Genomic DNA, 70,998 nt, shown 5'->3' with positions numbered 1-70,998 from the left:
AATTCAATCTGCCCTTGTGGTCCAAGTTTTCTTGAAATAGTACAATATTAACATTTTAATGCATACAAGTTAAGCACGTTATCTCCATGTTTAGTAAAGAAAATGTTTTCACTTATTTTAAAAATGAGTGTTTTCAAGATTGTGTTGGATTCCTGATAGTTAAATCAAAGTACATACTTATGTTTCATGTTGCCTGTGCTGCAATTATAAGAGCCAGCTAAACATGCTGTTTCATGATTGTGTAACATATTACAATATTTCCAGTGCCTCTTGTGACATTGAAATTCAATAGTTCTATTAAAAAGTTGTGCACATTAGTGGATGACTTTAATTACATCCTACAGCCCATTAAGATCCACCTTTGTTCCCTTTGTAGAGACCTTTATACATACATACATATTTACAGCATGCTAATAACCATATTTGGATTCAGCAAAAGCTAATTATCTTAAAAAGACTTGTTACCAACTTTAAACAAATACTGGCAATCCTAAGATTTACAGCACATTTGGTTCCTGAAAATTGCATCATAAGTTGAAACGTCATAGCTAGGAACTGCAATCCACTCCATTGTGGGACCAAGCATCGTAAAAGTCAAAAACAAAGTCATAAGTTGAATTGGGGTATCAATTCAGATATGTTGTGTCATTCACTAGAAAATCGAGGACTGCCTGTAATGCTTTATAATGGGATTAGTCAGGAGAAGATGAGGAATTTCAAGAGGTAGTGACATTCCTCTTATAGTTAACTTTTCTGAAAATCTGAGTAGCCTGTGTCATTCAGTGTCAACTTGTCTATCACTGAATCTGTATGACCTCCTACCATACCCTAGGCCCCAAATGCCTCTTGAGCTAGCTAGCCAGATTGCTTGGGTCATCAAAAGTCCTCAAACCCATGAACTTCTTCCCAATTGCATGTATTACCGTCTTTTAGCGAATATATCCCACATCCAAATATACCCTGCACCCGAATATACCCCGCGGTTTTTGCTTTTTGAGTTAAAAAAATCTTGTATACCCTGCGCATGAGTATAACCCACGGGGTATACAAGGCTGTGCGGAGGAACCGGGCGGTGAGCTGGTGTGTAAAAAAAAAAATTGTGTATATCCCGCACCCGAGTATACCCGGGGTTTGTAACCCACAGGTTATATTCGCTAAATTATGGTAGTACAGTGTTCAGGTTCCCAATTGATTTTGTTCCTTGTTCACTACCAGCCTGTGTCATGCACAAGCACCTAAGAGCCTCTTGTGGTGGTTCCTGTTGCATGGCCTCCCTTAGCTATGCTTTGTACTTAATACAGCAAGATACAGTGCAATGATTTGCAGGCTTTCCAGACATCTGGAGGAAGGATGTGCACGGGTAACTGATTCAGTCTTCTTTTTTAGAAGATGAGAGAATATGAATTATGAACAGGATTGCAAACGTGACCTATGCAACTGCTAGTGAATATACAGTTGCCAGCCATCCTGATATTTCCAGGATCATCTCAGTTTTGTTACATCAGTGGCTCTCAGCCTTTCTAGACTACTGAACCTCTTTCAGGAGTCTGATTTGTCTCTCATAAAGTTTCACCTCGCTTAACAACTGTTTGTTTACAAATCAGACATAAAAATACAAATGCGTTGGCACTTTCTCTATTTTTTACCATATAATTACAAAATAAATCCACTGAAATATAAGTATTGTACTTACACTTCAGGGTATATTATACAGACTAGTATAAACAACTCACTGTATGAAATTTTAGTTTCACTGACTTTGCAAGTGCTTTTTATGTAGCCTGTTTTAAAACTCGGAGTAAATATCTAGATGAACTGATATACCACCTGGAAGAACTCTATTATACCCTGGTTGAGAACCACTGACTTATATGATCCTATGTCCTTCAAGCAGTAGGACTTGCAAGGTGTTAACTAGTCTCCCAATAACTTTCATGCCTTGCGAAGTGTTACCATGTTCAGATGCATAATGAGATGTATTTGAGGAAGTGAGTTGTAGCTCTCAAACGTTTTCTTCATTTAGCTCTAACTTGTGATAAAGGCATTGCCAGTGCACTTTTAATCTGCCAAATGCATATTCTACAGTTAGTCTGCACCTGCTCAGGCTGTTGTTGATGACCGAGCATGGCATGCTGATTTGTGGTCCTAAACTGTAAGGCTACGTCTACATTGGCAAGATTTTGTGCAAAAGCAATTGCTTTTGCGCAAAATCTTGCCATCTGTCTACACTGGCTGTGAGTACTTGCACAAGAACACTGACGTTCTAATGTATAAAATCAGTGCTTCTTGCTCAAATACTCTGATGCTCCTGCTCAGGGATAAGCCCTCTTGCTTATGCAACTGTTCTTGCACAAGAGGCCAGTGTAGACAGGCAGCATCAACTTCTTGCACAAGAAAGCCCAATGTTTGAAATAGCCATTGGAGCTTTCTTGAGCAAGACAGCGTCTACACTGGCACGGATGCTCTTGCACAAAAACACATCTTTTGTGCAAAGGCACATGCCAGTGTAGACGCTCTCTTACTCAAATACTCTAACGCAAAAACTCTTGCGTTAAAGAGTATTTGCGCAAAATCTTGCCAATGTAGACATAGCCTAAGCTTCTTGTGGAATAAAGCTTCCTATCAGATAGGTCTAGCTTTTTTAATTCTTTTCTTGTCAGGGTAGAGGTCTGTTGTCTCTGCCTCTCTTTTTCATTGGCAGCAGAGACTACTAGAGAGCCTGGAAGAGGGTGGCCATAGACATGCTCAAATCCTTGCGAAGGAAAATAATGTCTTCTCTACTCCCTTTTACCAATGGGAAGAAGGGAAGATTTGTCATAAACCCTTGACAAGTTCTAAGATAGCCTCATTAACAGGGAGAGCTACATAAAGAATCCTGCAGATGTCAAGATGTATACAACCCTGTGTGATCTTACCTGGATCTCTTCTGGTTAGATAGCCAGAGCTGCAGCCACATTCCTCAACAAGTCTTAAAGCTCTTTGAAATCATCAGAAGGGGGAGAAGTAGGTACCACCTCATCAGATGACAAAGAAGAAGAGGCAAAGGATTGTTGAGGTGGTGGTTCCTCCAATTCCTCTATAGGTGAGTCTTCAGAATGCAGTTCTGCCTGTATAGTACCAGTCCCTGTACTGAGGGAAGGAAGATAGTGACATTGCTGCAGATGTTCCTGGCACCTAGCCAATGTAGAAGTGTGGGAAGTGAGAGGAGAGGTTTTAGGTAGAATGTTGAGGGAAGCCTCAAAGATCTAAAAGGGCTGCTGATATGGAGCTGGTATCCAGCTATGTGCAGGTCTTTGGTCCTCAGAATGCTGAGGGTGTAGCCGGTATCACAGTGGTCAGGTACCCCAGGGGGGCTGTTGACATCCTTGGATTGAGACCTATGTAATATAACCTTGGGATGTGATATGGAGTCTGCTTCTCAGATCACAGTGGAGCTGATCTTCTTGGTACTAGGAAGATTGGCTCTGAGTTTAGAGATGCTGGTTCCAGTGAAACCTCATTGGTTTCCTTCTAGGTGGAATCTTATGGAGAGGAGCATAAATGCTGGAACCAGGAGTGCTGGGCGTGCTGCCACACCCCCTGACTTCAAGTGGTTTCTGTCATATACAGGGTTTACAGTTTGGTGCAGTAGCACTCAGCACCTCCCCCACCCCAAACACACACTATACAAATTGTAACAGCACCTCTGGAGAGGAGCCATAACTGTAGAAGCCACCAAATGGTGCTCTGGGGCTGGAGCTTGGACCATGGGGCATGCACTTTCACTTCCTGTACAGGTTGAGTTTCATAAGCAGCAGAGGAATCCCGCATTGACAGGCTGAACAGCTCTCTGGCTGCCTCAACATCTTCAGATTTAGACAGCACCAGAAAGGGCTCCCGAGTCTGCAATACCAAAACATGCACCTGTCCTTCAGGGCTGGGTATCCTTTCTGGACTTCCAAATCAGCAGTCCTCCCTGGTTTACAGACTGTGTCTAGGAATGCCTCTTCTTTGAGTGCACCTCTGAGACATTGCCTCTGCTTGGTGCCTTCACTGTAGACTTCAAAACCCTGGGTACTGAGTCTATGGGAGACTTAACATTGTCTTGCCTTAGGCACCATCAGTGAGGCTCTCTCTCTGGCTTCACTCAAACCAAGAGGGGTACTTCTAGCTGACTTGAAGATGCTCAGTACCTGTTCTGAACAGGTTCCTATGGCAGGTGAGGCACAGGCACCATAAGTGGGTATTTGAATCATCCAGGCTTGTCCTTTGTTGATCAGGGTTTGAACCCTCTGTAAATGATATTTGTCACTCATATGTGCTCTCCAAGACACTTAAGGCAGCTGGAGTGTTGGCTGCTCACGGGCAGCAGCGATGTCACGTGAGTTACAGGCCTTGAAACCTGGAAAATTATATATTGGTCCAGTACCGAGCCCAGTACTCCATGGCTAACTGATAACTCCACTCTAGAAAATTACTATCCTACATTTACTCTTATATCTAAATAGTACAAATACATTAACTACTAGACTGAAAAGTAACTCTGCAGGCACTATATACACTGAAAGAGGGAAAACTTGCAGATACTAAGACTGGAGCTCCAACAAAGCAAGGAACTGAGGGGATCTTGGGCAGCACAGCTCTTTATATCTCAGGCAGTGGTATCAGGCACTGAAGAGCACTCATGCTGCCCCAGCCGGTACCAATGAGTAAAAAATCTGCAGCAACTGTGCATAGGGTATGCATGTACCTACAATGGAATAGACACATACTATCACCCGACGAAGAACTCACAATTCTGGGAACCCCAGCAGATTGTTACAAAGGATCATTGACTGGATTTTAACCATGTGAATGAAAAGTATGAAGCAACCAGAAAGTCAGGACCATAAAGCAAGAGAAGCTATAAGAGGTAGCCAGGATAAAAAAGGCTTATTTTGGACAGAAAGCTCGTTGGAAAAGCAGGATGGGAATTTGTGAGCAAGGAAACTGACTACTGTTGTTTGATCTTGCTGTGCTGAGAAAAACAAGATGTGAACATTCTTACATAACTGTGTCCATACTAGGAGAGAGGAGAGAGCTGTACCACTTTAATTGTACAGTTATAGATGGAGCTGTACAACCTTTCCTTTGTGTGTATAGATAATGCCTGAATAGCCTTCCTTGCTGACTGCTGGTGGTAGTTTTGGAGTTAACCAGTGGGAAAACAGATGGTTTGATCAGATTGAAGCTGTGAACATTGGGACATGTCACCATTAGGCACACCTTCCTGTTACAGGTAAGGGTTGTTGGAGAACAAGTTAGGACCCGCACTGATGGCACTTGGGTATTTCCATGTTGAAACATCTTCCCCACCCATCCTTGTGGACTCCGGACTGGAGACCCCAGTTATCACCCAGCTGGAGGAGGAGCAGGAGGGCCAGGGCCAGCTGGCCATGGCAAAGGAGGAGGAGAAGACGGTCACTCTCTCTCAAGCTGGTGCAAGAGAGCCAGTACATCTCCCAGGCCTCCTCAGACGCCTGGGAGGGCTCTTCATGTGAGTGCTCTCACTTTCACACACACAGGCTGGCGCACAGGGTGCAGGAGGCGAGTGTCTCTTGGGCTGGACATTGTGCTGCGATCCGTGCACGTGCAACCACGTAGTGCATTACTGTATGGCACGTGGACGCAGGATCCCACCTGAGCATGGGTGGGATCCTGCTGCCAGGCCCACGAGAGGCCACATATGTCCTGTCATGGGGGGGCAGAGGCGCCCCGGCTGGAAGAAGGCTAGTCACAAGGGTGTAGGCACGACCCCACAGTGACCGAGGAGTGCCGCACACAGCACACAGACATGCCTGCATGTGTGAGACAGCAGCTGCTCCCAGACAGCCAGTGAGCTGTACCTGTGTGAGCAGACTCTTGGGAGGCCCAGGCTGCTCTTGGCTCCTTTGCCGCGGATGAGGGGTTCCCACTCTGGCTGGACACTTCCCTTGGCTGCTTGTCCATGGGCTGGGGATGGGAGTGGGAAGTGAGCAGCACAGTCCTGTGGGCACATGGGGCCCCTGTGAGACAAGGCTTGCTGTGTACGCCCAAAAACCTTGCACCTGGGACATCCCCCTCCTCTGGGGTGCGGACTGTTGGTCGCTGCTCACGGAGGAGGGCATGGCCTCAGGGACAGTGTCTGCAGGGATGACTGACCGCCTCTCCCTCTTGTGTGTTTTCCACAGCTGGACCAGCCAGGACTGAGGACCGAGCCACACCACCGCAGTCACCCGCCAGAGTCCGGGGGGCCCAAAGGCGTGCCAGGGTGCATGAGGACCTGATGTGCCAGCATATCAGTGCTCTTTGTGACATCCACCAGACCCTGGTGCACAAGGTCCGTGCCGACTTGGAGTGGTGGGAGCGTGCCTGGGACCAAGCTGATGTGGCGGTGTGACAACATGTATACTGTCATGTCCTGCATGACGGCACACCCGCCTGATGTCACTGCTCCTGGATTCCACCCTTCTGCCCCCCCCGTTATGCCCATTCCCCATCCGCCTGCCCCCCCGCTATGCCTCTGCTCCCTCCACTAGCAATGCCCATGCCCCCACCCCAAGTGATGCCTATGGCCCCTCCCCTGGCCCCCCGTCAATCCTGACCCCACTCCAGCCCCCCCTCCTGTGCTTCCTGGACCCTCACAACTCCAACGAGGTCCCTGCACCCAAGGTGACACATTGAGCCACCCCCTTCCCCTCCCAGTTCTGAACCCCTCCCTGCTGCCCACCTTTTCTGAATCTTTAATTAATACAGACTGCATTTTTTTAAATCAAATTGGTGTGTTTATTGGGAGGTCAAGGAAAGGGCGAAGGGTGGTGAGGAAGGGATAGGGCTGTAAGGCAGAGCCCCCTAGGGAGAAGGCCCTGGGGAGAGTTACTGGGGTCCTTGAGAGAACCTCTCCCTTAGGGCCTTCCGGATGCGCACCCTGGCCTGATGGGCCTGGCAGATGGCAACTGTCCACGACTGCTGGAAGGCTCTCCCTTCATGGCTGGTGTCTGCCCCCCACCCTGGGAGGAAGGCCTCCCCCTTCTGCTCCACAGTGTTGTGGAGGGCACAACATGCCACCACCAACTCGGGGATGTTGCGCTCCCCCACTTTGAGGCAGCTCAGGAGACACCAGAAATGTGCCTTGAGGTGACCAAAGGCGCACTCCACCTGGTGCCTTGAGGTGACCAAAGGCGCACTCCACTGGATCCTGGCCCGGTTCAGGTGGGCATTGAATTGGTCCCTGCTGGGATTCAAGTGGCTGGTATAAGGCTTCATCAGCCACGGCATGAGGGGGTAGGCTGCATCGCCCACGATGCACAATGGCATCTCCTCCAGCTTCCTGTACAGGCTCAAGTTCCTGAACACTCGGGCATCGTGAGCCCTGCCCAACCACCCGACAAAAATGTCTGTGAAGTTGAGGCTCCGGTGCATGGATCGGGATGTGGGTCCCATCGATTGCTCCCCCGCAGTTCAGGAACCCCAGGGCAGCAAATCCAGCCATGGTCACGTCCAGGTCTCCCAGATGGACGACCCTCCGCAGCAGGATCGAGTTGATGGCCCTCACAACCTGCAGAAGGAAACAAAGAAACACACAAAACAGAGGATGAGAGAGGGAGTGCCTGAGCCCTTGGGAGGTGTCTGCCCCCTTTCCTCCCCTCCTCCCCAAACACCCCAAGAGCCACCTCCTAAGAGGCCACCCCCCCCCAACAGCAAGGCTTCCCTCCCTCACCCCCACTTCATACCCCACAGCCACCAGCCCCCCTTTCTCAAGGGTCTCCCTTATGCAACACTTCCCCCCTCCCTCCAGTGCAGGGACTGCAGCCTGAGAGTGCCTTATCTCCATGAGGAGGGCTCCGACGGTGGACTTCCCCATGCCAAACTGGTTGCCCACCGACCGGTAGCTGTTGGGGGTGGCAAGCTTCCAGAGGGCGATGGCGACCCACTTCTTTAAGGGGATGGCAGGTGGGTGTCGCATCTCCAGAGGATGGGGGCAAGTCACGCACATAGCTCCAAAAAGGTGGCCTTCTGCATGCAGAAATTTTAAAGCCACTGCTGGTCGTCTCACCACTCCAGGACCAGCTGGTCCCACCAGTCAGAATTGGTATCAAGCCTCCAAAAACACTTCTCCTCAGTGGGGTGGGGTTGCCAGAATGGAGCTGCCACGGAGAGGGTTCCCAGAATGAGCTCGGGGTCCTGGTCGTACAGACCAGGAAGGCAGCTGGCAAAAAGTGCTACAAAAACTGCAGCATAGCCGTGTGGGTCCATCTCATGCCCAAGGACAGCTCCGGCTCCATGGCTCAAAGGAAAAGGCTGTGGCATCCAAAAAAGAACAGGGCAACCACAGCAGGCACTGCAAGAGTTTTGCTGTCCCTCAAAGAGGTAGCAAGCACACAGCAGAAGCAGAGAAACGGCTGTCCAGGGGGGTCCCTTTAAGCGCGTGTCTCTACAAGTCTCCAGCACCAGCACTCGGAAGCAACTGGTGACCTAAAGCCCTGGCTGAAGTGATTCCGGGTGGCCTTTTATGCGAGAGAGAGTCCTATGAGTCTGGACACTCTCTTTCACAAAAGTGCATCGCTTTTTCAATGCGCTACTGTGTGTGGACGCGCTCTTTCACAAGAAATTGTTTTGGAAGATTTCTTCCGAAAAAAGCTTCTTGCGAAAGTAGCCTGCAGTCTAGATGTAGCCTAAATTAGATGTTAGTGTGTGGCTAAGACAACCACTAATAATATAGGCATCTCTGTTCACCTCTGAAGCAACAAGATGTGTTGCCAAACTTCTGCTCCAAAGTGCTGCATAATATTCATCTGGAAAAAATACCAGGACCAGGAAGGACTGAGGTTTGTAAAATATTTGCTTCTGCTCTCTAGAAGATTCCTGCTAGTATCAGGGTCAAGACAGTGTACATTTTTAAGTGCTCTAGATGAAACAGGTCTCATTAGAGCATGATTCAGTTTGACTCCTCTTAAATAAGTGACAACTGACTGGAAAGGAAATGGACAATCCATAACACAGACTGTCAACCATTATTCTTACCTACATGCCTCTAGCTTCCATCCAGGACACATCATACGATCCATTGTTTACAGCCAGGCCCTAAGATACAACCAGATTTGCTCCAATGCCACAGACAGAGACAAACACCTACAAGATCTTTATCAGGCATCCTTAAAACTTAAATACCCACCTGGGGAAGTGAAGAAACAGATTGTCAGAGCCAGACTAGTACCCAAACATCAGGTTCTTCAGGATAGGCCCAATGAGGAAAATAACAGAACATCACTAGTCATCATCTACAGCCCCGAGCTCAAACCCCTCCAGCACATCATTGATAAACTACAACCTATTCTGGAAAACGATCCTTCACTCTCACAGGCCTTGGGAGAGAGGCCAATCTTGTCTACAGATAACCCTCTCATGAAGGGTGGGGAACCTAAAGCCTGGGGCCAAATGTGGCCCTTGCCTTGCCTGGATCCAACCCCTGAGGCTCAGGGCTTCCCCAAGCATTGGAGAGCCCACAGTGGCACTCCAGCCCCTCTGCTGTCCCACCGTGGGCCTGGAGAACACAAAATCTACCAGCCTTCCCCCCCCCCCCCCCCGCCAGGCTTTCGTGTGCGAAGGGAATGTGGGGAGTGTCTTTCTCCTTCTCAGTCAGGGGCCATATCAGTGAGGGTTTGGTTTTTCTTTTTTGCTTCTCACTTGTGTGCGGCCCCCAATTTTTCTGTGGGTCAGTGGTCTTCAACCCAAAAAATGTTCCCCACCCTGCCCTAACCTGAAGCAAATTCTTTCCCACATCCACACATCACACCTCAGACACACTCACCCAGGAGCCTACCACTGTAATAAACCCCACTACCAACTCTGTCCATACATCTATACTAACAACACCATCCCGGCACCTAACCACATATGTCACCACATCAGAGGTTCATACAACTGCACATCCTCTAATGTGATATATACCATCAAGTGCCAGCAATGCCCTTCTGCCATATATATTGGCCAAACTGGACATTCTCTACAAGAAAGGATTAATGGACACAAATTGGATCTTTGAAATGGCAACACACAGAAACCTGTAGGGGAACATTTAAACCAGCCCGGACAGTTATAAATGGACTTAATAGTAGCCATTCTTCTACAAAAGAATTTTACAAGCCAACTAGAGAGAGAGAGTGCAGAATTGACCTTCATGTGCAAATTTGAACTGGTTAACACATTATAACACCAGCTTTCCATACATTTAACACCCTATTGACTTCAAAAGCTAAGTAGGGGACACTTCCAGTCCGCTCAATTAGTCTCATTAGCACTGGGAGTACAACTGACTGGTAATTTTTTTCTCCCTTTGCTTTCTAATTCTGAGAGTCCCCCTTTTTTCTGAAGACATGGGTTTTGCCCACTATATATATATAATGCCATAGGACTACTCCAGACTAACATGGCTACCCCTCTGAGACAGACTATAAGGCTACGTCTAGATTGCATCCCTTTTTCGGAAAAGGGATGTAAATTAGACGTATCGCAATTGCTAATGAAGCGGTGATTTAAATCTCCCCCGCTTCATTAGCATAAAAATGGCTGCCGCTTTTTTTCGGCATGGAGCTTTGCCGGAAAAAAGCGCCAGTCTAGATGCGGATCTTTTGGAAAATAAAGCCTTTTCCGAAAGATGCCTTATCCCTCTTAAAATAAGGGATAAGGGATCTTTCGGAAAAGACTTTATTTTCCGAAAGATCCGCGTCTAGACTGGCGCTTTTTTCTGGCAAAGCTCCGAGCCAGAAAAAAGTGGCAGCCATTTTTATGCTAATGAAGCGGGGGAGATTTAAATCCCCGCTTCATTAGCAATTGCGATACATCTAATTTGCATCCCTTTTATGAAAAAGGGATGCAGTGTAGACACAGCCGTTATATCTTGTATTTCCAGAACTGGTCTGAAAAGAAATATCTGCCACTAAAAATATTGTTTCTAGGGGAGGGGGAAACAGTGGTGTTTGATTAAACCCCCATCCTAGAATTGGATCCAAATGGAGTTCTTTGAAAATAGTGGTATTTCAAATGGATACAGGGTTCTGCCTGCAGGGAACTTCCTGTAGATCAGGGCCTAAACTAGAAATATGTGTGGATTTGACAAAAAGGCAAAAATTAATTCACAACTGATATTCTAGTGACAGACAATCAGTCCCCACTAGAAGCCATCTAGGAGTTTGAAAATAGCTGAAACTCAGTGTGTTGCTTGTGTCTTTTGTTCTGAGAATGAGTTTAATAATGTAGTGTGAAGAACAATCCCATAACAGTGCCAATTGCCATCTCTAATTTTCATAGCCCTCATCTGCAAACCATGTAGGCATCTGGAGTGGCTTAACTTCATGCATGTGATAGTCCCAGTGCACAAATATGGTGGTGGTCCTTTAAGTGGCATATGTCACTGCTGACTTCAATGTTACACCTTGTTTGCATAAACTTACTCAAGTGAATATGCAAAGTGTCCAGGCCTGTTATATGTATTATTAAAAAGAGCAGTAAATCTATTGAAATCAGTGATCAAAATAATATCAACTCTCACAAACGTGTTGACAATTTGGTAGCAAGGCAATTATCTTGATAAAAATCAGATAACCGATTTCCAGTGCCATGAGGGAGGCATCTAGTTAGGCGAAATCGGTTATCTTTAGGACCTAGGGGAAGCTGTTGTTACTGCTGAGGGAAAGAGAGAGACCTGGAAATGAAAGTAAAGAGACCAGGAGGCACATGGAGGGAGCTGCAGGGGCAGCAGATCCGGAAGCAGAATGCTTCCTTCTGTAATTAAATAACATTTACTATTATTATTACTAATAGTAATAATACTATAATAATATCTCTAGTAATATCATACCATTTATCAAGGAAAGTTATACGTAGTGTGAGTGGGGAAAAACTCAAGCAGAGGTGAGTCCTTTATTTTTGGGGGATTTTTTTCTAACTAGACATAAAAGGGACAGATCGGGAAAACAGGAAGAAAAATCTAAATATTATTTACACTAGTAAAATCCTCCCTTTCTCATAGTAATTAAATAGAGAAAATGTTTTGCAGTAGCAAAAAAATAGAGAAAATTTATGTTCGAGGCCACCTTCCACCAAAAAATGTGGGGCTTGCAGGAAATAATTGTTAAAGATCCTAATCTCATTTTGAAAAACTGTAACTGGAGTTTAAAAGTTAGTAACGAGCTAAAAAAGCCCCTTAGGGTTGATGCGACCACTGGGTATTAATTGGTTTGAGATGTCTGTGCTTTTAATATTTCAAAGCTCTATCCTGTGTTTTGTCTGCAGTTTTCTCTCTTGTGGGCATAAACCCCTTGAAACAGCAAAGAAATGCTTGTGAAATAGCTTTTCATATGTTCGTTCCTCGGGGTTTGGAAAGTCCATCAAATAAGAAATGGTGCTTGTAGTCTTTGATCCTTCTTACGGGTCTGGATAGGGGAATTAACCCCCCCCCCCTCCTTTTAAGTCGTCTCCTAAAACTTGAAAATATGTGATTGGGGGGGAAAGTGGCTGTTGAAATTGCCTGGGACTTGTTTTTAAGGGGGTGAGGGAGCTGGGCCATACTGGTGATGGGAGAGACCCCCCCCCCCGCAATAGAGAGAGCTGATTTCAGGGGGATCAACGCCCAGAAGACTAGACGGGAGATGTTTGTAGCCGCCAAAGGAAGGCGGCGCTGCCTATCGCGTGTGCCCGCCCGAGATGCTGCTGCCGCCCGTTGCGTGTGCTAAGCGAGCCCGGGGCTCGGCGGCCTGCGGGCGGGGAGGGAGCCCGAGCTGGGGGTGGAGGAGGTGACTTTGTTCTGGGGAAATCAAACCAGAGGCTGATGTGCTCAGTGGGGCAGGGGGCGGGAGAAGGGCTGGAGTGGCCGGGGAATCCCCCTGCCCTCTTGGATGCGTGTGGCACTGAAATGCCACCCACTGACGGGAGGGGGAAACCTGCTGTAAGGTGGGGCCAGGCCTCCGCATCGGGGCACAGGAACTGGGGTGGCCTGGACAGTGGGGGGGTCCCCAGAGCTTTGTGCACTGGCTGCCTATCCAGTGCAGGTCCTCATGGAATTGTTTGTGCTTTTAAATACGGGTGGTGGGCACGTAGGTGCTTTAGGCACGGGGGTGGCTACAGAAGCGCCCCGTATTTCTTTCCCAGAGGTTGTAACTAGAGATGCCATCTTGCCAGACTCACTGATGACTTGGGTGTCTGGATGCATTGGAAGCATATAGGCTGGGGCATGTTAGAGGGCATGATTTTCCACAAATGCTTTTAACGGAAAAGATTTCCGTTAAAAGCATTTGCGGAAAAGAGCATCTAGATTGGCACGGACGCTTTTCTGCAAAAGCACTTTTTGCAGAAAAGCGTCCGTGCCAATCTAGACGTGCTTTTCCACAAAAAAGCCCCGATCGTCATTTTCACGATCGGGGCTTTTTTGTGCAAAACAAATCTGAGCTGTCTACACTGGCCCTTTTGTGCAAAAGCTTTGCGCAAAAGGACTTTTGCCTGAACGGGAGCAGCATAGTATTTCTGCAAGAAGCACTGATTTCAGACAGTAGGAAGTCAGTGTTCTTGCGGAAATTCAAGCGGCCAGTGTAGACAGCTGGCAAGTTTTTCTGCAAAAGCAGATGCTTTTGCGGAAAAACTTGCCAGTCTAGACACAGCCATGGAGAGCAGAGCACAGGATGAGGTGGTGAGGCTTACAGGGTGGACAAGGGGTCACAGTGGAGTTGGACTGAAGAAGAGTTAAAGCACATGGACTAAAAGATGACAAAACATGCAGGATTGGGCAGAACTCTCTAGGTGTACAAAATGTTCTGTATTTGAACTGCTTGAGGATGTCAGTTTTGCTGCACTAAATCAGGTACATTTCTGCACATTAACAACGCCTTATCTAAATACTGTGTGCCTACGGAAAGCTGTGAGTGAGAAGACCACGAGTTGTGGTTTCACCTTTACTGTGTGCCATTTATATTTCAGTGTGTTTATAGCCCATATTACTGATCAAAGGATTGTAACCAAACTTGGAAAGCAATCTACTATTAGCCTTCTCAATCTTCATTTTCAAATATATTAACAAACTTTGCACAGAGTAAATTGGGAATAAAAGTCAGATCTCTAATATAGCAGACTCAAGTCTTTTCCTCTGAGACATACTGTCTTTCATACTGAATGTGCCAAATCTAAGTGCTTTGGTTACCAAATGCAAGACCACATTTCTCTTCTAGAGCCAGAGAGAGAACTTAGTCATGATTACTAGACAGCAGCAGAATATTAGCAAATAGTTTGTAACCTCTTGGCAAAATATGTGTAAAGTCCCCCTCTAGTGTTAATCCTCACAGATGGTAACAGGTTAACCTCTTTGGCTCAAGTGGTAGAAGTTTGTGAAGGACCAAGATTCATACCATGATGCTGATTCTCGGGAGCAGATATTATGGTTTTTGCATGTGATATAGCAAGGCTTTCTGTTTTTTCTTTAAAAAATCAAAACTATGCATTCTTTAAAACAGGTTTTTTATACTTAAACTGTTGTGTCAGCTACGGTATGACATGCCACGAACTCCAGGTGCTCCACGTGTTGCTAGTATTTGGATTGCTGGCATTTCATATTAGCAGATTTGAAGTTTGAAGTGTAGGATGGGACATGGCAGAGAGGGACTGAGAAACAATCAGGCTGACAGAGAAAGTAATAGCAGAGGGAGATGGAGAAGTGGTCAGACTTATAGAGTGGGTAGCAGCAAAAGAAGCAGGGGGAGTAGTAAAATGTGGAATGGGGAATGGTCAGAAGGGCGGGTCACAGCAGTTGTGGAGGAAGAATGGGAGAGTGGGGTCAGCCTCATGATTAGAGCCCTGCAAATCTGCAGATATCTGCAGCTCATTTTTTTGAGGATACAGAGGTGGATTCAGATCAGATTTTGTAACCATGCAGGGCTTTACTCGAGGGAAATGGCATGTCTATGATGTATAAAGGAGTGGATAGGATTGCAGAACAGTGGGACAAAGGAAGTCTGTTCTTGTATGTGGGGTTATATAAAACAGGGTGGAGAAGCATGAAAAGGTGTGGGAGGGTTCAACAGCAAATGAGTGATCAGGGTCACCAGTATAGGAGATTGCTTAACTATGCAGGGTAGGTGAGTTGTGATTAGCTGTGTAGAAAGGCCATTGAAATGGTGACTATACTTGGGGTGCAGTGAGGCAAGAGCACCTTTCAGGCACAGAGGGCAGTACAGAGAAGAGTAGGGAGCATGTAGGGTTCAGCAGGAGATAGTGGTCTATTATCCAGAGTTATGCAGTAAGCAGTAGGGATGTACAGGCAGTCCTCGGGTTACATGGATCCGACTTACATCAGATCCCTACTTACAAATGGGGTGAGGCAACCCCGTACTAGCTGCTTCCCCCCAGCAGACCAGGGAGACGAGAAGCTAGTGCCCACCCCCAGCAGACCAGGGAGACGCAGAGCGGCTTTTCTCAGCAGACACCTCAGCTTGAGAATAAAGGACTGAGGGAAGTGAGGTGTGGGAGAATAAAACTGAGCTCTGGAGAAATGTTTGGCTAGAGTTTCTCCTACAATATGTACCAGTTCCGACTTACATACAAATTCAACTTAAGAACAAACCTACAGTCCCTATCTTGTACGTAACCCGGGGACTGCCTGTAATAGTATAGTCGATTAACCGAATAACCGATAAGCAAAAGCTTATAGGTTATTGCTATAGACTACACACACTTTCTCCCCTCCTCCCACCACTACACTTTTTAGCAGGCTGACCAGCAGCCCGGCTCAGTACTGGCTCATGCCGGGTCTGGGACCTATCCCCACTGCTACCCTGCATTTAAAGTGTATTAGGAGCAAGGCGGGCAGGCAGCCTGGCTCAGTTCTGGTTCGCGCTGGGTTCAGGAACTCACCCCCCATCTCCCGAGGCAGGGGCTGCTGCCACCCCGTGCTGCTGCCTCTGATGCAAAGGCAGCAGCACAGAGTGGCAGGGAGCTCCTTGGGAGTGGGGCTGGAGTGCACTGGCTGCCAGCCTCATGTCCAGGGACTATAGCATAGTCGAGTAACTGATAAGAATTCATGAGGTTACTCGACTATTCAATTAACCGATATTTAACATCCCTAGTAAGGAGCAGTGGTTTGGTATGAGGATCACAGCAGAGTTAGATTAGGCTGTGGAGACATGGAAGTGGGGCACTCTGGAGGGAAGGCATGTGGCGTGTGGAAAGAGTATAAGTGGCTGGTTAGATAAGGGGGGAAGAAAGCCTTTACCTTAGATAAAGTGGTGAAAAAGAGGAGAAATCTGAAAAGAGCTCCAAGGGGAACTCAACTCTAGGGGATCAAAGAAGCGTTACTGAACCTTTTCCCCACAAAGTCAGTGACTCCAGCCCAGCCTCTAGTCAGTAATGACCATGGGTGCAGATTTGTCTTGGCAGTTTTATCAAAAATCACAGAGCAGTCATGATAATGTTAGTAAAAATCATGAGTTTAAGGGGAAATGGCATGTAAAATAATGGGTAGGAATCATGAGTCATGAGGTATGCATCATGGGGGAGTGACAGCCAGGCTGAACCTGAGTAGAGATGTGAAGGTTTAATCAATTAATTGGTAATCCTCACCTTTAATGGATGAGGTTTACCAGTTAAGGTTAACTGTCGGGGGCTGGAGCAGCTCCCCGCCTCCCAAAGACAGGTGGCTGCTTCGACATTCAGGCCAGAATAGCCTCTGTCTACAGTGAGTCTGGGCGCCCCGTAGGCAGGGGTTGCTCTAACCGATGATGGAGCAGTACCTGCTCGTGGTGGGTGGGAGTCCGCTCGCCTACCCTTTAATCGGTTAAATTAAATGGGATTTTCCAGCCCTAAACCTGAGCAGCACCGTGACCTGTATCCCTGGTTAAAACACCCCAGAGCAGGGAACCAGGCTGAGCTCTGTGGGATAAGAACCGCTGCTGCAGGGTGAGTATGGGGCAGGTTGGCTCTACAGCCCCCCCTATGCCTAGGGCCTCCCCTGGTTTCCTAGCCAGGATTAGGCTTGCTGTGCTGGGATGGAGGGTGTTGCGATAGATTGTCAGTGCTTCCTTGCTCAGTCTGAAAGGGCACGGTGTCTATCATATTGTCACCACCGTGACAGTCCTGCAGCCCTCATGACTGAAAATAATTTTCCATTTACAGCGTTTTTCAGTTGTGTGAAATATGTCATGATCCTAGTACTGTTCTTGTTGTAACCCCTGTCTATGCCGCATTTGGACACCTTGTGGTGTGTCTGAGCCAGGAGGCTAAGGATGTAACAGAATGGAGGCTGAACTCTTCCTTCACCCCCGATTCCTCCTTGTAGTCCCTTGAGAATATGGTTGAACAAGTGGCAGAGGTTGAGTTAGGAGATGTGTACATGAAGCTTTCACAGCTGCTGCTCATGTTGTACTTGGTGTATGGATAAATAGGAGTTCAGAGCACTGCGACAGCATTTTTTTCTGTGTCGCTTATTGCTACTTGCTTTGCAATGACCTGCCAATGTTTGATTGCTCTCACCATGGTTTCCAGTGCACCAGGTTTATAGACAGAGCAAAGGATATGAAAACAAAGCAGTTGTCTGAGAAGGCCGCTAACTCCCTCTTCTTCTACATTCTCTCCTCTCTGGATTTTTTTTTTGTGATTCGGTGTTCTCTTGCTTTTCTAGCCTTTCTAATTGCTGCTTCAGTGTCTCTGGTGATGGCTTCTCCATCTCTTCTCCCTCTCTGTCATGTCTCTGAAGGGTCTTTGATTTAGGGATCTCCATCTCCTTCTTTACTTCATCCTTCAGTGACCTTATTTTTCTCATCACTTCAACTACCGTCTCTGTGTAGATCATTCATAAATCTATCTCTTCCTGACATCAAATCAAACTGTTTGGCCAAAATTCAAGTCCATAACCTCCCCTCTTCAAGCCTTCTTTTTTCTGTCATTCCAGGCTCACAATTTCATTGTTACATCTCTCTCTCTCTCTCTCGCCCAACACCCACCTTGTTGATAGATCTCACTGGTTCCTCTATTACAACCTCTCTGACATCCATCCAGTCTCCATCCCTTTTGCTAAAAGTCCTTGTTTGTACGTTGATAATCTCTTGCCTCATTTATTATAGTGTTCTCCTCTCTTGCTTCTTTGATTCTTTCTTCTAGTCCAGGAATGTCAAACTGGTGTTTGGAGGGCCACATGTGGCCTGATCGAATCTTTTTACAGCCCCCAGAACATTTTTCTAAAAGAATGAAGTGCGGCCTGCTTGCCACTTGGAGCACATGGCCAAGTGCCTGCTCACAGCCAGCCGGGCTGCTCTGCACACGCGCTCATGGCTGGCTGGGTGCTCTGTGCTGAGCGCTCCAGCAGGCGCTCACGCCACTCCAGCGCCTCAGGCAGCAATGTCGACTCTGGGACCCAGGTATTAGGATGGGGGGGGGGCTGGGAGAGCCTAGCTGTGGAGGAGGGTGAGGCATTAGGTTGGAGGGGCTGGCTTTGGGGGAGGAGGGAGACATTAGGTTGGGGGGTTGGCTCTGGGGGAGTGGAGAGAGATTGGGTTAGAACGGGGGTATGGGAGTACTTGGCTCTGGGGGAGAGGAAGGGTTATTTTGTTAATACTTTGTTTTTATTTATTTATTCCCAAATAAAAACCACAAAATGTATATTAATTTTATATCAATAAATGTCAATTTTTTGCAATTGCATGAATAATTATATCTTTATGCAAAATCTTAAACTTACAAAGGTTTTTTGGGTTGGTTAGTTGGTTGGTTCTTTTGCTCAACAAACATCTGGGAACCCTAGGTGGCACTCAACGCTATCCGTTTTTGTTTTTGCAGCCCTCAGTAAGCTTCGAGTTTGACATGCCTGAGTCTAGTCCATCCAAAATGCTAATGCTAAAATAGTATTTTTCACCTGTTGCTTGAACTATGCCACTCTACTCTTTGGATGTGGCCTCTGGTCACTTGGGGCAGGTACCTGCTTCCCAACCTCATTCTTCAAGGCCCTGCCCAGTTTGGCACCTGCCTGCATTTCTTATTACTACTCCTCTGGTTCATTTTGTTCTGCCCAAACCTCCTATTTCTCTGCTCCCTTTGTAGCCATCTCCAACTCTGGCTTTCATACCTTCTTCTACTTTTCCTGTAACAATCCCTTTATTTGCATCAGACTTTTTTTTTCTCTCCTCATCCCGATCCTTTATAAAGTTGACTTTCTTTCACAAATCCTAGTGAAGGGAATCTCCAAAGAGATTTAAGTGATCTGCCCTACTTTACCTGCTGATCTCTCATGTGTTACATATCTGAGCACTAATGTCTATCCAGTTTTACAAGGAAGATTCCTTGGAGTAGAGGCCATGACTTTCTCTAAGCTTTGTACAGTGCAGAGCATGGTGAGCGGGCTTCAATAAGTAGTAATGGTTGGATTCTATTGCCATTTCCTACTTAGGCATCAAGGGCTTAATGCTCATTTACCACAAGGCTTCTTTAACCTGTTCTGGCTTTAATATAAAGAACATTTACAATGGGTGAAAATGGCCTTAATGTAAATAAGAATAGGCCATATCTCTGGAATGCTTTGGTGTGGAGTTGGAGGAGTGACTGATTTTTTTTTTCCATAATCTGTTCAGTGGCAACCCTAGCCCACTTCAGTTGAGAACAGGCCTTCTAGGTCTCCCTCTTCTCAAATCTAAGGTAGGGAGAATGTTGATCCTTTTGTGTGATTAACATGTTTGCATCCATAGAGTCATGGAAAATAGAGGTGAAAGAGAATGGGTGACCAACCTGGTCTTCTCCAATCTTGACCAATGTAGGATTGTTCTCTATAGTAGCATCCCCTGGTCTTTGTCTATTCCATGTTAAGTGGTGGGGCTTTCACCACTTTCTTTAGGAGAATATTCCTTTATCGTAACAGGTGTCATTGTAAGGAAACATTTTCTGATAGTGAGCTTGAAATACTCTTTATCCAGTTACATCCTTGTTCTTTTATGTGTACTGCACAAATCAGTTCCTCAGCTTCCGTGGTGCTTACATCTGTGAAATACTGCAGACAATTTACCCGTGTCCCTGGGTTATCTGAAACCCCCCCCCCCCCCCATCGTACACCAGGTTTAAATCTAACCTGGTAAGTAGTGATCAGAGTTTATCATCTGGCTGCTTCGTAGCCTACATCAGGGGTTCCCAACTTTTTTGACACCAGGGCCCAGTAAATCCATTGATGAGCTTTTGGAGGACTGGTAACATTCATTTGCATATTCATTAAGCAAATAATGAATATGCAAATTGTTTCTGGTCCTCCCAAAGCCCCCAGTGCCAACTTTAGCAAAGCTTTTGATATGGTCACCCACAATATTCTTGCCAACAAGTTAAGGGAATATGGATTGGATAAATGGACTGTAAGATGGATAGAAAGCTGACTAGACCAGGGTTTCCCAAACTTTTTACTTTAGTTGGAACCCTTTTTTTTCCCAGCACTGTTTTTTGCAGCCCAAAAATATAAGTGCATATGAAAAATGAATAAATTTTCACTGTTTATTATTTATTCACAATAATAATAGTACATAATATAAATCTTGATATAAAATACTGCCTAACTTATTGTTATTACCTTAATTACAATTTAACCAGTAGAATTTTAACAGTTGTAAAGTTTGTTCATTTATAATTGAATGAGCTGAATATAAGTCATTTATTATGTGTGCACTTTATAGCTTTTAAATAACTAAAAAGAGTACTAATGGGAAGGATGATGTTGTTTTGCACCACATAGCAACTTTATGTCAGGAGCAAAAGAAGAAAGTTTTATCCTCAAATCTGGTTCAACATTCAGTCTATTTCTATATTTATTTTTTAATAAAACCAAAGACGAGAAACTAGTTTCACACTTATATGTTGTGATGAAAGGCATTACGAATTTGACTGCTTTCTCAGATAAATGTGAATATTCATTTCTACAGCTCAACCAAAAATCAGTCAAGGAGAGTTTATCAAAGTTCTCTTTTAAAGTAGAGTCACAGGGAAGTTCAATTAATGAATCCACTTCTGATGCATTTGGTTATAATATTTCTTCGTTTTCAGTGTCCATAGTAAACGGGTTCTTAATGCACATTTTACTGGCATCAATTGAAGGAAAATATTCATTTAAGCTTGATGTTAGCCTCAAAAGATGTTCTTGGATTGCTGCAGAAATCGCATCTGAGATATTAGTTTCAGCATATTTTTCTTGTAATTCAGTTAAAGTACAAAAAGATTTAAAGTTTCTCTTGTTAACTTGCTGTGCTCATAAACGAAGTTTTTCATGAACTTTGAAAATATTAATTTTAGTGCCTTGTAACTTAAGTCATTTAAAAGACAAAATATGTCACATAAGTAAGCCACCATTATTAGCCAATCAAATTCATGAAATATGTCTTTAAATGTAAATATAACACCTTGCCGACGAAGGGTGTCACTCCAAGAACAATAAAACTTCATCCTTCATTTCAAAGAGTCATTTCAAAATGTTTCCTTTCGACAGCCAGCGAACCTTACAGTGTAGTAAGAGATGCTCAAGTTCACTTCCTAATTTGTTGCACAAAGCAGTAAAGATTCTGGAATTCAAAGGACGAGATTATATATAATTTATAAACTTCACACATTCTTGAAGAGTGGAACTCAAAAGTGATGGCATAATTCTCACAGCTAGTGCCTCTCTGTGAATACTACAGTGCACCCATGCACAGTCTGGCGCTACAGCTCGAATCCATGGGACAAGACCAGTGCGAGGCCCTGCCATTGCTCGAGCCCCATCACTGCTCAGTCCAACACTTTTTTTCCAGTCAATATCGCTTTGAATAATAAAATCATCGATTAGATTAAAAATTTCAGCAGCCGTTGGTCTTGTTGGAAGTGGCTTACAAAATAAGAGATCTCCTTGAACGGAGCTTTTGTAATCATATCTAACAAAACACATCAAATTGGCAGTTTCAGCTTTATCAGTGCTTTCACCCGCTTGTAATGCAAAAAACTGACTATTCTGTATTTGACGTACGAGAGTTTCTTCAATATTTGTCGCCATATCTTCAATTCTATGTGTCACTGTATTGTTTGGTAAAGACAGCGAACCCAACTGATTTCCTTTTTTTCCTCCATAAATACGGGATGTAATAATATGCAATGCAGGAAGTATTAACTTTTCGCCAACAGTATGTGGATAATCTGTCTCAACTATTAGTTTTAAACTTCATATGAAGCCAACACAAAGCTTTCATTTGAAGAGCACATAGAAAGTGCACTTTTCATTCTTTTTTTAGCAAAATATGATTCATTTCTCTTATTTATGAAAAAATCTATGGGCTTACTTGCGTATTCTGGATGTTTGCATTCCAAATGACGTTTCAGTTTTGATGGTTTCATGCACTAATTGGATAGTTCTGCTTGACAGATTATACATAATGGCAAGTGATTATCACTACCAACACTTATAAAACCAAATTTCAAATACTCATCGGAATAATTGCGGGTCCAAGGCGTTTTTATCTTCTTATTCTCTCTTGTATTAGGCTGCACATCATTCGAACATTTATTAGTTGTATTTCCAGTCACATTCTTCAGCCATTTATCCATACTGAAGATGAAAACGAGGGTATTTAATTGAAAATAAACAAAGAAAACTTAAGCAGTTAACCTAAGAAGACGTGCATGTTGTTAGACCGTGCAGAAACAAGTCGAGGCTGCTGTGTCACGTGACAGGAAAACCAATGACACAGGCTTGGCCGCATGAAAACGCGTGCGCATCGAGGAGACAAAGCCCTTTCCCCGGGGCCTACCGCCACCCTTGCCAAGTGGCCTGCACTCTCCCAGCAATGCCCAAGAGTTGTGCTGCCAGTGCAGAGAGCCCGCCCCCAGGCATGGGCTGGCAGCTCTCAGCCCCTACCCCCTTTGCTCTGGAGGAGCTAGAAGGTGGCAGGGTGCTAGGACCAGGCAAAACTTGCTCACCCACCCACCCACCGAGGAAGTAAGTGCTGCCTGGGATCCTGCTCGTTATTCCGAGCCCTGGCGGGGAGATGCACGGAGACCGCCGCCATCCAGCAATCCCAGCTGCATCCTCCATCCAGCCCGGCCCAGGGCTTGGGGGACCCGGCGCCGCACGGGAAATCTGGGAGCCCAGAACACCCCGGCAGCCATGCTAAGGCCTGGTATTTTTTTTCCATGGACTGGTACCAGGCCGCAGACCGCAGTTTGGGAAATGCTGGCCTACATTAAATTAGTGGAGGCAAAGGTCGTTGTTAATTTTCTAGTGAACAACCACCGTTACTAGTGACATTACCGTTGTCACTAATTGGCTTCTCTGCTCGCCAATAGTGCACAATAGCATTTTTAGTCAGTTATGCATTTCTGTTCTTGCATACAAAATTGCATCCTTGATGTGGCATGATCTCATACATACGGTGCATGCAGAGATCTGCATGCATGGTGCTGTGCATGGGACACCACTTTGTTGTTCAAAATGGCATCCTCCGTGTGCATTTGGGGCTGGATGGAATCAACCTGAGGCCATGGCTGGTCCTGGGGAATGCCATGCTTGCATTGGACACACAAACAACATGCTACTGTTGTTGGCATGGGCCCTGTGGGAATGAATTCCTGTTTCACCCCATTGGGTGGACTCCTACAAATCAGCATTGTGGCATATAGGAAAGGGAAGATGCATGGGTGGCGAGTTTGCATTGCTACTACCTCCCACGTTGTGGGTAAATAAAAGATGTTGGTGTTTCAGGCCTTGTCTCCACTATGCAGTGGATTGATGCTGTAGCAGTCGATCCACCCGTGATCACTTTACTGCATCTGCCTAGACTAGGGATGTGAATGTGTAACTGGTTACATGCAGCCCTCCCCCCCCTCCCATGCTGCTGTCTCTGATGTGGGGGAAGGTGGGAGCTGGTGTACACATTCCACATGTACCAGCTCCCACAGAGCCACCTGCCTCCCTGCGCTGCTGCCCCTGACACAGAGGCAGCAGCGTGGGGGACCAGCGGGAGCAGCTCCTCATGTGTAACGGCTCCTGTGGTGCTGCCTGCCTGCCAGAGAGGTAGCCGTGTGGAGGGGCAAACTTACGAGCCGACTCCCCATGTGTACAGGTTCCCATGGAGCTGCCTTCTCCCCCCACCATTGATGCTTCTGAGTTGTCTCCTGCCCATCCTCCTGCGCTGCCTGCATGAGAGGCAGCAGAGGGGGTAAGTAGGAGCCTATTGCTCCCTCCCCCATGTGTAACCACTGACACTTTCAGCAGTTACACATTTACTTCAGTAAACATATTTTAATATCCCTAGCCTAGACGCAATAAATCAATCTCCAAGTGCTCTCCCGTCGACTCCAGTACTCCACTAGGACGAGAAGAGTAGCTGGAGTCAAGGGGAGAGCAGCCTTTGCATGGAAGACACTGTGGTAAGTACGTTGTTGTGAAAGGTAGAGTGACCGGGTGGGTATGGTGATATACACAAGGCCTCTGGAAGGCATTCTGGAACATTTTGCTACTGCTATACGCTCTTACATGCAGTACTGCTGCTTTGACACTAAGATCTGTAATACCTGGTTTTCTATTTTTCTCTCTGCAGAGGCTATAATGGAGAGACAGAAAAGGAAAGAGGAAATAGAGAAGGGACTTCAATTCATTCAGTAAGTGAGAAGGTTGACTGCTATTTTCTTTTGACTTTGAAGATGGTCCTTGCAATTTATGGTATAAGGAGAAATAAGACTTTTTATTTTCATTCTGTTCACTGGTCCAAGGCTGATGCTTGGAAAGATCCTGAGATTTTTGTCCTGATACTTCCAAGTGTTGCTAGTCCTGCAAGATATCCAAACTTAAAACGTGTCATGCCAGTTCCCATCTTGCTTTTGCCCACTACTTCCGTTCCCATGTACTCTTAAGCTATGTCTAGACTGCAGCTTTTATCGGACGAGATCTTCCGCAAAAACTTCTTGCACAAGAGTGCATCCACACTGCAAAAGCGCATCAAAAAAGCGATGCGCTTTTGCGCAAGTGTGTGTCCAGACTGCATGGATGCTCTCTCGAAAGTAAGCTCTGATTGCCCTTAACAGAATGGCCACCTGGGCACCTGTGCTTTTTCCTCTTTCTGCACAAAAAACCCCTCTTCTCCGTCCCCACACACCTTTTTACGAAAAAGCTCTTTCACAAAAAGACATTCTTCCTCATAGAATGAGGAATACCTAAGCTGGAAAACCCCCTGTTTTTTCAATCCCCCCCACTCAAAAAAACATGCTTGAGTTGTGGACGCTCCACAAAACAGCTGTTTTTCTGAAAAAAACTCTGTAGTGTAGACATAGCCTTAGTAGCCAGTGTAGCAGTAGTAGTAATAATAATAATATTAACAATCTGAACTCCTTCAAAGCCTTACATCTGCGGATTTCAAAGCACTGGTGAAGCCTTTTACTGTCTCTATGAGGTAGGTATGCAGTAGTATCTTCATTTGAGAGATGAGGAAACCAAGACACATGAGGTGAAGTGACTACCAAATGTCAGGAAAAGAATCCAGATCCCTTAACTGCCAGTCGTGTGACTTAATTTCCAGACCATCCTTATGTGACTACCTGTGGACTGCTAGATTTTGAGACGAATGTTTGTACAGTGTTTAGAAGCTGCTAGGAGTCTAAGCTGCTTCCTCATGGAATACAGCTTTATATTCTTTCTCCAACAGTTCAGTTAGCAAATGCTGTAAACCAGGGCTACTCAACTTTGGAATCCCCGGGCCTACAGTGATGTTCACAGCACATGCTGAGGGCCACAACATAAGTGTGGATGAGTATACATGCAAATATATATGCAAATAGCTTCTTTCACACTGACAGGCATGAATACAAAGATTAAGGCAAGACTGCATAACACACAGGCCCCATTTAAGTCAGTTCTGCTGATATTAATAAAGTGCAATATTGACCCAATTACCACCTATATGACAACACTTTTAATGAGCAATGACAGTTCAGGAATTTAACTACGAAAACACCTATCAACAGAAGACCATTATATTGACTCGCCATTGTGGAGCGTGTTCCCAGTGGAGGCCATGTTCAAAGGATCGCACCTGCGGGTTGCATGTTGAGCCCCATGTAAACTCAAACTGCACCATGGGCCGCAAACAAACAGGCCGCATGTGGCTCATGGGTTGCGTGTTGAGTAGCCCTGCTGTAAACTCTCTCTCACACACACTGGAATTCTGACCTTAGAGAGAAATAAGGTGGTAATGAGAATTATGTGGAGGGGTTTTGAAGGTCAGTTTTGTGACTTAAAATGGCTACAGCAGATTGCTGTATGTTAATGGAAAGCTGAGAAGGCTAGTTCTTCAATAGTACAGTAAAACTCCAATAGCCTGGCATCTAATTGTATGGCACTCCCAATAGTCCAGCATCAAAATGGCAAGAGCCTAGTGAGTGAGCTTAGGCAAAAAACAAGTCACAAGGCAGCAGCAAACTGCTGGGCAAAACCGGACGGGACTGAGTCATTCGGCCACTGGCATTGTGTGATGCTGGACAGTGCTTGTGGTACAATAAAAAGGGTTAAAAACACTTTACAGTAAAACTCCCATAGTCCGGCATCCAATAGTCCAGCACTCCTGATAGTCCAGCATCAAAATGGCAAGAGCCTAGTGAGTGAGATTCGGCAAAAAATGAGTCACAAGGTAATAGCGGCAGCAGCTGAACTGAGCAAAAAGGGTAAAAAAGGCTTAAAAAAATCTAAAACATTACAGTATACTGTATACAGTATGTACAATAAAAAGGGTTAAGAACACTTTATATACAGTATATAATGTATACAGTAAATATATAACCTGCTTATAGTACCTCCTGATAGTCCGGCATATCTGATAATCCGACACCATTTAAGTCCCATAGATTCTGGATTATCGGAAGTCTACTGTATATACTGTGTGTGTGTGTGTGTGTGTGTGTGTGTGTGTGTGTGTGTGTGTATACAGGGCTCGCTGAGCGGCGGCGAGCCCCACTCGCCAGCTGCGCGGTTCTGCGCATGCGCAGATTGCTCTGCGCCGGCTCTTTCGGGGTGTAATCTACTTGCCATGGGCAAGTAGATTACATTGTTTGCCGAGCCGTGTGTGTGTCTCTCTCCACACACACACACACACACACGGCTCGCCGAACTGTGGCGACCCCTGCTCGCCAGCCGTGCAGTCCGGCGATCTGCAGATGCGCAGATCATTCTGCGCATGCACAGATCGCCTGAACCCGGCTCTTCCGGGTTGCAGTCTACTTGCCACAGGCGAGTAGATTGTGTTATTTGTGGAGCCCTGTGTATGTGTGTATATATAAAACCATTTTATAGTACCTTCTGATAGTCCGGCATATCCAATAATCTGGCACCACCTAGGTCCCAAAGGTTCCGGATTATCAGAAGTTTACTGTATATAGTATGTATTTATACCACAAACTGATCTGTAAGAGGGAGAGAGAACTTTAAAACCATCGCTGGTGCTTTGGCCTCGCAGTGCTATTTTGGCTCTACTCTGCCACTGAGTACGTGCTTCACAGCGGAATTTGAGAGGCTTAATTTATTCATATTTGTAAAGTGTCTCATCTGGAAAGTGCTGTAGAAAAGTGAAGTAGTATTCCTGTACGTATAGCAGGTCCTGGATCCTGGAGCAATGTAAGTTTCATTTAATGGCTTAGTTCGAAGGGTCACTGTGGAGGAAGCGCTTTCAAATTTTAGTGGCCTGGTGATTTTTCCCTCCACATGCACACTTCATTCATGAAGTCCACACAGTTTTTTCTTGCTGATTTTTAAGGCTCATTAACTGATGAGATCTAGAAGACAGGCTAGTGAATCAGGATAAAAAGATGATTGTGATTGTGTTCCGAAGGTGGGCTGGGGGAAATGAAGGACTTCCTTGGGAGCCTGGCATTCTCTTCCCTAAGGAAAAGAAACACTTGTGGATCTGGGTTTCAGTGTGTTGATCAAGGGGAGGGAACATGGCTTATCTTGTGATGTTTAAACAAAAGACATTTTCTTGAAGGTGACTAGCTGATCTAAAGATTGGGTTTGGGATATGGAGTCTTTCATCTTTGGGTCACTTGTTCTAGTCTGGCCCCGTCTTGGGACTGACCCAAAGTCCTTAATTTCAGACTGCTGTTTGGCAGTCTGTATGACATGGTGTGGTCTCAGTCCTGTTGTGGGACGTGTTCTCACCACACTAGCCACCAGCACTACTGGGCCCCCTGGCTGGGGTCTCCACACAAGAAGCAAGTAATGATTGCCTATGGAATCAGAGCTCCTATCTCCCTTCTTAGAGGTGCTCCCTCCATGGGAGGGATTGGACCCTTTGGTAGGGGAAGTGTGGAAGAATCTTGCTGCGCTCTGGGCCCTACCTATTCTGTGGCTAAACTGAGGATTTCAGCGTTCTGGGACTACAAACCCAACATCGTTCACTGGTGCCAAGTTCTTTACAAAATTGGTGTTATTTTTATAAAAACATTTTATCATGACATTATCTGTTCTGATCTGGATTGAAACCTAGCTGCCTGAATGCAGCTCTCAGAGCAGTTGATTTGCACAGGAAATAATCATGAAAATGCAGTCTTCTAAATTTAGTCAGACTGTAAACTCTTTGGGGCAGTGACCATCTCTTGTGTGTGTCGGGTGCCTACCTTGGTGGGGCACTGATCTCTAACTGGGCCCTCTTGACACACAAGCAACACAAGTAATCAGGATAAATGTGGGTAAAATGCATAGTGAAATCCATAACACAAAGCCAGGAAGACTGCTAATTTAGCTGAAAGAGATGCATGTTGTTTCATGAAACCGTCCTCTTCTCTCCTCAGGTCCACATTACCCTTAAGCCAAGAAGATTATGAGGTAATTTAAGATTTTTTTAAGGCGTTTGAAACCACATAATGGTGGCTTGGGGTCAATACATGTTGTCCTGTTGCACAGAAGTTATAAACTAACATCCTTGAATTTGAGAGCCAAGAGGGACTAGTTACATTGTGGGAGTGGTCTAGTGCCATTTATCTATAGTGGAAGGTCTTTGGGGAAGAATACTGGGAGGAGTTAACCTCTAAGGGTATGTCTAGACTGCAAGGAGCTATCAGAAAAAGATACGCAAAATGTGCTCCGCATTTTGCATATCTTTCTCTGATACTTTTGTCAGAAGAGGCTTTTCTGAAATTTGGCTCGTCTAGACTGGGCCAAATTTCAGAAAAACCTCCTCTTTTGAAAGCCCCCTTCTTCCTCATGGAACGAGGCAGCAGAGTTTTTTCAGGATGCCTCCGGTATCCCCAAAAACCCCCACAGTCTAGTCATACCCTAAGAGAGGGAGCATTTGGGGTGAAGGGAGGGAAGGAGATTTGGTTGAATTAGCCTCCTCACTGGAAGACAGATGGAATTTGTGGGTGGGGAGTTAATTTCTTAACAGCAGGACTTGACTTGAGAGCACATGTGAAGATGATGGTGGGTTGGGAAACTCCTCACAGTTTCTGTGTATGGTATGCAGGAGGTCTGACTAGATGATCACAATGACCTGTTCTATGGAATCTATGAATCTCCATTTCACTCTCTTCATATTCTCTCTCCCCCTCTCCTCCCAGGCCTTTCTGCAGAAGTTGGTGCGGAACCTTTTTTCAGAAGGGAATGACCTGTTCCGAGAAAAGGACTTCAAGCTGGCACTGGTGCAGTATGTAGAAGGGCTGAATGTGGCAGACTATGCAGCCTCAGACGAGGTGATCATTCCAGTGGAGCTCCTCTGTAAGCTGCACGTCAACCGGGCTGCTTGCTACTTTGCCATGGTGAGCACCTACCAGAGCCATTCCCAAGAGCTGCGCAAAAAACCTCAGCACATGAGGAGACCCAAGAGATGAACATGCATAGGATGTGGGTTTGAATTGATCTTGTCCACTCCTCCTCCTGCTCTCTGGCATGGGAAGAGGAATGCAGGCAACTCTGAACTTTTCCCATTATGACATTGGTGTCACAAGATACAGACAGAAAGCATGAAAGGGTGCCCATGCAGGCTTTGAGAGTGCACTAATACAGATCACTGTGCTGGGGGAGAGGTTGAGGTGGTGTGAAGTTCTGAACTATAAAGGGCCATTTCCTTCAAGTATCCCATAGAATCATAAAATACTAGAACTGGAAGTGACCTCGAGAGTTCATCAAGCCTATTCCCCTGCCCTTAGGGCAGGACCAAGTAAGATCTAGACCATCCCTGATAGATGTCTATCCAACCTGCTTTTAAATATCTCCAGTGATGAAGATTCCACAACCTCCCTAGGCAATTTATTCCAGTGTTTAACCACCCTGATAGTTAGGAAGTTTTTCCTAAACCTCCCCTGCTGCAATTTAAGCACAATGCTTCTTGTCGAATCCTCAGAGGTCAAGGTGAATAATTTTTCTCCCTCCTCCTTATAAAAACCCTTTTAGAAAATGGCTATTATGTCCCCTCTCAGTAGTCTTTTTTTCTAAACTAAATAAACCGAGTTCTTTCAGTCTTCCCTGATTGGTCATGTTTTCTAGACCTTTAATCATCTCTGTTGCTCTTTTCAGGACCTTCTCCAAATCTTTCTTGAAACGTGGTGCCCAGAACTGAACACACTACTCCAATTGAGGCCTAATCAGTTCAGAGTAGAGCAGAAGAATTACTTCTTATGTCTTGCTCACAACATTACTGTTAATGCATCCCAGAATGATGTTTGCTTTTTTTGTAACAGCGTCACACTGTTGACTCATATTTAGCTTGTGGTCCACTATGAGCCCTAGATCCCTTTCTGCAGTGCTCCTGCCTAGACAGTCACTTTCCATTCTGTATGTGTGAAACTGATTGTTCCTTCCTAAGTGGAGTACTCTGCATTTGACTTTATTAAACTTCATCCTATTTACTTCAGACCATTTTTCCAGTTTGTCCAGATCATTTTGAATTATGACTCTATCTTCCAAAGCACCTGCAAACCCTCCCAGCTTGGTATCATCTGTAAATTTAATAAGTATACTCTCTATGCCAGTATCTTAAAATTGTTGATGAAGATATTGAACAGAACCGATCCCAAAACAGACCTCTGTAGAACCCCATTTGTTATTCCCTTTTAATGACTGTGAACCATTAATAACTACTCTCTGGGAATGGTTATCCAACCAGTTATGCACTCACCATATAATAGCCTCATATAGGTTGTATTCTTTAGTTTATTGATAAGATGGTCATGTGAGACCATATCACATGGTCTAGGTATACCACGTCCACCGCTTTTGCCTTATCCACAAGACTTGTTATTCTATCAAAGAAAGCTAACAGATTGGTCTGACATGATTTGTTCTTTACAGATCTGCACTGGCTGTTACCTATCATCTTATTATCTTTCAGATGTTTGCAGATGAATTCCTTAATTATTTGTTTCATTATCTTTCCTGGCACAGAAGTTAAACTGATTGGTCTATAGTTTCCTGGGTGGTTCTTATTTCCCTTTTTATAGATGGGAACTATATTTGCCCTTTTCCAGTCTTCTGGAATCTCTCCCAACTTCTCTGAAAAATCATGGATGATAGCTAATGGCTCAGATACCTCCAATACCTCCTGTGTCCGCTCCTTGTGTATTTTAGGATGCATTTCTTCAGGCCCTGGTGACTTGAAAACATCTAATTTCTCTAAGTAATTTTCCTATTTTAACTTCTAAACATACCCTATTTCCACTATTTGATCTGAGGAAGTGGGTCTGGCCCACGAAAGCTCATCATCTAATAAACCATCTTGTTAGTCTTTAAAGTGCTACATAGTCCTGTATTTTGTTTCAGCTACACCAGACTAACACGGCTACATTTCTATTCCTATTTCCACTAGCATTCACTATGTTAGGCTTCCAGTCACCATTATCTTCTTGGTGAAAGTCAATACAAATAAGTCATTAAGCACCTCTGCCATTTCCAAGTTTTCTTTTGTTGTTTTTCCCTCTTCACTGAGCAATGAAGAGGTGACAATAATGCAGTCTTGGGAGCATTGTTCTGTAAATTATCCTTTCCCCCCATGCTTCAGAAAATACATTTAATCTGGATCTGTTGTGAACATGGTGGGTCTGGAGTTGGGGGTTTCTATGGACAATTTTTAATTTGAAATATTTCAACTAAAACTGATATATGTTGATTCTGAAATGCTGTTGTAGTCCCTCATGGGAGGATAATTCAGGGGTCTTGTTCTCTGTACAGCAGATTCAGACTATATGTCCCATGATGCACCTCGGCCTCCCCCCTTAGTAAGTGGAGGTGAGGCATCATGGCAGTGTCCTGACTACAACGAGTCACGAAAGGTAAATCTGGCTGGGGATCTCCGTCTACAGAGGCTTATAGAAGCTAGGGATGTTAGAGTGTAGCTATTAACCGATAAGCTATTGGTTATTGGTTAATGGCATTGGTTACACTCCCTGGGTGTCGGGGCAGGCAAAGGCTGGTTCCCTGGTCTGGCAAACTCTCTCATTCAGGACCAGTCAGGTTTCAAGGGTGCCGGACCAGGGAGGTCCAACCTTTTCACATTTTCTGACTCCCCCAATATATGGTGCAGGAATTCTACAAATAATAGGCCCCTTCACACCATATCCCTTATTCATCCTTAGAGCAGGGCCATTCTGTACACTGACTAGTGCAGGGATCCTGTTGGAAAAGTAATATGGAATCAAGTAATTAAAGACTCCTGCATACGCAGAAGGGGCTGAATTATGATCACACAAACATCCTTAATTCTGGCATTTCTTAACCTTTGCGTGCTTGACTCTGCAACCTTTAGAATGTTCTTATAGTGCAGTGTGTGTGAATGTATGTAATTCTGTCTAATATATTCCTGGGCTTTGATGGCATATGTTCCCAGTGAACTGCAGTAAATAGTTGGACAGAACTTTCAAAGGGAAAGGAAGTGGATTCCAGAGTGTGACAAACACCACTGGCTGGTGACATGGTCTCCTTCCTCTCATGCAGGGTGTGTACGAGAAGGCATTGGAAGACAGTGAGAAGGCTTTGGTACTTGAGAAGGAGAACATCCGTGCCCTCTTCCGCAAAGCCCGTTCCTTAAATGAGCTGGGGCGACACAAGGAGGCATATGAATGTAATAGCCGCTGCTTGCTGTCCCTCCCACATGTAAGTGTTTGACATGCATAGCTGCTCTGAGGCACTTTTATATTTTTCCTCTCCCCCAGTCGAGTGTGGCATGAATGGTGATGATAGAGGAAGAGAGAAGCTGTCTCTTAAATAGGATACACCTGTTCCCAGTAATTGCATCTCTTGGAATGCGAACTCCATGTCCCCCTTAGCACAAGTCATCTCTGCTAAGGCTGCCAATAAAGAGCCATCCCATACCACTTGTGATGTGGAAGCCTGCCCTAGTTGGAACTGAGCTGAGATCAACTGGCTTCAGGTCGATGTTGGAATAGCTACCGGATGGCAGTGACAGTCAGTTACTACCATCCTAGGATGGATGGGAACTGGAAACATAGATGAGAGCGACTCACTCCTGATCTACATTACACAATTTAAATTAGCGTAAGGCACTTTACAACCTAATTATGTCATTGTCTACGCTACAGCTTTGCTGCCATCAGTGTAAGTGCCTCACTGTGTGCGTATGTCGGTGTAGTTAGGGTGAGGTGGTACTTGTGTTGATTAATTACTTCAGTTTTGTCTGTCTTGTCAATTTCACTGCTCCTACTGTGAAACTGACAAAAAAGACTAGAGGCCAGTTGCCTCCACGCCCCTGAAGAGCTGGGGCAGGAATGGATCCTCCTTCTGACTGGGAGCCAGGCCAAGAAGCCCAGGTGGGAATGGCTGGGAATGTTGGCAGCCTTGTAAATTTCATGGCTCCTTGCTGTATCTGTGAAATTGACAAGGTTCCTGGCAGGAATGAGCAGGAAGAAGCTGGGACAGCTGGACCCAAAGGTGAGAAGCCCCATGTAGCTTTACCTTTCTGCAGGGAAAGGGGAGGTAAGAAGCCCTGGATGGTGCATGTTCTCTCCCCTCTCTTACCTCTTGGAGCCTGTGAGGCAGCGGGGCTCTGGACAGGCTCTCAGCTCCTCTCTCTACCCTTCTTAGGTCGGTGGAAGTGCTCCTGATGAGGATGTGCACCACTGACCCAAGGAGGTTAGTGTGGACATGCACCACTGCAGTAAATACTGCATTGACTTTAGGGCAACCTAAATTTTTAGGATAGACATACCCTTAGGGACCCTATTCCTAATGCCCGGAGCCTCAGTAGAGCACCGTAAATGTGTGCTAAATGGCTATCGTTTTATCTACTAAGAGCAGAGTTCAGGCCCTCAGGCATCAGTGTTTCTTGGGGGGGGGGGAGGTGTCAGTCTGTGAAAGGGGCTTTAATATGGGGATATTAACAGATGTGCCAATGCAAGGCACTGGAGGTAACTGTCCTGCTCTGCTTGGCACTGATGAGGCCTCGTGCAGTATCGTGTCCAGTCCTGGGTAGGAATGTTAAAGACTAGTCGACTATCCAATAAGCATCTGCTTAGCCTTATCTGATAGTCTTTTTACTAGTCAACTAGTCAATATCTCCCACCCCCCTTTGCTCCTCTATGAGATAAAGGCAGCAAAGGTTGTGGGGGAAGGAGTACCTGTCACTTGGAAATCCCACAGTGAGGATGAGTTGTGCAGTGGCTGCCTCTGTGTGATTCAAAGGAGCAGCTGCCCTGGAGCCCAGGGTCAGCAGAGGACCGTGAGTCCCCCACTGATCCCGGGCTCCATGGCTTTGAAATGCACAAGAGCCCCCACTGGGGACTCTTGTACATTTCAAAGCAGGCAACAGAGTCTGTGTACATTTTGAAGGAGGAATGTGAAAGTGCCCAACAACTAGTCAGTTAACTGCATTTTAACATCCTTAGTCCTGGGTGCCAGAATTTACTAAAGATGTGGACAAACTGGAGAAAGTCCAAAAGAGAGCCACAAAAATGATAAAAGGTTTAGGGTCAGGTTTTCTATGAAGGAGTTAAAAAACCAATGGGGCATGTTCAGCCACGAGAAGAGGAGACTGTGTTTGCAGGGCTAAGTGCCTGATGGAGTGGAGTTGGGCAATTGGCTACCTCTGGTCTTGCATACCAAAAAGAGTATTAGCATGTCATTCAGTCTGTGTAGCTGTAACTTATGGTCTGTTTCTGGTTGGTGGTTGTATGTGCAGGAAAATAAAACCACATGCTTTAAAATGACAATGTCCTTGAACTACATTTTCTCTAGGATGAGAGCGTTACACAGCTTGGTCAGGAGCTCGCACAGAAGCTGGGTTTAAGGGTTCGGAAAGCATATAAGAGGCCTCAGGTATGACTCTTTCTAGACTGGCCTTTGGATTCCACTGACCTGTTCCTGTAAAGGCTACTGATTCTGAGCAGCTGCATTGCCATAGGTATCGCTTTCAGCACCTCCTGCTAGTCCATTCCTGAGAATGCCCCCCAAATCTGCCAGTCATTCTTCAATCCTGATCTGCAGCACCCCTGCAGGCATATTTCCAGCTTGCCAGCCATATGCATCTTGGCTTGGAGCTCAATTTCATATATTCTAAACTAAGCAGCATGGTGTTGTGGATAATTCGAGAGGATAGCTTTAAGGAAAACCCTAGTACTGCAGTAAATGGATGTAGAGCATTCTTCGCTCTTTGAATGAAATGTACGCCCCAGGATTTTGCTAAGGGGTACTTATCTACTGTTGGGACTGTCCTTTAGAGAAGGCAAAACCACTTCTGGTCACTAACACTCCTGTGACATGTTTCTCAAGATAGGAATGTTAGCCCCAAAGTCCTGGCTGAATTCCAGCTTGAGCGATTGGCATTCTGTGTCCCTCAAATTCCTCTCTGCATTTTTATTTACATATGACATTCTTCTTCAGTTCCTGTCTCTAACTCTTGTGTAATCTTGCTGTGCCGTGTTAAGCAGCTAGCACATTCCAGCTCAGAAGTGACTGCATTTCAGTGCCACGTGAAGTGATTTGTAGTAGTTGGTAAAGAGCTTTTGAGTATCTGATGCTATATGACTGTTTGTTGTGCTTTGCACTGCTGAATAATAAATGGTGTTAGATTACAAGAAAATTCTCCGCATTCTAGATCTCTAAACATGCTGTTGTAATTGAATCTTGAGAGAGAGGATAGTTTCCCTGAAATATTTTTCATACTTACTCCCTCTGCATTTTTTCCTCTACCTTGTTATTCCACAGATTAGTCTAAACTGTCTATGGGATTAAAACACAAGACTCCCTTTTTTAATTAATTGTCACATTTTTAGTAACATTCTGCTGCAGCTTGCTCTAACTTTTGTTTAATGCTGTCCACAGTTAATTTTTTAAATGACCAGACTGAATGTGTCTGTTGTGAGATGGCATTCCAACTTACCCTCATGATGCAGCATTGCAACAGGGGTGTTTTCACGGTGGGATATTGCATTGGTGTGCATTTCACACCAGGATGGCTGGACGGAATCTAGGGCGCTTTCATAATCCTGCAAGCCACAGGCTTCTGGGGACAGTGACATGCATTTTGGGATGGCTGGAACACACTAAGGAAAAGCAGGAGGTCCTGATTTCTCTCCCTATGGTTTGTAGTTGTAGAGAATGCCTGATAGGGAAGTGTACCGTTGGATAGCAGTGGCTGACAAGAAACCATCAGTTGCTACCTAATTTGTAGGAGTTCAAGGAATCCCTGTGTCATGAAATCTCTCTCTTCCTTGCAGCAGGAATTGGAAACTTTCTCTCTACTCAGTAATGGCACATCAGCCAGCTTAGCAAATCAGGTACAGTTCCTGTCTGACATTCTCAATGTCCGTACATTATTTTACATGAGAGTTTCTATATTTTATTTCACACAAGTTAATTGCATTTTTTAGGAATAACAAATATCAGTGTTTTTTTTCCTCCCTTTTCAAGGAACCATATCAAAATAATTTTATTTTAAAATATTTCCATTGCTGTGGTGCTGATAACATTATTAAAGCAGAAAAAATTATTAATCTAACTTTGCTTTTCACTGTCAAAGCTTATATTTCACTTACCTAGACCTATACTTTCTCTTCCTGGTTCTTGCATATTAGCAGTCTGTAACTGTACCAGAACCAGGAAGTGAAACAGCTGAAGAAAGGTATAAAATGAAAGTAGACTGAAGGATTTCACTGTCCAAGCTGAGTGAAGTGCAAATTTAAACATTTTTTTAATTTATTATTTACTATTTTGTATTCCTGTAGCACCTAGGGACTCCAATCACAGACTGGGAACCCATTGTGCTAGGGGCTGTTCAAACATAGAATGGAAAATAATCAGCTCACTGATTTCATTGCAGGCTTTTAGGCAATTTCATTAAAACATTTCATATTTAAAAAAAAGTGTTTGACAGTCATTGTAGGCTACTAAATTTGGGGCCCAGCACTAGTTGACATTGTTCCTGTATTTAAAAAAAAAAGGTACTAGGGAAGCACAATTTGAAGTTTACATTGATGGATGACTTGCCTTAATATCTGTCTAGCAATGAGAATCCACCTTAGATCATTCCTTGTAGCCACTCGTAATCTGTTTTTCCTTTGAACATTTTCCCTTTTATGGAAAATTTAAACACTGCGGCTGTGTCTAGACTGGCAAGTTTTTCCGGAAAATCAGCCGCTTTTCCGGAAAAACTTGCCAGCTGTCTACACTGGCCACTTGAATTTCCGGAAAAGCACTGATGATCTCATGTAAGATCGTCAGTGCTTTTCCGGAAATACTATGCTGCTCCCGTTCAGGCAAAAGTCTTTTTCCAAAAGACTTTTGCACAGAAGGGCCAGTGTAGACAGCAGAGATTTGTTTTCTGCAAAAAAGCCCCGATCGCGAAAATGGTGATCGGGGCTTTTTTGTGGAAAAGCGCATCTAGATTGGCCACAGACGCTTTTCCGCAAAAAGTGCTTTTGCAGAAAAGCATCCTGCCAATCTAGACGCGCTTTTCCGAAAATGCTTTTCACGGAAAAGTTTTCCGTTAAAAACATTTTCGGAAAATCATGCCAGTGTAGACGTAGCCTGCAAGAACTGAAGTTGCAACTGATGAAGTTGCAAATGCAGAATCTCAAATCTTTGTGTGCTGGCGTCTATCATTTTAAACTGAAAGTAGGAAGAAAAATGTGTTTGCACTGTTGGAATATGGGCTCACATTACACCCAGGTGAACTGTGGTTTTAAATCAAATTTGGATCTTAGCATAAGGAATAGGCACAAAGCCTGTGATTTTAATAAGAGTGAGATCATGAGAAGGAAAAGTTGTTTGTGTTAAACTTGTGGTGACCTTCAAAATATCATTGTTACCTCAGCCCAAACCTTAAATAAGGTAATAGAAATAATAAAAAAACAAAAACAACAACTTGGGTATCAGGTGCAGTAAATATTTGGTTGAGTGGATTATAAAGAAATGCTTAATTTAGTAATGAGTGAAATACGGTAAAATGAGATAAGAAAACCTTGAAGAAAGAATCATTAACCTTCGCTCAGTCAGGGCAGAGGATAGAGCTCTTAAGCTGCTTCATCTGGCCTTAGCCAAGGTCTGGTAACCAGAAGTGATCGCACTTGCTTGTTATAGTGCATAAAAGGCAGGGCTTTGTAAGGGTTCTTTGTCAGAGCTTTTCCTTTCCCTCTGGAGTCACGCCGTGATTGAAGGGGGTCTCCTGAGCCAGAACCTTTTTGGCTGACGTACTTACAGCTCTGTTGTTGCTGGAGTGGAGACTGTAGGTATATTTGCATTTTGGATCTAACCAACACCAAGTGGTCTTTGGACTAACACAGGAATGTTTGTGTGGAACCGGAGTCATGGTAGGCCTTAATACAATTAGTAAGAAAATTATTTCCAGCATCATCATTCATACTTCTGTGAAGTTGCCAATTTATTCCTTGCCTAGGGCTCAAAGTCAGCAGTTGTTTTGGTGGGAACCTTTTCTTGTTTTTAGTTTTGCTGTAAAAATTAGCGGTTATTAAATGGAAACATATGTAAGCTAAGAAAGGCTAGTTATGCAAGATAAGGCTAATCAGATCTCATGCTTTGTGGGGCTAGCTGATTGGCTGTGGGAATCAGGAAGGAATATTCTCACCCACATGCAATCCCATGTGCAGAATTACTGAGAAGGCCAGGTATTATGGGGGTTTGTTACTTCAGAGGAATGCAGGTATTTGTTTCTGCTGAGGATGAAGTATCAGGCTAGGTGGAATAGTGGTCTAACGGTACATTAATTATTCCTGTACTGAAAGGTGGGTGCAGGGGAGGAGAAAAGGGTGAGAGGAGGGAAGCAGCAGAGATTGCACTGAAGCGATTTGGGAAGGGGGATTTGGGGCTGTGAAGCACTAACACATTTCAAAAGATGTAATGACGATCTCTTCTTCTCCTTCCCTTCCCTGCCTGGCAGATGACTTCCAATGGATTGGGCTCCATAGATGATATTGAAACAGGTAAAGCTTTCTCCTTTCTGTTTCTCATGGCAGCAGTGAAGCACCTGCCCAGGTTGGCTGGACTAATAATTGCTTTGTCTTCATTTGGACCCCTTCTGCCTTTCCTGGCTTTGGAAACTGGAAGAGACCAGCCAAGCGAGGATGGGGGCAAGAGGAGGTGTGGAGCTGGAGTAGGTGCTGTTCTCCAGATTGGTTTCTTTTCACTTCTTCAGAATCTTCAGTGAATGATTAGGACACTGGTAGCGAGGAAATCAGTTTAAGAAGGCACCTACTAGAACTTTATATAAATGGCACTCTAGCTATCCAAGCAGAGCAAGGGACATGTCATATTTTTGAATAAGTGGGGACTAATCAATGCAACCAACAAACACATGGGGATGTAATCTGTTCTCAGCTGTGCTTCTCTAAAGCTGGGTTTGAACAAATGCCATTCTGCTGTACATTCCCAAACAAAGCAACTTTAAAGTTAAGCCTGTAGACACAAAGCCACGCTTTGAATTCATGCTCCCCTCCAAGAACATTAGAATTGGAGCCTTATATTTTTAGAACCCCAGGAAACGCAGAGTGAAAGTTGCAAGGTTGCACTCTTCGTGCCAGGGATTAACCTACCTTAACTCTCTCCCGTAGTAGTGCCAGTCCAACGCCTTCCCTGCTTAACAGAGTATTGCAAACCGTGCTCCAGAGCACATCAGTTTTTATTTGTTCTTTGCATAAATGTCGGCAGTACTAAGTGTGAAGATTTGTTGCTGCATTAACTATTGCTGGGCCCCATTTCACAGTCTGGGTGTATGAAGTTTGTATGTGGAAACTCATTAGCTCTGTGCTTAAACACTTTTGAATAATTGACTATCACATGGAATCATAAGACCCAGACCTGGGAGATAATGTTGGGTGTCTCTTACGAGAGCCTTCAGTATCTAGCAGAATTGAGCTGTTAGACTGACGAATGATTGCTTTTGCTTTGCCGTTTGTCTCTTGAGGAATTGGTATGTACACTTCGTAACACTGTCAAGCAGCCCCCGATCGCGAGCCAGTTGAGATGAAGGTGTTGCTGATAACAGGCATTGCCTATGTTATGCAAGAAGTCAGACTAGATGATCACAGTGGTTCCTTCTGGCCTTGGAATCTCTGAATGTGGAACTCTTTGTAGTGGCTGGAAAAAGTGGTAGAATTGTTCTGGCGTGTGTTTGTTTTTTTTCCAGGACATCTCTACAGGGGCAGAATGAAGGTAGTTTGGGTGCCTGGTTTGACACTTGCGTGTGTAACTCTGCATCTCCTGGGGGTCTAACATTTGGACTGTTTCTTTTTAAACTCTAACAGTTTTGAAGAATAGTGTGTGCTCAGATGACAAATGTGTGCTTGCCACTTTAACTTTACCTTAAAAGAATGAGGGGGGGCTTTGGGGAGGAAGGAATTACCTCCTTTTCAAATAGGACACTGGACCAGAGAGAGAAGGAAGCTCTGGGGAAAGCTGTCTCTCTTTCCTCCCCGCTCCCAAACCACTGAGGGGAGCCTCAGTAAGGCTTCCTGCCTTAAAGATCTGCATGTCTCCTAGAGACACGGAGAGGAGGGGTACTCAAGAGTGAGGCACCACTCTGGCAAGGGCATCTGATGAGTCTTGTAATGTTTGCTGGGGACCCAATATTCTGTATGATTTTTGGGAGGTTTCTCTGGGCTTCCTTACCCAGCTCTCCTCCCCAGTCAGGCTGTCCCCCCCCCCCACCCCCCCCACACACACACACAGGAAAACTCAGAACTTAGAGAGCCTGAAGGAAAGTGGGTTTTAGTGGGGGGCACAGGTGCTCCAAGGAGCAGAGGGCTGGGAGGACAGCTGAACTTTGCTGGAGGAGGCAGTAGAGAGGCATTAAAAGCCACCAGACAATGGCGTATAGCCGGGGTGGGGAACCTCAAGCCCGAGGGCCAGATATAGCCCCCAGCTTGCCTGGTTCTGGCCCCCCACAGCTAGAACACAAAATCAACTATCCTCCCTTTCTTCCCCGCAGGCTCTGGTGTGCAAGGGGAATGTGGGGAGTGTCTTGTGTCTGGCCCCCAACTGATTTTTCTGTGGATCAGCAGCCTCCGACCCAAAAAAGGTTCCCCTCCCTGGTGTATAGAGTAACTGGACTCTGGGCTTATGGACTCTGGGTCAAAACTCAACACCATTGAATTCAAGAGTGGTTTTGCTGTGGGTCGGAGACCCTTAAGATTTGGCGCACAGGCATTACCGTGGGAGGTAATCTTTGTTTGACTAGTCACTTGAAGTTCTGTAAAGGCCTTTGTGAGGCCCGAGACCTAAACCAAAGGCCAAGAATCCTCAGAACTGGAGCTGCCAGCCTCTGAAGGTTTCACCTGCTCCGTGTTTGAGGATCAACTGAATTGTACATTTCATGTTCTTTGGCCAAACTGCGCTTGACTTCTCCCCAGGCGCCATGTGACTGGCTCTGTGTCTCTTCCCCCATGCAGACTTCTCCATGGACCTGCAGTGCATCCCTGCTCCCCTTGCTACCTCCATCCCTGTGAGTGAAGGCACAGCCCTTTCATCCTCTGACATGGACACAAAGGGCCTGTCCACTTCTCTGCCTTCTGCCACACTGCTCCCTTCTCCGGATTGCATGTCCCTGCCCGTGCCTGAGAGTGTAGAGGACTTCACAGATGGGGAGGTTATTGGAGAAGAACTGGACTCTCTCCTGGATTCCCTGGCTGATGGGTCGCAGTACTCTCTAGTAAGAGCTCTGGTCGTCTTCTGAATTCATCCTTTAGAGCATGTTCTCGCTCTCCTTGCTGTCACATGCTCCTCTGGTGTGTGTGCTCTCCTCCTTTTTCTTCCCATCACTAGCTTGGGTCTCTAAGGAGCCCATCTTAGGTCCTGACTGGAATGGCCTGGTGTGAGTGGAATACATAAATTCAGATGGAGGGGCTAATCTCCATGGGTCACGAAGATAGCACCTTTCCCTCTCCCAGCCCCTTGCTTTTCAGTGTTTAGGGATGGAAATGGACTGAGGGTAGAGGCTGGCTTATTGCTCTGAAGTTAAGTGCTATGCACTCTGGAGTGGGTGTCTGTGTGATACTTGCTGCTGTAGCGTGCTCTGTCCATCTGCCCGTCTCTGACAGCTTCCTCCAGTCCTTTCTCTGACATGCTGTCTGTGCCCTTTTCCTCCCAACTCCCAAAGTCTCTAGTCCAGGGGACCATTCCCACCAACTTGCCTACTGAGATGCCCCAGCTGATCCCTGTGTTTCCGGGTGGAACCCCTCTACTGCCCCCCGTGGTGACAGCCAACATCCCCATCTCCACACCACTGCCACCTGCCTCCTTCGGCCTGGTGATGGATCCCACCAAGCAGCTCTCCTCTTCATCTGTCCTGGATGCCTTTGAGCCCACAGGGGACAGTGGTGGCTCCCCCTTGGATGCGCTGGATTCACTGGACCTGCTCCCGTACTCAGAGCCACGGCTCGATGCTCTGGACACTTTTGGGACTAGCAGGGGCTCGCTGGACGCCTTGGATTCCTTTGCTGTGGGTAGGTGCAGGGGCATGGCGGTGTGGGGGTTGCCGGCGTTTGTGCTACTGTGGCAGTGCCTCTAGAATGTTGCATTTAGCTCTGGGCGTCTCCACCATGACAAGCATATGTCGATGCCGGAGAAGACACCAGTAATTAAAAGATTCCAGAGAATTGATTGGGATGGAGAAAAGATCAAAAATTTCTAAATACCCGCACAGCTTGTCTGAGCAGCAGGGGGGTGGGGGGGGGGGGGTGGAGACATGGCTGCTGATTTCAAGCATCTCGCGGGTAGAGACACCAAGGAGGAAGAGCTGTTGTTCAGGGTTATCCCAGGGGAGGTAACAAGGGATGTAATAGCGTAGTCAATTAACCGATAAGCAAAAGCTCATCATTTAATGCTATAGATTACATGCATTCTTCCCCCTCTGTCCCCTCCCAGTAAATTTTTTAGCAGGCTGGCCAGCAGCCCAGCTCAGTCCTGGCTTGCAGCGGGTCTGGGACCTACCCCTGCTGCGGCTCTGCATTTAAAGTGTATTAGGAGCCAGACGGGCAGGCAGCCCAGCTCAGTTCCATCTCATGTCAGGTCTGCGAGCTCAGACTTCCCCCCTCCCCGCCCCTGGACAGCCCATGCTGGTGGCAGCCGGTCCATGAGGGACTCCCCTCACAGTCCAACTCCCACCTGGCACCCCACGCTGCTGCCTCTAATACAGAGGCAGCAATGTGGAGTGGCAGAAGGCTCCTCGGGAGTGGGGCTGCAGTGCCGTGGTTGCTGGCACCACCCCCGAGGACTATAGAATAGTCAAGTAACCGATAAGAATTCATGAGGTTACTCGACTATTCAGTTACCCGATATTTAACATCCCTAGAGATGACTAGAGTAATGAGAGGACATTCCGGCTTGATACAAAAGAGACGTTGCCCGACACGACTTTCCTAACATGTGAATAGTCTCCTGAGAGAAGTGATGGGAGCTCTCTCGCGCCGAGTCCTTTAAAACAGACTTTGGTAAAGTCTTGGTGAATTGACTTTAAGGCAGGACTTGGCATTGAGCAGAGTGGGGTGGACTAGATGAATTAGTCGGTCTTTGCCTCCTTTGTGCTCTGTGAGCAGTGAGTGCCATAGCACAAGGACCAGTTCAGTCCCACTCTGTTGGACCGGGCTATGGAGGGAGAGCAGGCAAGGAGCAATTCATCCCCTTGAGGGGTAGGTAGGCTTCATGGGGGTCTGTGCAAGCATGGAGACGATGCAGCAGACTTAATGCTGGAACGTCCATCACAAGTGGAGAAGAGATGGCTCAGCAGGACTGTGCTGGAACTGAGACTCCCATTGGTGCTGAATCCCTTCAGTCCTGTGCTGGTTGTGGCAGTGGGGGTCTGTTGCCTTCGGGGGTTCAGAAAAGGGGACACCGTTGCAGAGATTTTCAGGTCTCTGCACTGGGTACGGGAGGTTCCTGGAAAATGAAAAAGGATTAAAATCTTGTTGAACAAGCATTAATCTGGGTCTTGGGGATCAGAGCAGCTTCCAAAATTGAGATGTGTGTTTGGGATTTTTCTTCCTCTGCCCAGAAGAAACTGGTCCTCAGGAACTGCGGCACGCTGTTGGGAGCCAGAAACCATCTCCTGTGGTGAGTGAGCTGCTGCCCCTGCCAGATGTACCAAGGTGTTTGTGTGTCAAGGCAGTGGGCAGGGCACGGGGCCGTTCTCACACTCTGGGCCCTTCTTAATCAATTTCAAAATCTGGTGGCTTCAGTTACTCTGGGCTGTGTGCATGACCCCCTTCCCATTCCCCTGTGCGGTGGCAGGGCTGTACGGAGGCCTTTCTCCGTGTGATAGCACAGCATTTCCCCTTTCCTTCTTTCCCCTTCCCTTACTGTATTGCTGGGCCGTAAATGGAGTTGAATGCTTCATTCCAGTCTCCGCCACGTATGCAACTGTATGTTGGTCTCATTGGGTCTGAGGTTGGGCTCAGGCTTTTCCGCTCTGGAGCTATGTGGGTAGGTGACTTTGCTCCCTCTAGACTAAATTATTGAGAGGGGCTGGGGCATCATTGAACATCTGTCCTTCCTGTTGTCATTGTGTCTGATGCATCGCACAGCAGTGTTTGTTCTTGTGTTCAAGTGCCTCCAAACGCACAGCTCATCGGGCTGGAATGTGGGGAGAGGAGCCCTTTCTCCGAGGCTGGGGGAAGAGCTGTTGTTCCCTGGGTTGCTAGTTCTTCCATGGGAAGGGAGAGGGTCTTCTCTACTGCAGATAGCTTTGTTAAACCATCTTGCTAGTTATAAATCATTACTTTGGCCTGGCTCTTTGAAAAATCATGGGGTGTATTTTGAAACAAAGCCTTGTTGCTCCTGTTGCCATCTGCTGCTGGCGGCAGCCATCTTGCTGAGGCACAAGCTCAGTTGTGCATCTGGAGAGGAGAATGAAAGGTCCCAGCATTAGAGTCTGGGGCCAGTTTCTGTCCATTGGCTGTCAGGTTTACAAGAGGGATGTGTGTGTTTGTCTTTCAGGTCAGCCTTGGGGTGAGTCACCCTACCATACCCAAGGGTGCAGAGCTCTTGCAGTCTCAGCCAGAGGTGGTGATGCCCAACACAGCCCTGCTAGTGAAGAACCCTCTGGCATCCACTCACATCTTCAAACAAGCCTGCCACCTCTGCTACCCCAAAACAGGTGATGTACTCGTGACACCCTCAGCGGTTTTGTGGGCTTGGGGATTGGTTTCCCTCTTGTTGATCGGACCGTCCCTCCCCGTAGGCCCCAAGGCTGGTGACTACACTTATCGGGAAGGCCTGGAGCACAAGTGCAAGCGGGACATATTGCTGGGAAGACTGCGAAACTCTGAAGACAAGACCTGGAAGAGGATCCGGCCACGCCCCACCAAAACTAACTTTGTGGGATCTTACTACTTGTGCAAAGGTGAGCTGGAGGAGGTGGGGCTGCTGCTGGCAGGGAGGAGGCTGTGAGGCATGTTCCAGAGGGGAGCTTTCAGCAGGGATTGGGTGCTCCCTCTGGAGCGTTCTCGGGCCATTGTGAAACTGTAGCTGGGAGTCCGGGATTGGGGGGCTGGGCGAGAACACAAGATGTGATGGCTGAACCTGTACACACTGTAGAAAACCAGAGCTTTGCACAGTGGAGTGGCAGCTGGTGCTATCGCTCTGGGTGGAGTTCAGCTTGGAAAGAGCCATGTGATCTGTCAATGGAGATTTCGTAGGGTGGTGGGAACGGCAAGACCGCAGCCTGCTTCTCTCAAAGCAACCAGGTTTGTGTGTCCGGCTAAGGCAGTCAGCCTCTCCCCCACCAGCACTGAATTACTAACGTTGCTCCCACCAGCACGTGCCAGGTCTAGCCAGAGCGCTCCCTGCGGAGTAACCAGCCCTCCTGTGGAGCACTGGGGCTTTCCCAAGAAGTTCTCCTAGGCCTGGCCTTGCTCGGTGTGCGAGATGTAACCAGGCTAGTCTCTGAGGTGCTGTAACTATAGTGTGTCTAACAAGGGGTCAGAAGCTCAGATTTGGTCTCTGTCTTAACCCTTCAGTTTCCTGCTTTTAGCTCGCTATGAGGTATGAGGAGCAGGGTGAGGTGATGAGGATGAGCTCAGTTTCTGACCTGGTCGCCCTCTGTGTGGGGTGGTCTGCTCTTTGTTGCTTTGTAGATATGATTAACAAGCAGGACTGTAAGTACGGGGATAACTGCACCTTCGCGTACCACCAGGAGGAGATCGACGTGTGGACAGAGGAAAGGAAGGGAACCCTCAATCGTGACCTCCTCTTTGACCCACTGGGAGGGATCAAGCGGGGCAACCTGACCATTGCTAAGCTCCTGAAGGAACACCAGGGCATCTTCACCTTCCTCTGTGAGGTACAGGGACGAAGGGAAGGAGGGGAGCTCTGTTTCCTTGGGAAATGAGCTGTAGGCACAAACCTCATGAGTTCCCTGTTGATGTTAGTGATGCAAATACAAAATGTAAATCTACTGTAAGGGCTTGAAAGAGCCAGATGGTCTGCCATCCACTGTATCCCACCCGGATCAGCTGTCAGTGTGCAGCCAGGCCATTGGTCCATCTCTGCCAGCATCCTGCTTTCAGAAGCAGCCAATCCCTGTTGCTTCAGAGGAAGGTGACCAAACCAAACCATTCATGAAGTACCGTCGCAATTGTGTGATGCTATCTGTATGGGATGGGGTAACTCCTCCCTGCCCCTGCAGATGGTCAGCTCTCCTCCTGAGCATGCACTTTGACTAACCTGGGCATTTATAGCTAGCAAGATTGTATAATAACCATAACTTTGGCCTGGCTGTTTGAAAAACCATAGCCATGTGATGGGTAAAATCCCTGGCTGGAGCAAATTAGTGTCACTTCCTTCTGGCCTTAGAATCTATGAATAGACCATTGTGATCATCTAATCTGGCCTCCTGCAAAACACAGGCTGTTTTGAAGCCTGTGGAACTACCCTTGGTTTACGCTAGCTAAGGATCAGTCCCTCTTTGTCCTGACCTCCTGCAGCATCTAGGTCCACAGGGTGACTGTATAAAGGAACATGATTTTGCTTTGGATTTACTCTTCTTTAAATTCCCATCTCACTTCCCTCTTGCTCTTGCATTGTTGGATGAAAAGAAGGGAGTGGACCTGGTTGAAAGTTTTCCAACTGCAATGGAAAAAAGTGTTAAAATGTCAAAAAAGGCCAACAATTTTGTTTTGAATTTTTTGTAAAATGTGTTTATTGGTTTCCAAGCAGCTCTCCTGCAAAGTTTCCACCGAGCTTGTTCTAACTTTGAACCTCTTGAGTAAATCCGTGCTGGCCCTTCTCCTCCTTTCCAAGTGAAATCATCCCAGTCTGGGGGAGTTCTCTGGCAGCATCTCCTGCTCTCTGAGATTTTAGAGTGCTGATTTTTTTTTTTCCTTTCTCTCTCAGATCTGCTTTGACAGCAAACCCCGGATAATCAGCAAAGGGACCAAGGACTCTCCAGCTGTTTGCTCCAACCTTGCTGCCAAACACAGCTTCTACGATAACAAGTAAGCGAGCTGGCCCGTGCCTGCCGGAGTGACCCCATTTTGTGCCCAGTGAGCTAGCTCATGTCTCTTGCCCATTTCTTCTCCTCGGCCCCAGCACAAGGTGCAGCAATATGTTGCCCAGCATGTCTGTTGCCAAGGGATTTGGAGCCCGATCAGAGCTCCTGGAGTTAACTGCAGTGAGCTTGGGTCTGGCCTGTGGGGCACAGGGTTTCAGAGGTCAGACGTTTCAAACAGGGTAGTGCAAATTGCGTGTGCAAAATGCTCTGGTTTTGGGGACAAGGTGTGACCCAGGGCTTGGATCTGCCCGTGCAAATGGTTGCTTGTTGTGCTGTTGGATTGCTAATAACTCCTGGGAGCGACTTAAATCCTTACCCATATCGCAGCCCACAGTAACACAGCTCAGTGAACGGGAGGAGAAGGGGAGAAGAGTCAATCTGTTGATCCCTTATGTTTCTCTGGCATGGCCATTTCCCCCTTGCAGGTGTTTGGTTCATATTGTGCGTTCCACCTCCCTGAAGTACTCCAAGATCCGCCAGTTCCAGGAGCATTTCCAGTTTGATGTGTGCCGGCATGAGGTGCGCTATGGCTGCTTGCGCGAGGACAGCTGCCACTTTGCCCACAGCTTCATCGAGCTCAAGGTCTGGTTGCTGCAACAGTACTCGGGTAAGCATGGTACTGGGTTTGGGGTGTGGAGGCAAGAGAAGGTGGGAGCATATGTGTGTGCTTTCTCCAGCCCAGGTGGGGACAGAAAGGGGCTGGCTGGGGGGCTGTCAGAATTCAGGAAATTGTATGTCCTCTCTCTCTCTCTCTCTCTCTCTCTAACATGCACTCTTCACTCCCTCCCTTTCTCTCTCTGCTTGTAGGCAATAGAGGAGGGATCATGAAATGCTCAGACTGGGAGGTTGGCCCTTCCGGTGCAATTGCCAGGTTTCTCTGTCTAGGGGCAATTCTGGGAATTTATAGCCCAGTAAGCCTTTACCACAGGACCACATGTGTTAGAAGCAGAGTTATAGAACATCTAGGTGATCAGGGACAAGCCAGCGCAGCTGCTAGGAAAGGAAATCCGCCCCCTCTGATGTTTTACTCTGAGCATGGTCACAAAACAGTGGTAACCAATAGGATTTCTTTGAACTTTCAAAAAACCTTTGATAAAGCCACTCCCAAAAGGCTGTTATGGAAACTTAAGTACTTGGCAGTAGGCTGGCCACCCTTTCATGGAATCCAGTCTTCAATTCAGGTCACTTACATAACGGCACTGAGATCTCTTCAGTCTGACTGTTTTCTCTCCCCTCCAAGTGCTTTGTCTGATTCTCTGACTCACTGCACTCTGAGCAGGGAGAGTCACTGACCTGGCCACATCTAGAGGATACGCATGCCTAGGTCACCACGGCCAGAGGGGAGCAGTTTTCTGACAAATAGTGGATGGTCGAGGGCATTCTTTTGCCATCCAACACCACTTGGGTTTTTTTGGATACCTCAGACAGTTGCCCTCTGTGGTGGGGGCTGGTACGGATGAGAGTGAAATAGTTGACCGTGTTGAAACCTAAATATTCAGCATTCGGTATTGGCATTCGTATCCCATTGAGATGTTGGGACAGGTCACACCTCTCAGAACCATTGTTTCAGGCTGTCTGCAGATCAAGAAGCAGCCCTCTTTGCATTTGGAGGGTTTTTTACACAACCACAAGGTCTAGAAATGTAATTTTTAAAAGACATTTTTGAGCAGGATCCTCTGGGAAGAGATTGATTTTTTACCCTAAATTCTGGAATTGCAGAATGCACAAGGGCCTGGGTCAGTGGACCCAGATTGATATTATGTGGTCTTTCCTGGGGCTATAACACCACCTTAGATCTGACAAAGAGATGAACAGCAGTGTTTTGCTGGTTTAGGAGGCTTTCAGTGGCACACGGGGCAGCTGCCACTCCAGAGGCATTTCTGGGAGTTCTTGAATAATAAAAATGCTTCTCTGGTGGTTTGGATTTCCTCAGTGCCCTGTACAGACTTTAACAAAATGAATACCCCAACATGCTTGAAAGGCAGACAGACAGCATTATTTCACAAATGGGGGAAACTGAGGCACAGACTGTTCCGACTTATCCAGGGGGACACACCAGGTTAGTGGTAGAGCCAGATTAAGAAGTCTGGAGATTTTCCCTAGACTACACAGGCTCTCAGAGCCAAGAGAGCATCCACGTGGTAGTCTGTATTAACAGAGCTAACATAGCAGCTTTCACTGTTTGAAATCTATACAGCTTTGCTGCTGCTGTGCAGCTCTACGTCAGTGAGGCTTTAATAAAGCAGCCCTCTGGTATGTTTGGTGTCAGTGAGCTGGAAGTTGGTCAGACATCTTAAACATCTTTGGGGCACCATCAGTAAAGTTCACAGCAATAACATAATTAGGCTTGACAGTAGCCACGCTTATTAAAGATGTCTTGCCACGTACTGCTCCACTGACTATCTGTGTGTAAGCTTGCTAGAGAATTAATAAGTTCTCGCTATTTGATGCTCCGAGAATCTTAATGCTAGTTGGTTGTCTCTCTGCTGGTAGTGTTGGCAAAGGCTCTGGTTCAGATCCTCAAACCCAAACAAGGAGTTAATTCCTGAGATAAGATGTGACCAAGGCCATGTTTCTTTAAGAGTGTTTTTCTGACTGACTTTAGCAGACTTGTAATGGGATGTTGATTTTTAATCCAGAGTGGCTATGCACAGACTTGCACCAAACTACAGAAGGTGAAAGTTAGATCAGCCCTTGTGGCTTGTCTGCATGCACAAGTCATGTTATTTTAACTGCACCAGAACAGTTAAAAGTGCCACAATCCTCTTACCTTATACCAGCATAGTTTTTCTTGTACAGGAAGAGGAATAAGCACACTTATACCAGTAAAAGGTATTTTATTACTCACACAACTGCCCATACTTGGGGTTGTGCCGGTATAACCATACTGGTAAACAGTTGTAACTAACCAGTATAGTTACACTGGTACAAAAACTGTAGAGACTTATTTTCAACCAAATACTATGGGAAGAGCCATAGCTGATGTGCAATGAAATGTATGGGGTTTTGCGGTTTCGTTTTGTTTTAAGTGGATTCATCAAATCCTTGATCAGAGTTGGGTGACTTTTCACAAACAGACAAACTGAGTCTGGGAGCCAAGAATTAGCTTAGACTTCAAGGTCTGTGAGAGACTGGTGGACTCAGGGGGATGTGCCATATGCAGCCTTTCATCCTTCAGGCCCCAGCTTCAACGTAGGCGCAGGGTGGTAGTAAATGTATGTGACCTGTGTTGGCAGGTCAGTGCAATCGTTTGGTGAGTCTTGGTCAAAATTTGTAGGACAAGAGCCCACATCTGAGAAATGGCTAGCAAAGGAGCTAATGTAGCTCAGCAGGAAGGCCCAGGATTGGCTGTTGTCATGAAGACTGAATTCTCTCTCCTCTTGGGTGTTGGCTCAAGCGGGCAAGGAAGTGTGCGTGAAGGAAATCTGAACTTGACCTGTCCTGGACTTGTTCTGTTGAGTAAAAGGCTCATGTCTCCGGGGATATGACTCTAGCACCTTGTGCCTGCATCACCTGGATTTTACAGGCTAAAAAAGTGCAGCATTACTCAAAAGGGAGTCTTGGCCCAGAGGCGCCCCTCCTCAGTGCCTTTGACACTCGTGTGCCTGGGCCAGCAGCGTGGGGATAATCAGTTGTGTGTCTTTGTCGTTTTCAGGGATGACCCATGAAGACATTGTCCAGGAGTCTAAAAAGTACTGGCAGCTGATGGAGGCACATGCCAGCAAAGCCACCAACAGCACGGTAAGAAGCTGTCGGGACCTGGGACTGGTTTGTTGTTGCTCATGTTCTGGCCAGTCCTGTCCCTCTTCCCTCCCGCACTGTTGCCGCTCCCCATCAATCAGAGATAAAATATGGCACTGCTAGGGATCCTCTGCCCCCAGTGTGCCATAGTGAGAAGTGTGGGGCGAGCTCTTGACAGTAGCCTGGGCAGGACCTGACGTGCTTTGCAGGGAAAGGTGAAGCCCTGCTGAGGCCACATGCCCGGGCACATGGCACTTTGCACGGCCATGGAGGTGAAGGGACTGCACTCTAGCTTGAGACATCACTCCCAGCATTCTCAGTCCTGGTGAAGGCAGCTTTCCCCCACTGCGGTGTGAGGGGGTGGAGCAAAGAGGATGGTGCCTGGGGTAGTGGTTGTTGCTCCTGTTGTTGTTTTGCAGGGGAGCAGCAGGGACATGTCAGTGTAGGTAGCGGGAGGGCACAATTGAAAGGTTCTGTGGGGGCATGTGACCACATGTGGCTTTTGCCTCCATCGCCTGAAAGTGGCTGGCGTATGTTGTCTACATACATATCAGCTGCCTCTTCCTGCTGCTCTCTGCCCTGTGGCTGGCCAGCCTCCTGCAGAACTCGCAAGCATCCCTCCCTGCCTGAATTGTCCTTAGCCAACTTAGCAAGTGCTCAAAACAAGACAAGGGACAACAGAGTTGGGTTGCACAGTCTGGGGTGGGTGAAACGGCGCTCGGGACCGGCTCCTCTCAGTTAACAAAGCTGGAAAACTTATCAGCCGCTTTTTGTTGGAGAGAGAATGACACCTCCAAATTTCCTTCTCCCTAATAGTCACATTGGAGGCTGCTACTGTTTCAATGCACTCCCAGCAACAGCAAGCTGCTGCTGTTGGTGCTTGGAAGCAGCAGAGTGAGTCTGTCTTCCCCCTCCTCCCCTCAGTGTGCTCCCTTCACTCATCCAGGCTCTCGTTCTGGATGGGGCTCACCTGAATTGCCTGGTCCTGGGCACCAAGTCACAGCTGCTCTTCCCGATCTCAGAGATGCCCCGACCAGTGTTCCCTGTGAGCTCTGCTCTTGGATGGCCACCCAGCTGATGAGCAGAGTGCCCCCAGCCAGCAGCATGTGTCTAATGACGGTGCACATCTGCACCGAACAAAACCCATTTCACACCTAGATGGAAAGAATGAGAGGGACTGTTGCCCCTGACTCACCTCAGCAGACGGGCCTGCAAAGCAGAGAGCAGGAAGTGCTGGGACTTCAGCAGCAGGGAAGTAGCAAGCCCCATGTAGCGAGTGTGGGGAGCTCAGCCAGCTGCCCTACAGGTTCCTCCCTCCCCGTGCTGCACGGACACATGGGTAGCACTGCTGCAAGGGTGAGCTGCTGCCTTCTCGCTGCTAGGCATCCTAGCACAAAGTGGCCTGAGAAATCTGAGGGGGATTGTGACCCTGTGTCCTCTTCCCCCCCCCCCCCCCCACCATGTGACTTCTGCAGAGAAGGAGGGTGTCCCACCAATGCAAACCAGATCCTGTGGCAGTAACTTTCCCACCAGTGCCGGATTCAAATGGCTTGTGCTGTCTTTTGGGGGAACACACAGCTTTGAGTAGGGAGGGGCTTGTTTCTGAACAACTCCGGGGGACATGCAACTCCGAGGTGCTGTTGAAGCTGGTTATGCCAATCTACCCGGAGGGGCAGAGACGATGAAAGACATTATCTGACCCCTGGTCATACTACTCCTCCCCCTGGGTCTCCAAGCAGCACTGACCCGGGAGAGGAGTGTTTCAGCAGATGGCAGTGCTCCATATTTGCCGTCTCCAGAGCTGGAGGGCCTGGGTGGTGTCAATCAGCCACAGCCCTAACTGCAGCACACTCTAAATGGTGGTGCTGGTGGTTAGTGAGTAGCTAGCTGAGCCTGGCCCCGCCCTGGGATCAGATTAAAGTTGCTCTTGCATTAGAACACAGAGTTCTCAGTTCTTTAATTGCTTTTCAAAAGTGCAGCTGACAAAGTGCAAAACATGTAGGAGCAAAATCCCTTCAGGCCTCCAAGCAAGGCCTTGGTGTACAAGCCCCACTGAGGGGGGCAGGAGAAGGCCTTGTTAAAGGGGGGGATCTTTGCTTCCGTCTGCAGCACACGGAGTTGAGCGGCCCACCCAAGAAGTAAGGGTGTCTGGGTGGCAGAGCAGCAATACTTTGAGAGGATAGAGACCACAGAAGCCAGTTCCTTCCCTGAAGAGCTGAGAAGCTAGGGGCCAGTCCTGAGAGAGACTGGGCCTCCTCAGCTCCCACTACAATCGCTAGGAATTGAGGACCAGGCCCACATTCTCCAGGCCCTTTGTTCTCAGAAAGCTGCCCGCCAACACAGAGCTGAGTTCTGTGATGCTAGGCAACGTAACAGAGCTGCAGGGCCTGCATCCCCATGTTTGTCATGGAATCCACTGTCTGTGTGGCTGGAGGGTGCTTGCTTATCACTCTGTCCCTTGTCAGGAGTATGGAGCAGGGCAGCGCCCCTGCCTGATAGCCATGCACAGCATTGTTTGTCATTTTAAAAAGAGAGAGAGCGCGCGTTTCTCCTGCCGTCAATTAAAGCCACTTGCAAGCATGGCTGCGCGCCACAGTTCTGGCACCAGTGAGTGCTCAGCAGAGTCAGCAACGTGCTGCAGGGCAGGGCTAGCGCACTTGGAAGAGGGACATTAGCTTTTGTCTTTATTTCACCAGGCCAGGCTGGAGAAAGTCTGACATATCATGCACCCAGCTTCACAACTGGGCTGCATGCCAAAAACAACTTGTAGGAGCGCTGTGCAAGCCCAGGTTGGTGAAAAGGTTGTTCTGTCAACCTAGCTACTGCCTCTCAGGGAGCTGGCTACCTATGTCGACAGGAGAACCCTTCCCATCTGCGTAGGTGGGGTCTACACTGAAGCACTGCAGTGGTAGAGCTTGCTGCTGTAGCCTTTTATGTGTAGACAAGTCCTCTATCTCGTGCCTGTTTTGTAAAAGTCGTTTTCCTTTTTCTTTCTGTCCGAGATGACTTCTGCTTAGCCAGAGTTGGGAAATTCTTTCTTGGCTTGATAGCCAGGTTGTCTCCATACTTCCTGCAAACTGTAATGGGGCATCATTGTCTTTTCCTGGGCTGAAAAATGGAGGCCAGTTTCATGTGAAAACACCTGACTTGGGTAGTGCCTCTCCCTGCCCCACTGTGAGGTGTAGTTAGTAGTAGTACAGAATCGGAGCACAGTTTTCTATATACTTAGTTTCATAACCATATTCTGTATCAATATCTCATGTTGAGCACCAGGTTCAGAGCATGACAAGCATTCATGAGAGATCTTAACTTGATATATTTTGCATTGTATTATTAGGGCTATCCATTAATGCGCGTTAATACCTGCAATTAACGCAGAGCACAGTTAACGTGTTGATTTTTTTAATTCATTAATCGCAGGCATTTCTGCAATGCTGCCCCTTTGAAATGCCACCACTGCATTTCAGAGGGGCAGCTGCACTGAGCCTGGGGTCAGCTGAGGACTCTAGCTGATCCCGGGTTTCCGCAGTGCCTCCCCTTTGAAATGCTGCGGTGGCATTTCAAAGGGACAGCGCATGCGATTCATTGCGATTCATTTTTTAAATCGCTTGACAGCCCTATGTATTATGCTACAGATCAGATGGTATAACTGCTCGTTTTTTCTATTTAAACCTATTCTCCCCTTAGAATGTCTGAACCCTGATTGTCACAGTTTGGCATGCAAAATGTTTGCAGTACTCCCGTCAGAAGGCATGTTTGGTTAGTTCCCGCCTGAAGTTTTTGGAATAGCAGCCAGACGCTGTTAGGTTTCGATGAAAACTTCCCCTCAAGACTCTGAATGTTGTCATCCTCTAGTGTGTCAGTCTGGCCTGTCAAATTGAGCTAACCTGCTGCTCATGGTTCTGCTGTGAAATACACCACATGGCAGGATAATGCAGCAGACTTAGCAGGGCTGGTGGAAATAAATGTGCCACCAGATCTGCCTCAGTCAGAAGAACTAAATCTGCTAACTGGGGGGCCCAGCGGTCCCTTACTGAGGCACAATTGTACTCTGCAGTGTGTCCTGGATCTGTGGCTTCCTGTTACTGCCTGCCAGAGGAGGCCCACATGTCCCTATAAGCCATATTACTGTTGAGCAAACTGCTTGAAAACAAACTGCTGCTCCTGGAGATAGGTTGCCTGTGTCTGCTAAATGCCCAGGATAAGAAAGTCAGTGCAGGGCAGCTGGATGGATCAGTGGCCATATATCATATGGCAGGAAGTAGGAAACCAGACTAAACTGACCAGTGGTTTGATGGACCAATGCCTGGTCCTACCAAACAAGAGCTCAGTCTGCCTGTATGCCTTGGATGTATACTGTACCTGTAGCTGTAGTATACAAATGCCTATGGGGAAACGTATCTCTCCAAGGGCATTGGCATGCATAACCCTGTGCCTGTACACAGTACTGTCATGGACAAGATGTCTAGGTCCATTTGCTGGAGTTGTCCTCCTTCATATGATTCCCTTTGCAGGCTGCCACCCGGGCTCCAACATCAAGCAGTTTTGACCTCCAAATGAAATTTGTTTGTGGCCAGTGCTGGAGGAACGGGCAGGTGGTGGAGCCAGACAAGGACCTCAAGTACTGTAGTGCCAAAGCCCGCCACTGGTAAGTGTTCTTGCACTCTCCAGTCTCCCACTTGCCTCAGTGTAGGTTTTCCCCTTGCCATATAGTTGTCCTCCAGTGGTTCATGCAGGCTGCTTTGAAATGTCTGTGAGGGCTCCCATCTTGGCAGACTGTTCCCTTGCGGGAGACTGTTCCACAGATTAACAGACTTCACTATTAGCTAGTGGTGTTTGCAGTCAAGTTCTATTATTTATCATTTGTATGCAATGCCCTCTTTGGGCATGGCACTTTGCAGAGCAAACAAAGACACCGTCCCCTTTTCAGCAGCTTACAAGCGAGGTTAGACTAAGCCTATGTTTTCCCTTTGTTCAAGTCATCCCATCTCTCCTAGCTGAGCACTCAAACAACTCTTCTCCAAACTTGTTTCCAGGCACTAAATGTTTGCCGGTGGTTATTCTATCACAGTGTGGTTGTACTTTTAGCCATAGCATATACTTTACATCCCTTTTTTTAAATGACCTCCCCCCTGACCTTTAGATCATTTCTGTTGTATTTCTCTGAAATGCATCCAGTCTGCCTGCTGTGTTCTGTGAATGTGGTGTCCTAGAGAGAGCTCCTTAGTGCCACAGAGAGAGGGACAGTCACCGTCCCTTCCTGGGCTGTCCTGTTTCTGTGCATCTGCTACATTGGCCTCAACTTTTTTGCCACAATACCCTCTTCAGACTCTTTTGTAGGACATTGTGGAAGAGTGATCTGCCCTAATGGAAGATCTCGTTCACAGTGCCTTCTCTGTGTGTAAGGATTTGCAGTTCTACTCTCAGCCAGCAGGATCCTCAAGTGTTTTGCAGACTGTGTAGACAAGGAATGGCTCAATCACCGTGGGGGTGAGGGTGGGAGGGGCGTAGAAAGCTGCGGGTGTGCAGCAGCTCACAACTAGAGCCACGGAATCTTGGAAAATCTCTTCTTCTGGCATGTCTGCTGTAGTATGCGTAACCTGTGTGCACACATGTACCAGTCCAGTTGCCAGGCAGTGCAAGGGGCAGGCTGTGCTAAGGGCTGAGCCAGTTCTGAAGGACCAGGGGTGGTGAGGGGATGTTTTTATACCCCTTTGCTGCCCCTCCGTCTGCCATTTTGTTTTAATCCCTCCTCTCCCCATTTCCTAGTTGGACAAAGGAGCGTCGTGTCCTGCTGGTGATGTCCAAAGCAAAGAGGAAGTGGGTGTCTGTCCGACCACTGCCTTCCATCCGCAACTTCCCACAGCAATATGATGTAAGTCCTGCACCCTCCATAGCTCCAGCATCCTCTCCCCACCTAGCGTGGTAGTGCATGTTCTGAGCAGGGAGCCAGTGCTGTGATGCCCGAGTGGCAGATTCTTTGTAAACGGGTAGACAGACACAGACTTGGGTGGAAAGCAGAGACCAGCTGAAGGCCCAACGAGGTCAGTTCCATCTCAAACAGCAGGCATTGGGGCATGGTATGAAAGGACCCCCACAGACAGGTTTTTGACACTGTTCTTAATGCCGTCGCCTGCTATAGGACTGTCTGGCTCAGGAGATAGGAGTGGGATGTAGCCGGTCACCTTAGGTCCTGCCTTTCCAGTCTGGGTCATAGCTGGGGCAGAAACTTGTGTTGTCCCTGTTTTTGCTGTACCTGCTCTGCTGATAAACAGCATACTGGTCTCCGAGGCTTCCAATCCAGCCACTTCCCCCAGTTTCTATTGCTCACTTAAAAGGTGATTTTAAAAACAGATACTTAAAAAAAAATCCCTACATTAAAACCCCAGAGCTATGAGAGAAGCTGTGAAATCCAGTCCCAGCCCAGCATGCGATGGTAGGTACTTTCTGTAGCTCTCTTCACCTCTCTACCTTGGGGAGGAGGAGGAAATCCAGACATGCCCTTCCCTTGGTTAGTGCAGCGCTTCCCTCCGTGAAGAGTTGTCTAGCACTGCTTAATCCAAAGCCAGAAGGGAGCCCATGTAGAAATGCCTGGGGTCCTCTTCTGCTCACAGACAGAAGCTATAAAACTCCTACAGCCGCTCAGTCAGTCGGGTCACTCAGCTTCTGGATTGTGATCAGTTGCCTCGTTATGAAAGATTTTGATGTGCTGCTATGACAGTCAAAGATGGTGCCATTGTGGGTGCCTGCCTGGAGGAATGGGAGTTTCTTCCTAGAGTGGCTGTTGCAAGTTTCCTAGAAATCTTATTTTTTAAAGTCTGTTTCCAATCGGATATTTTGTCTCTTCCACACTCAGCCCAAAGCCAACGTTGTGTGTGCTGGGGGCAACAGGTCAGACTGAGCGGCTGCTGCTGAGATAGCTGTGATGTCACATGGGTGATTCCAGCTGTGGGGGGAAAGCAAGGGGAAGGAACAGCTGTCACAGGGTGTGTGTGTGTGTGTGTGTGTGTGGACTCACTGCTCACCAGACTTAGTTTTGTCATTTTTTAAGATTCCCATAGTGCAAAAAGAGGCACAAGTGCTATGGGAAATGGGATCCAGCGTCTGGCAGAAGGAGAAGTCGCCCTTCGTTGTCTTTGCTGTGCCTCCATTAATGGGCCTGTGATAGGGTGGCATGGCTAGGAGAGGGTTAAGGCCTGTCTGGCACAGAGGGGGGGCTCTAAGAGAAAGAGGGAAGTGCTTAGTGGCAGAGCTGCAGAAGGAAGGAGCCCTGGGTTGGGAAACCATGTGTTCTGGGGCAATAACTTTTGTTTTGTGAGTTTGTCTGTAAGCTGCGTCTGAGGAAAGGACCTGACAAGCGCCATGGGCATGGCTCGGAGCCACTGGCACTAATGTCACTGGAGTGTCTGGGGAGCTGTTCCTCCTTTTCCAGTGTTGGCACATCCCTGTGGCTAGTGTTTGTGGAAAAGGAGCCACGTTGGCTCTTGCTGGAGAGTGAACCTTCGGTTTGTGCCCACTGTAGATAGTGCCTGGGCAACAAGAGTGCAAGCTTCCCTCCCCCCTTCTCCCCTGCCCTGCTGCTGTGTTTCTCGCTTCTGAAAGGTGAGAGAATAGTTAAGCCTCAAATGAAGCCGTCAGTCCTGGCCCTTCTGCTGAGGCTGCAAGGAGGGGGGTCAGTGTATCAATAGTGGGGGTGGTTTATTGCAAAGTAGACCCTCCCTAAGTGGGTGCTGTAGTGTCAGAAACCTCTGCATGCAAGTGGTTCCAAGAAGCACAGTTCCCTTCTTCATACCATGCCTAGCTCATATGCTTTCATATGGGGCACAGTCAGGCTCTCCTGGTGGATAACAGTTTGGGGTTACTGCTGATCTGGATTCCAGCCATCAGCTTAGTCAAGGCTGATCAGACAGTTTGCAGGGCCCAAGCTGCTGAAACGGGGCGGAAACCTGGGTTATTTTCTCCACTTCTAGTCCAGCTGCTGGAATAGGAGCGGAGATCTAGGAGAGAGCCATGTCCTGTGCTGAAGCAGGAGACGAGGCCCGCGGGTGAGGAGTGAAGGAGGCAGGGCAGCTGCCAGCTTGCTTGTTTTGCTTGTGCATAAGGGCAGCCCTAAATGGAGAGGAGAGACTCTATGCTGCCCCTTGGGCTCCCTGTTGTAGCACTGTCTATGAGGGGGTAAGAGAGAGGGTGGGCTGGAAGTATGCAGGGGGGAACTTTTTGCTGTTCCTAGTAAAGTTTTGTCATTGGGGACTTTTGCTTGGAATCTAAACTCACTTTGGGCATCTCTCTGCCTCCCTCTGAAAGCCTCGAGAAGGTATGGGGGAGCGTGTCCCCTTCAGATGCCACTGCTGGGTTAGCATAAGTTGCTGTCCACTACCCCCCCTGGCTCCATGAGTAAGTGGCTCAGCCATGGGCTTGATGGCTAGCTAGTGAGAGGACAGACACTGAACTCAAACTTCCTGTACGTTTATACGAGGTTTCACCCTAAAGTCTTAGGGGAGCCAGGGCGGAGGGGCATGAGTGATTGGCATCACCTGCTCAGTCCCTCAGCTGGTAGGTCTGCCCCTTTCTCTTCTGCCTCTCTAACCAGAAGTTTTTGTTTTCTGTCTCTCTTGACAGCTGTGTATCCATGCACAGAATGGCAGGAAGTGCCAGTATGTTGGGAACTGCTCCTTTGCCCACAGCCCTGAGGAGAGAGACATGTGGACCTTCATGAAAGAAAATAAAAGTGAGTGGTGAACTGGGGCAGGAGCGGGCAGAGACATCGAGCATCTCCGCCTTTGCAACAGGAGGGTGAAATTACTCTGGAAAACGAGACCCTCAGAGTGTGAGCTAGCACTGTTCAAACAACCATGGTGCACAGCCGTGCAATCGCCCTTCTGCTGAGTCTTGCCCCTGGTGCTGATACATGCTCACCTGCCCGTGCCCCAGCTCTGCCTTTCCTCTGCTCGTCTAGCCCTAGCTCCATACAGAGCTCCTCACGCCTGACCTCTGCGCCTGTCACAACTAGGCTGCTGGTTGTGTGAAAGATCATACAGAGGTGTGTGAACTTTGTATCCTGAATGAGGATGCCCCTTACTAGCCAGCCTGTGCCTAGTTGTTAATAGTTCTTGTAAATGTGGGTTGCCAGTAGCCATCCTACTTCATGGTCTTAGCCAAAATCTTCCCCTTGCCCTCATTTTCCTGCCAGCGTCATGAGTTGCAGAGCTGGCCCAAATGTTTTGGCTAATGGCAGTTCGGCTTTAAAAAAAAAAAAAAAAAAAAGCATTTGGGGGGTTCCAAAATTATTCACAAATTTGGTGATTGGTTTTGGCCAAAAAATACTTTTTTGTTCCAGAAATATCAACTGTTGGATGCTTTGTTTCTGCAGAAAGTATCAATTTGAATCTATTTTATTTAGAAAACTTGAACGTTTGAAACATATGGTTTGTTTCAGCAGGAAGTGAGCTACCCAGTGAGAGGAGCCAGGCTTAGGTCTGATCTGGCAGCTCCTTGTGGCTGTGAAGTCCAGAGGATTGCCATCTCTGCCTGCCTTCCTTCTCTCCCCTTTAATATTCATAAAAGCTGCCAGCACAATACCCTAGAGGTTTCAGAAGTCGCATCTGCCTCCCTGCCCTGGACCAAGGGAAGGCGATTTTTCTTCCCAGCCTCTCACCTAAGGATGTAACCATGCTTCAGAAGGAGTGTCTGTAACTGAAGGGAGGAGGGGGAAGGGCTGCACACTCAAAACACCAGATCCCTTTTTCTGCATGTGTCCATAGTGGATGGGTAGGTGACTGACCTGGCTGATTCCCTTCGCACAGTACTGGATATGCAGCAGACCTATGACATGTGGCTAAAGAAACACAACCCTGGAAAACCAGGAGAGGGGACGCCGCTCACGTCCCGGGAAGGAGAGAAGCAGATCCAGATGCCCACCGACTATGCTGACATCATGGTAATCTTTCTCCTCTTTCCGACAGCTCCCCCTTTCTCCTGTGCTTCCCTGCCAGGAGTCTCATGAGAGGAGACTTCACTGACTGGAAATCCCAGGGGGATTGAAAGGCTCTGTTGGGAAAGAGCCTGTGTTTTTTGTCAGCTAGGAAGAGGGCAGTCAGGGTAGCAGTGATGGGAGGGGGGACAGGGGGTGAGGTATAGGCCCTGGTCAGCAAAGCTGCTCCGTGTTAGTTAAACGTAGTTTCAGACACTTGGCTAAAAACCATGTCACACATGAATTCCTGCTTCCTTGGGCCCCACTTATCACCTGGGCTCCTGCTCTTCCTGGAGCCCTGGAATAGCAAAGCCACGGCTGTTCATTCTGAAAAGAATTGGGTCGGGGGGGGGGGGCGAAGAGTGGGGTTGTAATGGCTCATCAGTGGGTGGGGAGAGGGCATAAGAAGGAATGATACTGGTGAGCTGAGACAGAATCTGGTTCTGTCCCCCTGTTGCCAGCAGTAGGTGTTCCCAATGCTCATGTGTCAGGAGAGGGAGGGAGATGTAGGGTGAGGAGATCCTTGATGCTCTGGCAGAGAAGGGAACATCCCGTCCTCTCCGCTCCCTGGCACGGGGAGGGTCAGTGTGGGCACAGCTAATGGGCTGCTCTGTCTCTTGGTTAGATGGGATACCACTGCTGGCTGTGTGGGAAGAACAGTAACAGCAAGAAGCAATGGCAGCAGCACATCCAGTCAGAGAAGCATAAGGAGAAGGTCTTCACCTCCGACAACGACTCTAGCTGTTGGAACTACCGCTTCCCCATGGGCGAGTTCCGGCTCTGTGAAAGGTACTGCGCCCCACCCCTCCATTGTACACAGGGGCTGCTGCCGGTGAAAGGAAAGCAGGCCTGCTACCAAGTCACTCCGCTCCTCTAGGGGAGCCCCAAGGGATTGCAGTTCAGGGGAGGCGTGGGGGAGAATACCCCCAGCGATAAAGCTTCAGAATCAAGCTTGCATCCCTCCCTCCCCCCCTACCACCTAAAAGGAGCAAACTACAAAACTCAGAGGCATGAGTGATGTTTCTCCAGGCTCACGGAGTCTATTTATAGCTTGGGAAATGAAAGAGCTCTTTAACCCACAGCCTTGTCACCCATGACTGGTGACAGCAGATCTCACAAGCTAAGCGGAGACAGACTGGGTCATTGCTTGGCTGACACACCTCTTTGGGAAAGCCAGCTGCTTCAGTATGTGGGTTTAGTGTCTCGCTAGAGGGCCTCTCTCTCCTTCCGCCCCCCCCCCTTCTCCCCCATGCCTCAAGATGATGTTAGAAGACACTGTGTTGCTGGCAGTGAAATAGAAAACTGAGGTCCTGCTCACTCTGTCTGTTTAAAGATCCCATGGAATTTTTTTTTCAAGAGTAGGGATGTCCCACCCTAAGTGTTAGCCCAGTTCTTGCATTCTGCATCCCTAAATCCTCATTTAGTCTCAGCTGGATATGGGTACATTACTTCTTGGCCAAATCTGTTGTTGCTATACCCTGTTAAACAACCTTCTATCTTCACCCCAGTGGTGGCTATGCTTCTGTAGTCGGAAAATGATCCCTGTACAGAAGGAGAATTTGTAAAGTATTGTAGAATCCAGCACAATGTAAATGCTAGAGAAATGGAGCAACCCTTTAAAGCAGTGTTCCTTAAACTTTTTAAGACCGAGGAACACCAAACAATTTTTTTTTTTAATGAGGAACACCGAGGATTTTTTTGATGAGCAAAAAAAAAAAAAAGGTGTTTTGGGGGGGAAGTTATTGAGGAAAAAAGGTCACCTGCCCCTTTAAGGGTGGTCATTTTGAATTCTGTTGTTCTCTGTGGCACACCTCCGACTGCCTCACGCGCACCGGTGTCCCACGAAACACAGTTTAAAAAACACTGCTTTAAGCCCTGCCTCTTTAAAAAAAATCATCCAGTGAGTAGTGTTGTTCTCCTGGCAGGCTCCAGAAGACCAAATCCTGCCCTGAGGGGGAGAAGTGTCGTTATGCGCATGGCCAGGACGAGCTGACCGAGTGGCTGGACCGGCGGGAGGTGCTGAAGCAGAAACTGGCCAAAGCTCGCAAGGACATGCTGCTGTGCCCCAAGGATGATGACTTTGGCAAATACAACTTCCTATTGCGAGACGGTGTATAGAGGGAGAGGGGGAACCTGTTGACTGGAGAAACAGAGGCAAGTTTTCAAAGGGTGAGGCTGGGGCAAGGAGACTGAGATACTGGTCTCACAAGGAGAATTTTTTTTCTTATGTTTCAAGATTACCAATATGATTTTCTGATGGTGAATGAAATTGTAACCCAGTTCTTCTCTGGGCAGCGAATGCCATGCTCACGAAGTTTGTTTTCTATTTTCTCCTTTCTTTTCTTGTTCTCTTCCCTCCATTTTTTTTTTAATTGAAAGGAATGAACACAGTCGGGCAGGGGAGAGAGAGAATCTTTTCTTTTTCATCCCCTGCCTCGAGGTATTTTGGGACATCGCAGTATCACAAATGCAGCTGAGGGGGCACCAAGAGAGGGGGAAAGGGTTATTGGGGCTAGATGTCTGCAGTCCTTGACCTCATTCTCCTCAGCATTACGGAGCAGATTCCCCTTCTCTTGCACACTGTCCTGGAAAAACAATATAAAGAAGCATCGTAGCAGGTGAGGAAAGCATTTAACTCCATGTGATTTTAAAGCTTTGGTTTTAAAGCTCCTGGCCTTTTAGCTAATGTGGATGACAGCAAAGGAGCAAAATTACACCCCAAATCTTCCCCTGAGGATAACCGTTTTCTAGCCCCCGGCCTACATGGATTCAATGAACATAGCTGAGAAAACAATCAGGGTGCTTTTTACAGATGGGGTAGCTTGAAAGTGAGCATAAATTACTTTTTTGCTGTTACTATTGATTGTATCCAAAAAGCAAACTAATTGTGGATCAATTGATGCCTTTTTCATGGACAGATGAGAGTGCAGATTTTTTAAAAATTGGTGTGATTATGTAACTAAGACTGAATTTGTCCATAGAGTATAGCTAATACTATGATGCTGTTGTCATCTGTGTGTTCTGGGCCTTGGGATCAATCAGAAAAAAGGAGGTACCAGGAAAGGAGCTTGTATTTTTGTCAGTGGTAGAAGGTCAGTCAGCTTCTGCCTGGGGGATTACCTTTTTAAATAGTCTGTATTCATGGTTACTTGGATATGGGTTTTGCACTGTCAGAGGAAGTGGGCATAAATCAATTAAAGGAACACTATCAAGTAGCGTAAGCTCAAAATTCAGAGTTTGTGTTTGACAAAGAATGCATTTGGAAATTATTTCGATTGAAATAAAAATAATGGGTATAGTCTGGTTGCTGGAGGGGATTGAAGCCTTCTCTTGCAGAGTTGCAAAACCAAACTCGATAGTATTCAGCTAGTGCATGGAAACTGGAAAAAAGCTAACTAATAACGGAAGACAAAACTGACTAGGGTAGTTTGAAGCTAAGTGAAGTGCAAAAACCAAACCAATAGCATGCTGACGAGACCAATTTTAAGAGTTCTTTTATTTTTATTAAACTGAAGCCAGTTATTAATGCAAGAATGTTTGCTTGTTCATAGAATGTGATTTTACTTTGACTGTGTGTCCCCCCTCTCAGTCTGCCCTCTTCTCCTCTCCTGCCCCCCAAAAAAGAAATTAACTCTTCCTGTATCCCTTCTCAGACAGAGGACAAGATGTCTCAGCAACTTTCTCGAAGAGAAGAGGAAGATCATATTAGTAATATGAGGGTCCCTCTGGGTAAATATAAACACAAAACCTTCCAGCTCCCATGTCCCCAAAACGTGACACCTTGCTTTTTTTGGGTGGGGAGTGTTCAATGGAGGGAAGTTTGTGAGGTTTTTTGTAATCATTATGAACATTGGGTTTAAACTGGTTTCTAATCTTTTATGCCTCCCTCCCCTTGCCAGACTGCCAGTGCTATGAGCAGTCATTTTCTAGCAAGCTGGCCTCTGCCTGCAGGAAGAATAGAGAAGTGCCTCTTTTCCATGGGAACATTCAGGTATCCAGGTGATACCGGAGCCTTTGATAGAATCACTGCACCATGTGGCGCAAAAGAGGGAACTAGCTGTCAGGTCTGCTTCTGGCGTTGTAATGACTTGCATTTTGAATTAGGTCAGCTCTAGGGTGACCTAGGGTTGACACTCATGGTATGTCTACACTGAAAATGCTGCTGCGGTACTTCAGTGTAGACACTACCTATGCTGACAGGAGAGGTTCTCCCATCATCGTCAGTAGTTCACCTCCCCAGAAGTGAGAAGTGGGACAGTGGGAGAATTCTTCTGTCGCCCGAGCACTGTCTGCACCAGGGTTAGGTCTGCAGAGCGGCATTTCTCAGCGATGTGGAATTTTCACACCTCGAGAGTTCTAGCGATTCTGCTGTATGTTCCCAGTGCAGACCTGCCCTCAGACTGTATCGTCTGTATCGCCAAATGAAGCAGCCCAGCTAAATGTTGTACCTGTGAGAGCTAGTACTGCTCTCCATTGAGCCCAGCTGAAGGGATTCATTAGTGCGTGTGGCATGTCTGGCTCCAGCGGGAAGATCCGTGATGTGGCCCAAAACGTGCCATCTGTAGGCAAGTTGGCAGGATGACACCCCTTCCCATTGTTTGAGTGCAGCGGGATCGATGCAGGGATAAGTTAACATGACAGACTGTCTGTAGTGCCTCTGCTGTACCACCTGCTCTCTTGCCTGGTTAATTTGAGCATGGACATCTCACCGGTTTTATATTTCCAATACTGGAATGATATAAATTGTGTTTAAAACAGGCCAGGCCAGCTCAAATGGAGGAACCTGATTGGCTGAGTTGGGGTGCAGAGTCTCATATATAATTCCACTGAGTCAGGATCTCCGTATTTATAATGCAATAATGAGCTTAGGCCAACACACCAGAGTTTCTCTGGGAGTCAGCTTGTGCCTCCTAGTCCATCAGTAATTGGGGAATGGGTGTGCTGGCACCTGCCTGCTTTGTCCTGAGCCCTCCCTACCCCTCATCCTTATTACAGTCCAATACAGTCTGCAGGTGCATGCATAGTTTGGCACAGCACCATCGGCTCAGGAACAGACAATCCCGCCTCTGGAGCAATGTGCGTTGAGTATTTTTAATAGGGTCTCATGAGAATATTTGGCCTGTGAGAAGTCAGAGCCCTCCAGTGCTGTATGTATAACAAATAAAACCTGGCTGTATTTTGCTTGATGGTTCGGCATTGTTGGGTCCCATTTTCTTTACCCTGCCTCTGATAATAGCTGTGTTCCTAGATAAGAAAAATGAGGTAGGGAGCAACATGTAGGAGATACTGAATTGGCAGCTGGCACTTTTATTTACAGACACAACTCTGGACACACACAGCTCACAGGTAGCTGGCTCAGCTCCTGCATGTTGGTTAGAGCCTGAGAGGATGAATGAGTTAATCTATGGTCTGGTCTTCCCAATAACTGCTGTTAAGTTACTGGGTCCCCTGGACAAGCCTCTAACCCCTCCATGCTTCAGTTTTCCCTTATGTGAAATTGCAGTAATAGTGACATGAGGCTTCATTTATTCATGTCTGTACAACTCTTGGCACTCCTGGCCTGGAAGTGGCTCTAGGAGTTACAAGCAGTGAATGCATATTCAGGCTTTGGACAGAGAGGTGGGAGTAGGGATGATGTTTTTTCTCTCATCCCTGCACACCCCAGGGAGATGACAAAGCAGTTGGAAAGATCCAACTCCACTGATTCCCCCCCCCCCCTCCATTCCCCGGCATCCCCATGTTTTATTAGATGCTCATGTTTTTTGAGCTGGACAATGCTCTGTTTGTTTCCACCAATCAGGGGTGGGGCCTGATTTCTGTTCATATTGTAAACCGGGCACCTCATTCCCTGGTATATACATTTCATTGTTTCAAGCACTGAAATTGTAAAGGCTGGAAGGCAAGGGAGAGAGATGCCGGTCTTCTATTTTGCCACATATAGTCATAATATATAGAATTGCTGTAACACTGGATTAAGCAAAATTACAGGAATGCAGCTGCTGCTAAATGAGCTAATCTGGCCTTCCCGTCATGCCCCCCTTTTTGAAACTGTCTAATCCCTGCTTTATCAGCACGCCTTCAGCCTGTCACTCCCTCTGCAGAATTTATCCCAAAAAAAGTTATATTAGCACATGTTTCTTGGAGTGGTGGCAAGCACATGTGCAGGGGAGAAGAGAGGGAAAATGAATTTTGGGGGGAGAAATGCTTGTTTTTTATTTGAAAAACAAATCTGCATTTACAATGTAATTGTTGCGTTTGCTACGCTGTGACTCGGGAGTTGATAATTTGTTGAGATTACGGAGGGGCTGATGTCCCCCCTTCTCTTTAATCAAAATGACTGCTCTGTGCCCACTTTTCTCCAGACATATAGTGTTACCTGAGGGGAGGGGCAATTGGGCAAAGAGGGGTGGGGATGCTCAAGGGCATGGCATATCTATTTTTGTTTTCCCAGATATGATAACCTGATCTGTGGTGTTGCAGTATTTTGTCACAGACTTGTTTTAGTGTGTATATATGTGACCCCTGTGAAGCATATATACACAGGTATTAAATATATCGCTCTATATAATATTATATATGTGTGTGGTATCAAAGGAATCTTCTTTAATGAGAGTAAAGGAAAAGGACTCTCTCCAGGAAATGCAGCATCTCCTATTTTAACATGAAGGTTGGTTTTTTTCTGGGGTGGCGAAAAGGAGGAGTTTATAGACAGATACAAAGTTCAAGCTGAGATAGGTTTCCTGATCACGCCTCTGAAAACCCTCCGGTGATGTCCTTCCTACCCCACCCCAACGAAAGAGTATTCAGGTGCTTAGTTAATGAGTAAAGTTACCATTAAAAGCTTTGCTTATATGTATGTCAAGGGCAGGAGATGCCAGATTTGACCCCTCATTTTATTTTGCTTACTTTTTAAGTGTGAGATTTCATCTCACCAAAAAATTCAGCACTAGCAGCTCTACGATAATTAATTCATAAGTTCCAGTGTTTGAAAGCAACCCTGCAACAAACCAGTATGCTCAGCCCAGCACTCTGACCAACTACAACAACAATCTAGCCTATGCATTGTGGGGGCTAAAGAGAGAATTTGTAGCAAGGAAATAAATCTGAGGGCTAATGAGCAGCATTACCAATTTTTTTAAATGTTACGAAAATATTTTGTCCTTTTTTTTTATTTAAAATAAAAATTCCACCAACACACATCAGGCTTTGATTTAATTCAGTTTGTTAAATGCCGAGGGATGTAATATAAATCCTTCTGCCAGCCCTCTAAATGAGGGGAGAGATTGGTGACGCTGGTGTCAGAGGTAACCAGATGTTTGAAGACAAAATATTAGCTCATATCAACACTGTGTCAGAAATGGATATGCTCTTAGCATATGAATGGGAAAAATAGAAAGGAGCTGCTGCAGTTCTAAGCTGGATAGTAATGAGCTTGAGTCCTTTAAAATGTCTTTGTATTAATATAATTTAAGAATACCACGCTTTACTATTAAAGAAAACCTTAGTACCTTTCATAAGGTCTAGTACCAAGATAATAATGTAGATGTTTTAACAATTTTGTTTTTGTTATTAAAACAAACTTGCTTCTTTTAGCCTTTGTAATAGAAAATAAAAGTGTGCACTTTAAACCCTTTCCAGATGGCTTGTGTGTCTGTCGCAAAGAGTTGTGAAAGGCATTACCTGGGCCTCAAGGCCTCCGTGATAAATGACATTGCTGCTACAGGAGAGAGTGGTGTGGGAGAGTTGGGATTCAAGTAATCCACTAGTCTTAATACTCATTTGTTGCTAGTAGCTTAACAGGCTTTTTATTAGAGACCTAGGTCATGTATATACAGAGCATCTGAATTCAGGCCAATCCATCAGTCTAACCTAAGACCAGCAGTCCTCTCCTGCAGTCAGCTCCCACATCCTGAAAATCCTATTCAGGCTCCTAAATCCACAGTAACACCACATCTGTCTTTTAGTTTGTTCAGAATTGTCTGAACAGGCCTTTGACACTGGCCTTCTAAATTCTGCATTTGCTGCATTCTTGAGGTTGTTCTGATTACGAGAAGTGATGTTGTTTTCTTGCTGCTCTTGTTGCTGCTGCACTACATCATTTCTTCCTTCAGCTGAGTCTGGTGTGTAGCAGTGGTGTAGCCATGGGTGGGCCTGAGTGGCCCATAGCTCACCCACTTATTGTCCAGACCCACCTATCCCCATCTCTGCTTTGCTCCTGCCTTACTGCCTGCTCTGCTCAGCCAGTCTGGTGCTTCTGCCAAGGTTTGGGGTCAAGGCACGGGGCTCGCCCCACTCTTCTGGTGCTCCAGCAATGGAACCCGATCAGGGACTTGTCCTGCTCCTCCTGCCCAGCATGCTTTCAGGAGAGCGCCATTGGTATATGGGGCTTATAAGCCCCCAATTCTGCTCCAGGGACGCCCCCCATCAGGCAGGAGTGTCTGGGGGAGGAGTGAGACAAGTCTCCCAATTCTGTGTTCCTCAGCAGTAGCTGGTGCAGTGAGGCAGGCTTCCAGACCCAGCTTCCCTGCAGGAGTGCCTGGTGGAGCAGGATAACCCCCCTTCCCCTATCCCACTCTTCAGGTATGTCCCTGGGACTCGGTGTCACCTGACCAGCATGTCCATCCCATCCTCTCCAAGGCTGGTTGGTGGGAGGTGGCCCAATCTCCCCTGTACTCCCACCCCGATCATTGTCCATCCATCTGAAGTCGGGGGCCACCCCAGTGTCCCCTTTGGGCTACACCACTGGAACATAGGTAACAATAGCAAATGTCTGAATTGGTCCATACACTTGACCATTATTAGTCATACCATAAAATTGAGGTGCTACCTCTTTTGTTATGGCAGTTTTCCGAGCCCAGCATCCACCAATATAGATATACACTTGTCATTCAATTTGTAATAAGGAGGTTTATGCGCTCTTGTATCATAATAAATGTTTTGATACAGTTTGATTACACTCATTCTTTTCTTTAAACAAGCATAGGTAATGTTTCTGTTAAATAACAAATATGCAGGTGATAAATCTTTATAATGGTGATGGTCTATAATGTAATCCCAAATATAAATCAGTATTTGTTAGTAGGGCCATCCCATGGGGAGTGTATGAGGCCTGGGACAACCTCCCATCTGCCCCAGGCACCACCCCACCTGTTCCTGCCCTGCTACACCTCCTTCCCATGCTCATGCCTCCCTTTCCATGAGCAGTGTGGCCTGGGGGATTGGCAGGCAGAGTTTGGCACTAGCAACAGGGGTTGGACCCCCACACTCCCTGGCAGAGGGAAGCAGAGTGCGGCTCCCAGCCATGTCACTCTGCTTCCCCCTGAAGCTGGTGAGTGAGGGAAT

The 70,998-nt window shown here is 46.8% G+C and overlaps 1 protein-coding gene across 7 annotated transcripts; it reads left to right on the top strand.

The window, feature by feature from the left end:
• The first annotated feature begins 11,690 nt into the window (after nucleotides 1-11,690).
• On the top strand, nucleotides 11,691-69,289 carry ZC3H7B (zinc finger CCCH-type containing 7B). Of its 7 annotated transcripts, XM_089781032.1 has the most exons (24): nucleotides 11,691-11,910; nucleotides 24,564-24,624; nucleotides 28,798-28,831; nucleotides 29,563-29,760; nucleotides 32,930-33,088; nucleotides 35,186-35,266; nucleotides 36,667-36,726; nucleotides 39,345-39,387; nucleotides 41,851-42,110; nucleotides 42,558-42,903; nucleotides 44,451-44,509; nucleotides 45,392-45,551; nucleotides 45,636-45,797; nucleotides 46,531-46,736; nucleotides 47,789-47,889; nucleotides 48,371-48,552; nucleotides 51,601-51,686; nucleotides 56,201-56,334; nucleotides 57,456-57,561; nucleotides 60,306-60,414; nucleotides 61,490-61,623; nucleotides 62,282-62,445; nucleotides 63,582-63,810; nucleotides 65,310-69,289. In XM_089781032.1, the coding sequence occupies exons 2-23, from the start codon at nucleotides 24,572-24,574 to the stop codon at nucleotides 63,772-63,774; spliced, it is 3,030 nt and encodes a 1,009-aa protein (XP_089637158.1). In that variant the 5' UTR covers nucleotides 11,691-11,910; nucleotides 24,564-24,571; the 3' UTR covers nucleotides 63,775-63,810; nucleotides 65,310-69,289. The 7 variants fall into 7 exon arrangements, with proteins under 7 accessions (XP_089637158.1, XP_075792317.2, XP_075792328.2 ...); XM_075936202.2 differs by having other exon boundaries at nucleotides 36,670-36,726; nucleotides 63,582-69,289; XM_075936213.2 differs by having other exon boundaries at nucleotides 63,582-69,289.
• Nucleotides 69,290-70,998: the final 1,709 nt, after the last annotated feature.

The sequence above is a fragment of the Pelodiscus sinensis genome, chromosome 1, assembly GCF_052426305.1.
Source record: "Pelodiscus sinensis isolate ZL-2025 chromosome 1, ASM5242630v1, whole genome shotgun sequence".
In the NCBI taxonomy this organism is placed as follows: domain Eukaryota; kingdom Metazoa; phylum Chordata; order Testudines; family Trionychidae; genus Pelodiscus; species Pelodiscus sinensis.
Note: the sequence above shows the minus strand (reverse complement) of the source record. Positions and strands in the feature narration are given on the sequence as shown.

Bases quoted from the DNA above. Each gene is read 5' to 3' on its own strand.
- ZC3H7B (XM_089781032.1), top strand. From the start codon at position 24,572: ATGGAGAGACAGAAAAGGAAAGAGGAAATAGAGAAGGGACTTCAATTC. The intron at 33,089-35,185 runs GTAAGTGTTTGA...CATTTTCTCTAG, and splicing joins GCTTGCTGTCCCTCCCACAT to GATGAGAGCGTTACACAGCT. The intron at 57,562-60,305 runs GTAAGTCCTGCA...CTCTCTTGACAG, and splicing joins ACTTCCCACAGCAATATGAT to CTGTGTATCCATGCACAGAA.